This window comes from Mixophyes fleayi, chromosome 5 (genome assembly GCF_038048845.1).
Source record: "Mixophyes fleayi isolate aMixFle1 chromosome 5, aMixFle1.hap1, whole genome shotgun sequence".
Classification (NCBI taxonomy): domain Eukaryota; kingdom Metazoa; phylum Chordata; class Amphibia; order Anura; family Limnodynastidae; genus Mixophyes; species Mixophyes fleayi.
Genome location: NC_134406.1, coordinates 83,621,539 through 83,693,627, shown reverse-complemented (window position 1 = coordinate 83,693,627; position 72,089 = coordinate 83,621,539).

The following is a 72,089-nucleotide window of genomic DNA, read 5'->3' as shown; positions in this document are numbered from 1 at the left end:
GCACACCTCCTTGGTGCTCCAGCTGTCAGCTGGGTCATAAGGTCTGTTGCAATAAATTACACACATTTAGCGATTTAATAAAAGGGTGTCTGTTTCTCACTTATCCTCAAAATGAAAGAGATTATCTTTCATAAGGTATCTCCATTAGAACACATTGACAAATCAGTGCCTTCAAATCAATAATCAGACACAACACTTACTTTATGTACTTTACATAGGCAGAAAAGAACATTCACATAGTGAGTCAGATATATGATTACCACAAACTATGGTTGATTACTGATTATTTTTCAGGTGAGGCATACATGTGCCGGCTAAGGCCTGGTAGTACATCAATGAAAGCCTTTAGTTTGGTCTTTTTTCAGCTAAGCTTTAACATTCAAGCTTCAACATTATTTTTATAAATGCTATGGCTAGAAATCTCACATCTGATAATCTCAGCAGGGGCAGAGGCAGCCCTTACAACCCAATTAAACAATAATTGCAGATTTCAAAGGTACACATTTTTTTCAGTCAAAACTGTCTGGTGCATGCATTTGTATATGTTTAGAAAAATTAAACATGCGTTTTATCACCAAATAACAATTGTATTTTTTTGGATGTTAGAAAATTTAAAAAGTATGATATAAACCGTATTAGAATTTTTTTTATCTTGCAAATCAGTCTGGAACATGAGTTGACCTGCCTCCACAGTTTCAGGAGGGCTGGGGATCGGTTGGATAAACATGTAACAAGGGGAAGTGCCAAAATACATAAGAATCCTCTTGATGGATATTAGATTGAAAAGCTTCACCCCTCCCCCCCAAAAAAAACACAAAACCCATTTGGGTTAAAAGTTAAATGCAAACAGCACACACATTAAAATGCACATTACATATGAAAATAGAGATGCACTGTTATTGTGGAACATAAAATATCTTACAAACACAAACTTTTAAACTGTCTATAAAGGAATAAGGGAAATTATAACTCTCAATATAAATAAAGGTCCACTATACAAATCCACACCAGTAAACTCCACTATAGACTCCTAACCAGCTTCAAGTGTTCATGAAGCAGTGTTTTATAGCGGATTGTAATTAGACAAGTATATGCAGGTGTATGGCCCACTGTGGTATCGGACGACGAGATCTGATGCTGGGTCTATGCAATGCTGTTTACAGGCATCTGTTGTTTAATTTTATACTGATTAAAATATGTTTGCGTTTATTTCTGATTGCGATTTATTCGGAGATGCATTTGCATAGACATTCTTTCAAAGTCAGCAAATTGGATAAAGTCATTTCAATTAATATCGAGCAAACTTGGTTGTCTTTGTCTGAAAATATGTGTAGAGCACGCTACGGCGTGGAAGGGCGTGTCCAGCCGCAACACGTGGCAATAACAGTTTTACACTTTTGTATACATTCGCACAAACACACACATTTGTAAATAGTACACATTAATTGTAGTTGCAACACATAGTTATTTATGTCGAAATATAGTAGTGTTTATGTGTAATATTATAATCTATATGCATATTAGTAATACATATGGTACAGGTTAAAGGAAAGGTGTCATATTAATCCCCTATACATCAGCAGCTGTCCGGTTCATTCGGCGAAGAGATCGCACATTGCATACTCTAGTTATTGATGTTAGGGAATAAACCTTTAATATGATGCTGACTATAAAATGCTAATGGACTAGTTGAAACTGGAGTCTACGGAACACATTCCCTGGAGAGATGACTCCCACCTTTGGATTCTTTAGTTTGAACTAGCCTATGATCTGCAACCCCCTGGACCTTCCTGAAGCCTGGACCAATAGAAGCAAGCCACACCATCTGCATTGTTTTACTGTATTTCTGTTTGCATATAAGCAGGAGCGTGTCATGTAGTGTTCAGTCATCTTGACCACAGACTTCAGACCTGAATGACTGATCACTGGATCCAGAGCGCCTGCGATAAGTAACGGCTCTACTTATTATTATTTTGCTTGAATTATTCTGCTACTTTTTAAGAATAAATATTTGTGCGTTGGAAACACAACCGTTATTGGATAGTGACAAAACGTGCATAACAATTCTTATTTTAAATTTTGTTTAAAAAAACATGATCCTTCATGTTGGTAATTAAGTAGGTGTGTGCAATTGTTCATTTAATTATGCTCATTAACACTTTAGGTTGCCACTAGTGCCTGTGTTGTGTTGTATGTTTGTTTCCATCTGAACTATGCCTTAGTGGTAAGACAAACCAGCTGCCAACAGTAGGGTAATGAGTTCAAATCTAGCGTCATGCCTGTACCTGTGTTGACTTTGTATATACCCATGTTTATGTTGGTTTACTTCGATTAGTCATTTATAGAAGAGTATGCTAGTAAATGTTTTGGTGTTGGCTCTGTTTATAGAGTATTGTATCCTGTATGTATATTTATGATTGCAAATTATTAGCTGTTGAATTTGCATCCACATTTATTTACAATTCAAAATTACAGATGACACATTCTTCATGTTGGAGAACAAGTGTGTAATTCTTTATTGTTTATCCTTAAACCTTCATGTTGGAAGTTGTGCCTGTGTCGCTTTGTATGTTTTTTAAGAGCACTATTAGCTTGGTTTATGGTTTATGTACTCACATTTTATTTTACCTAATTGGACTTTCAAACATGGTGCTTTTCATTCAAGTCTATATAATAATGATCAATCTGCATGTTGCCTTAGTGGTTAGATAATCCACTTTTCAACAGCGGGGTCATGAGTTCAATTCCTGACCCATTTTGTGGAATATGCCTAAATTGAATCTTGAAACTTGTGTTGAGCTACAACAGAGAAAAGCAGCTGTTCAAAATAAAGTGAATCCAAACAAATAAACCATATCCACAGTTATAAGCAAACAACATCTAAATAAAAAACAAACAAACTGCAGAAGCCAAAAAAATGACAAACAAATTAGAGCCAAACTATTATTATTTTGACTATTATTATATTATACATCAATTAATTTACATTGCAACATATTAAAACTGTGCATTACCATGGATTTAGGGGTAAAATAGTTTATTGTATAATTATTGACATTAAATAAAATTAAAAAAGAAAAAAAATGTTATGCCAGAAGTGTATGCAGGTGTATGTTGTGCATAGTTCTTTGTGATTATCGTTTTTTAAAGCAAACAATGGTTTTACAACAGTTTAGTGTTGTAGCTTATTCGGCGCTGCTGGTGTGTGCAATTGTTAATTTTTGTCAGTAACACTTTAGCTTGCCACTAGCACTTCACGTGTATGTAATGTTGTGTTGTGGAGCTTTTCGTTCTAGTCTATATAATGCACGTAGTTTCCCTCTGCATGTTGGCTTAGTGGTTAGATAATCCACTTTCCAACAGTAGGGTCATGTGTTTAAATCCTGAGTCACGGCCTTATCTCTGTGGAGTTTAAATATCCTCCCCATGTATGTGTGGGTTTCCTATGTGTCCCTTATGGAAGAATATGCATGGTTTATGTACACACATTTTAGCTACATAGCTTAAATATATTAAACTGTTATGTCTTTTATTTATACTAGTGTATTATTAGCCGGTTACAAAAAAATCAAACAAGGTATAGGCTAACTATTAGATATTACACATCAACCACTTCACGTTGCAATTTATTACAACTGTGCATCCACCATGGTTGTTTTTTTTTAAAAAAAAATAGTACATTGTTTAATGTTTGACATTAATATAAATGGTTTAAAAAAAAAAAAAAAAAAGTGTTAGTGTTGTCATTAAACGCTGCTGCTATAGTTTTTTGGGACTTAAACATGACCTAAGTTCCTTAATGGACTCATTAAGGAACTTAGGCAAGAATTTGAGTAAGTTTTCTTACTTAAGTTTTCTGGACAAAACCATGTTGCAATGAAAGGGATGTAAATTAGTTTATTATTTTGCACATAAGTTAAATACTGCCTGTTTATACATGTAGCACATAAATATCAACTTACTCTGACTGCCTGTCTGCCGACAGCGACACTAGCCTGAACAAAGTGTGCGGCCGCCGAGAGACCATGGTGAGAAGTTAAAAAGGGGGCGGGGCCTTAATCAACCCCCCTTCCTTCTGAAACCAATCTAGGTCTGCCCCTGAGATCACTACTGTAATTTCTACTGTACTGCATTGTTTTAGGGATATTACAAAGTTCAGCATACTGCTGCTCCTCCATGCGGGAATGAACACTTTTGATATCACCAGCAATCTGCACAGACTTTCCACATCAAGGAGCAGCAGCATTGCAGTGGAGTGCAGCACTCTGAACCTCCTTTATTGAACAATGTAGCAGAGAAGAACTTCTGGGAGAGCCCTAGGCTGACGGACAGGGAAGCTGAGCCATTCAGGCGGAGGGCTGCTCCTCACTGTCAGCAGCAGAACATTGGGCCACCCACCACTAAGGATCTCAATACCTAGATAAGACCAGGACAGTCAACCCAGAGCCCCCCAACCCCATTTCAGACAATATATATATATATATATATATATATATATATATAGATATATATATATAAATATATATATATTTTTTTTTCTTCAAAGTAACAGTGACGGGCCAGCAGGACACCTGTTGTTCAAACTCTATTGTAATCTGGTATTACCATCCATTCTTTTTTTATTCCTAAATTGATGAGTTTTGTGCCATGTTCGCAGCACTTGAATAACGCCAGGGATACAGACAGTGCCTGGTACTACAGACTGTGGAGTTAATAGTATGAGTCCTATTGTCCATCAATACTGGGGATTGACAATGGTGTAGTTTTATCCATGGTTATGCTTTCCTAGCCCACACTCCAACAACATCGAACACACAATATCAAACACAATAACATCTCCTGACATCACCCAGAGACCTGCAAAGGACGCAAAAGAGAAAAATTTAGATATTTCATTGTTTTAAATTTCATACAGTATATACCGCACTTAGTATATAGACAGTATTGTCTATAGTATTTACTGGCTTATGGGTGTGGTCTTGGGTAAGAATGACATAATGAGGGTCTGTGTAAAAAACAAACAGCAAATAAAAACAATTTAGTGACAAGTTTGCTCTTAGTCACCATTGCACAGTATGTTCATACTACTGTAGAGTTTTGTACTTTATGTTCCCAATCAACAGTGGACAAAGACATTCCAAGTCTTCTAAAACCATTCCATTTCATCCTTAGGAACCGAAAGCACCAAGAAACACCCATATTCTATCTCAGCCAATTGTAGTATGCCATTTGAATTTTAATGCAACCTACATGTGAAGCTTGATGATAATTTTATCACAGCGCAAGCTTTTATTTTGCAAATAAACAATTATACTTTTCTTAAAATTAGTTTGCTGTTGAAATTCAATTATTACTTTACAAAAGTAGAGGGACGTGCTGAGATTTCTCTACATAGTTTGCTTTGGAAAAGACATTTGGATTTCTAGCTTTGCAATATTTGGTGAAAAATGGACGTTTTCTCTTTTGCAAAGGTAGGTAAGTTATTGCTAATCCTTTTGCAAAGAAAAAATGTACACCAAATATTGCGGACTGGATTTTTTATGTTTTTTCCATTGAAATCTGTGTATGAACTATTATTTTATTTTTTTATTTTTTTATAGTAACTGTTTTACAATTTAAAAGTCAGAGTTTAAAGTGTTCATATTTCTGTCTGCCACTTTGCTAAACAATACATCATATATATTTCTGTTACTAGAGTGTAGACAATATAAATAATATTTGCCTGAGTTTAGGGGAAGCTGTTTTGTGAACTCCTTATCTGAGTATGAGTGTGTGTTAAAGAGTGTTGAGAAGCTAAGCGATAAAATACAAAGAAACAAATCTACGTAGTCACTGAAAACAGTGCTGAGATTGAGGCTATCTTCGCAGATGTGGGGCCTAATGAACTTTCTGGATAGTGGAACTGCAGGGACCACTATCGATTGATTGCGCACTGCGGGACACAATCAACTTGAGAAAATTGGACTTGCATACTTTGGGGTCCAGTAAATATAAAATAAAATTAAATATAAATTATAATGAACCATTTAAGTACTGCGGGGAATAAATTCTCAGTGAAGTATGAGAAATAGATTTTCCATAGGTTTAGATAGAAAAATAGAAATTATATGTTTGTAGAACTGCGGGGCTACAACAAAAAAGTGTTTTGAGTGATTTGTGTATGGCTGTATGAATATGACTTATCATTGTGATAAGGAGTTCCTAAGTGCAGGGTCCTTTGATATAAACATTTTGGATAATGTGCAAACAAAAATTCAGAAAATTGAAAACTCAGAAAACAAATCTGCTTATGGCGTATTGGTTGGCATTGTGGAAGGACTAAGGACTGGATACTATTAGGAGTTTTAAAAAGTGAATTACAGCCACCAAAATCTGATCTAGGTGATTCTAGGACAGTTATGACTGAAAAGACATATGAAAAAATAGAATAGCTGGAGAATTATTCCAATACAAATAGTTAAATAGGGAGTAGCTGCAATACCAGAAGTAACCAGTAGATGGTTAGAAGTTGCAAGTAGTAGTAACCATAGGCTGCTTTAATATATCAGAAATAGTTAAATGTAATTTTAATCCAAAAAAATAGGTTTATTAGGTTGCCATAAATTTATTAGGGGTATTGGAAATTCACATGCCTGAGGGACTAAAGGTTGTTAAATTTTTTGATAATTCTGTGCTTGCGAATAATAAATGCTGTGCATGAATGATGTTATTAATCAGACTAAAATTACTAATATTTCATACCATTGTGTTGTTGAGTATGTATTTTCTCCTGCGAGTTAATTAGTAGAAACATTTCATGATTAAGCTAAAAAATAGTAATCAAAAGGATTATGATGCATAAGACATTGTTAAAATGTCACATTAAATGGGTATATGTGTGTGTGTGTGTGTATATATATATATGTGTATATATATATATATATGTATATATATATATATATATATATATATATATATATATATGTATGTATGTATATATATGTGTATATATATTGGAGATGCTCAGGCTCGGTTTCCTGAAATCCGCGCCCACCTGAACTTATGGGATCCGAGTAGGCTCGCGAGCCAACTCGTTACTTTGTGAATCGATGCAAAATGTCATTGTTGCATTGTCGGATCTCGTGGGTTTTGGATTCCATAAATACCTCCCTCCCCAGGAGATCCAGCGCCATTGCTCACACAGAAACAGTGGTTAGCTGCATTCTTGTCACTCTCCAGTCTCCAGTGGCATTGCTCATACAGAAACAGGAGGGGTAGCAGTGTTCTTGTCACTTGACAAAAATTGACTGGAAATTATTGGAAATTAATGTTATTGAAGTTAATAATAATGTAGGGATAAAAAAAAGAGCCAAATTATGTGATTTTAGCAAAAAGAAATAGGGATTTTAGAAAAAAATCAGGATCCAAAACCAAAACACGTAAGGGCGGTTTTGCGGTGGACGCGATGTAATTATACTGACTGGCTCATCCTTTGAATGGTTCACTTGCTCTCGCCACTCTGCTTACATTCCGCACATAGTTGGCTGAGTATAAGTCCCCCTCACATACAGAGTACAACCGCCGTAATGGAAGTGGTTTGGGCACATGCGCAGATGCTTGATCTACTGCGCATGCCCAAGATGTCGGTCGCCATCGCTGTATAAAGACATAATTTTTATTACCTGTCCACATCATCCTGTCGAAGTCTATAGGACGAAACGAGTTGAGGCTACTGGGTTCATCCATCCCTATCACTGTTAAGGTATAAACTGTTTCTTTGGCTCCTGAGTGATATTCCTTTGAGAACTCTTGTATGGAGACCATCGGTTATCACTTCATGAACTTTCTGGAGATTTAACATTTCCAGCAGTATACCCTACACCTAGAGATTGCAGATAAGCATATTATAATTTTATAAATTGTGAGTGTGCATTTTTTAATGTTTATGGAATAAATCTCTAAACAAAAATACTACACTATATGGAATTTCATTTTCAGCATATTTGCTGAGCTGAGTATGTTTGCTGTGACTGAACTGGGGGCTGCTTTTCATGTTTAAGAACCAATATATAGACAAGCTGTCTTCACATCTGCCTTTGAGAAAAAGCTGAGGCTGTCTCCATGTATGCAAGATACAGATAAGCTGATTTATATATTCTATTGGGTACGCTGCCACTTGGTGTTTTGTATTATACTATCACTGCTGTTCAAGACCTTTCTACTCTATCATTTGGTTTTGTTTTCTGTCTATATATCGGCATATGGTTGGAGGTTAAGGAAGCTGTGCGGTATTGAACTACTGAGTGCTCAATGATAAGCCTAAAAGTCTTCATTTCCGGTACGCATATATCACAAATTTGGAAATTTGGTGATCTGGGAAATATTGACCAGCAGATACTACACTATTTGTCACCACTTGTCCTCCTATTCTGTTGTGTATATATATTAGGGATGTGCACCGGCGACTTTTGAGGTCTCGTGTTTTGTGTTTTGGATCCGGATTTTCATTATTTTTGGGGTTCGGATTTGTCTCGCAAAACACTTGACGAAAGGTCTCGGTTCGGATTTAAGGTTTTGGATTCTGATTTTTTTTGAAAAAAACATAAAAAGTTTAAAAATCAAGTTTTTGGGCTTATTTTCACTCCTACGCTATTATTAACCTCAATAACATTCAATAACAAGCATTTCCACTAATTTACAGTGTATTCTGAACACCTCAAAATATAGTTATTAGTCCAAAACGTTGCAACGAGGTATCTTTCTGGACTGCGTAGAAGAGTGGGTCACCACAATATATATAATAAGAAAACCACCAACTTGTATGATTCGCAGCAATAAATGTACCTGGACTGCGTAGAGGAGTGGGTCACCACAATATATATAATAAGAAAACCATCAACTTGTATGATGCGCACCAATAAATGTACCTGGACTGCGTAGAGGAGTGGGTCACCACAATATATATTAAAAACCCTGAACTTGTATGATTCGCACCAATAAATGTACCTGGACTGCGTAGAGGAGTGGGTCACCACAATATATATAACAAGAAAACCATCAACTTGTATGATTCGCACCAATAAATGTACCTGGACTGCGTAGAGGAGTGGGTCACCACAATATATATTAAAAACCCTGAACTTGTATGATTCGCACCAATAAATGTACCTGGACTGCGTAGAGGAGTGGGTCACCACAATATATATTAAAAACCCTGAAATTGTATGATTCGCACCAATAAATGTACCTGGACTGCGTAGAGGAGTGGGTCACCACAATATATATAACAAGAAAACCATCAACTTGTATGATTCGCACCAATAAATGTACCTGGACTGCGTAGAGGAGTGGGTCACCACAATATATATTAAAAACCCTGAACTTGTATGATTCGCACCAATAAATGTACCTGGACTGCGTAGAGGAGTGGGTCACCACAATATATATTAAAAACCCTGAAGTTGTATGATTCGCACCAATAAATGTACTTGGACTGCGTAGAGGAGTGGGTCACCACAATATATATTAAAAACCCTGAACTTGTATGATTCGCACCAATAAATGTACCTGGACAGCGTAGAGGAGTGGGTCACCACAATATATATAACAAGAAAACCATCAACTTGTATGATTCGCACCAATAAATGTACCTGGACTGCGTAGAGGAGTGGGTCACCACAATATATATTAAAAACCCTGAAATTGTATGATTCGCACCAATAAATGTACCTGGACTGCGTAGAGGAGTGGGTCACCACAATATATATAACAAGAAAACCATCAACTTGTATGATTCGCACCAATAAATGTACCTGGACTGCGTAGAGGAGTGGGTCACCACAATATATATTAAAAACCCTGAACTTGTATGATTCGCACCAATAAATGTACCTGGACTGCGTAGAGGAGTGGGTCACCACAATATATATTAAAAACCCTGAAGTTGTATGATTCGCACCAATAAATGTACTTGGACTGCGTAGAGGAGTGGGTCACCACAATATATATTAAAAACCCTGAACTTGTATGATTCGCACCAATAAATGTACCTGGACTGCGTAGAGGAGTGGGTCACCACAATATATATAACAAGAAAACCATCAACTTGTATAATTCGCACCAATAAATGTACCTGGACTGCGTAGAGGAGTGGGTCACCACAATATTATTAAAAAACCCTACATAGGTCTGAATTCCAGCCAAAAAGTTTATGGACTGCGTAGTGTAGTGTTCCCCACAATATTATTTAAAATTTTTCCAGCAACAGTCAACGTTGTTTAATATCTGATACACCTCTATCTGGACTGCATAGTGGAGTGGCCCCGGTACCCAATTTGGTACCAGGGCCACAATACCTCCTCCAAACATGGTACAAACCATTCGTCATTGAGATCCCATCGAGTATGTTAAAGACAGACAGGGTCGAAGTGTTATTGGTTGACTTTGTAAACCAAAAAACTGTCCCTGTTGCACATAGTCGTGCAATGAAGACTGACTTTTTCATTTAAAGGCACCATCTTTCAAGTGTAGTGTTTGTAAGTCTAAGTCATATTATACTTTTGGTAAAATTGGTTTATTTTGTTCCTCTTTATGGTAACTACTAATAGAATTAAAGTATTAAATAGAAGCGGCAGTTACTCTTTATGGGAATTAGTAATAGAATTAAAGTATTAAATAGAATTAAAGTATTAAATAGAGTGGTATAGAGTTGTAGTGTGGTATAGATAGAGTGGTCCCCACAATATAATAATAAAACCCTCAACTGGTCTGAATTCCACCAAACAAGTATCTGAACTGCGTAGTGGGGTGGCCCCGGTACCCAATTTGATACCGGGGCCACAATAAAATAAATACACCCTCAACTGGTCTGAATTCCACCAAACAAGTATCTGGACTGCGTAGTGGGGTGGCCCCGGTACCCAATTTGATACCGGGGCCACAATAAAATAAATACACCCTCAACTGGTCTGAATTCCACCAAACAAGTATCTGGACTGCGTAGTGGGGTGGCCCCGGTACCCAATTTGATACCGGGGCCACAATAAAATAAATACACCCTCAACTGGTCTGAATTCCACCAAACAAGTATCTGGACTGCGTAGTGGGGTGGCCCCGGTACCCAATTTGATACCGGGGCCACAATAAAATAAATACACCCTCAACTGGTCTGAATTCCACCAAACAAGTATCTGGACTGCGTAGTGGGGTGGCCCCGGTACCCAATTTGATACCGGGGCCACAATACCTCCTCCAATTTCCAAGTGTAGTGTTTATAACATCTTAACACTACACTAATTCTAGCATGTCAATACCTCTTGTTTTAAATAATGACAGGGCATTTAACTTTTGATTTAATTTATTGAATTTGTTGGCATTTTCTTTTACTTTTTGAACATGGCAAACGACTGTTGAATGGTCACATAATACCAAAAAAAGAGTTGCAAGATGGAATTGTCCTTGGGCCCTCCCACCCACCCTTATGTTGTTGAAATAGGACATGCACACTTTAACAAACCAATCATTTCAGCGACAGGGCCTACCAAACAACTGTGGCTGAAATGATTGGTTTGTTTGGGCCCCCACACCAATAAAACAATTCATCTCTCCCTGTACAAACTAAACAGGCTCTACTGAGGAAAGATGTCGTCCTCATCCTCAACCTCTGATTCTTCTCTCCCTACAGTGTGTACTTCCTCCTCCTCACACATTATCAATTCGTCCCCGCTGGACTCCACAACCACAGTCCCTCTGTACTGTCTGGAGGGCAGTGCTGTACTTCATTGAGGAATTGATTATTCATTTTTATAAACATCATTTTTTCTACGTTGTGAGGAAGCAACCTCCTTCGCCGCTCACTGACCAGGTTCCCCGCTGCACTAAAAACTCTTTCCGAGTACACACTGGAGGGGGGACAACTCAGTTAAAAAATAGAGCCAGTTTGTACAGGGGCTTCCAAACTGCCTTTTGGAGTTCTACCACGTCACTACCTCTAGTTAATTTAGATTGCAAGGCTTGTAAATATAAATACTTTGAAGATAAAAAAAGCAGGCTGCACAGACTGTTGAGCTAGAAAGTGAAATTAAATGGACCACGTTACTTTGGTGGCTATCTATGCCCCCCCCCCGCCCTACACTTGTAGTTGAATATAAATAAAGCAGCCTGCATAGACTGTAGAACTAGAAATTCAAATATACAAAGAAATGGACAAAGGCAGTTTGGTATCTGTCTGCATCAGATCCCCTCTCCACTAGGAGTAAAACAGGAAACTTTTCAGCCGTTATATAATCTAGAATATAAATAGAAATTGAGAAAGGCAATTTGGTATCTGTCTGCATCATAATCATCAACATCCTCCTCAGCGCCAGCTACATCAATATCCTCCTCCCAGTGTACAACATTCACACCTTCATTAGCCAAATCTGTAACTGGACTGTGGGTGATCCTTCCAGCATATGCAGAGGGCGTGCTGCAAATGCTGGATGGAGTCACCTCTTCCCGTACAGTGATGGGAAGGTCAGGGTTCACAACCAACAACACCCTTGTTGCTGACAGCATAACTCTCTTAAATTTTTTGTAGGGGGGGAGGTGGGCTTAGATCCTTGGGTGAAGCTGGACCACTAGTCATGAACACGGGCCAGGGTCTAAGCCGTTCCTTGCCACTACGTGTCGTAAATGGCATATTGCCAACTTTACGTTTCTCCTCAGATGATTTTAAGTTTCTCTTTTTGCTATTTTTTGAGAACTTGGGCTTTTTGGATTTTACATGCCCTGTACTAGGAGATTGGGCATCGGGCTTGCCAGACGACGTTGATGGCATTTCATCGTCTATGTAATGACTAGTGGCAGCAGCTTCAGCATTAGGAGGAAGTGGGTCTTGATCTTTCCCTACTTTATCCTCCAAATTTTGGTTTTCCATTATATGTAGCACAAGAGAGCGTACCCCTAAGCCACACACACTCGGCAAAGCCTTTAAAAATTATATGCGGCACAGGAGAGTAGCACTGGACTTATACTGCTGAATCAGTGAACTTTGTAATAGCAGTACCACTGGACTTTTACTGCTGAATGTGTGAACTTGGTAATATTGCAGTACCAATGGGCTTATATACTGCTGGATTGGCTTTGCAAATTTGGTTATAATTATTTATTTTTTTAATTTTTTATTTTAATTTTTTTTATAACTTTTTTTTTATTTTTTAAAAACTTGGGAATAATGGGGAAATAACTATGCCCTTAGAAGCACAGAGCACAGGACACAGCACCACTGGACTGAACAGGACCCAGCAGCACTACTGAACTCAGCAGGACAGAGCACAGGACACAGCACCACTGGACTGATACTGCAGAATGTGTGAACTTTGTAATATTGCAGAACCACTGGACTTTTACTGCTGAATGTGTGAACTTTGTAATATTGCAGTACCAATGGACTTATACTGCTGGATTGGTTTTGCAAATTTGGTTATAATTATATATTTTTTTATTTTTTTTTAATTTTTTATTTTTTTTTACTTTTTTTTTATTTTTAAAAAAACTTGGGAGTAATGGGGAAATAACTATGCCCTTAGAAGCACAGAGCACAGGACACAGCACCACTGGACTGAACAGGACACGGCACAGGACCCAGCAGCACTACGGAACTCAGCAGGACAGAGCACAGGACACAGCACCACTGGACTGATACTGCAGAATGTGTGAACTTTGTAATATTGCAGTACCACTGGACTTTTACTGCTGAATGTGTGAACTTGGTAATATTGCAGTACCAATGGGCTTATACTGCAGGATTGGTTGTGCAAATTTTGTGGTAATTAAAAAAAATTAAATTAGTTTTTGGTATTTTTTTAAATAACTTTTTTTTATTTTTTTAAACACAGGGGAATATTGGGGAAATAACTATGCCCTTAGAAGCAAAGAGCACAGGACACAGCACCACTGGACTGAACAGGACACAGCACAGGACCCAGCAGCACCACTGACCTCAGAAGGACAGAGCACAGCACACAGCACCACTGGACTGATACTGCAGAACACAGCACAGCACAGCACAGCACAGCACAGCACAGAACTAAACAACACAGCACAGATTTAAACAGCACAGCACGAGATCTACCAGGACAGAGGACCACCTAACACACCCTCCCTCTACCCTGATCAATGCCCGAGTGAAGATGGCGGCGACTAGCGGGGAATTTATAGGATCCGAGTATCGCGAGATCCGACAACGGGATTATGAGTCAGAGCCTCAGTTTCAGATTTGAATTTGGCGCCAATACCCGGATCTGTCTCGGATCCGACTCGGATCGGCAACGTTCGGGTGGGCTCGGATTTCAGAAATCCGAGTGCGCTCATCTCTAATATATATATATATATATATATATATATATATATATATATACAAAACGCGTTGAGTTTTTTTGCGATTATATATATATATAATCGCAAAAAGTCTTAACGTATTTCGGCTGTTACTATTTTAGGCTTCATCAGGAGAAATAAGTAGAATATTTTTCAAATATTCAATTTGATTGTGAACCACACCAAAAGTGGCTTGTAACTATTCTACATGTTGTCAAGAATTATTAATGTAATAATTTTTTTGCTAGGACAAAGAAACACAGACCCATCCCAAACACATTTCACTTGTAATGGAAGGTCCTTTGTGTCCAGCAGAAAGAGAAGGGGGGCCATGGGCTTTGTAGAAGAAAAAAAAACACATCTGCAGATTTCTGACCAGCAGCAGAGAATTTTTTTTGAAAACTTTAGATGTTGAACCATTAATTTCATTGTCTGATTGTCCTGAGACTTTTATATCACATTGTTATTTTGCATCGATCCTATATGTTGATAATTTATTTATTTATTTATTTTTTGTCTTTTTAACAGTCTTTGCAGATACTAGTTTAACATGTTAGTATTCCTATATCAACGTGGCCACATGGTTTCCAGAAATAAACTGCAATCTTGCCGGACTCAGGTTAAGTATTTGGGTTATTTCTTGACCCAAGAACTGACAAATCTTTCCTTAGAAAGAGTGCAAGTTATTCTGCATATGCGCTTGTCACTAACTAAATCAAAGTGCGCATCTTTCTAGGGGTGTGTAGCTGGAGTTTACATGGAGACTATCAAAGGTCTGGTTATTATAGTGCCAAATTTAGACATATATGCCTATTCATTGTCAATCTGTTTAAGAGTAGTTGCAACTCAGCATTATTCATGGATAAATCAGAATATCTATAACTCAGTCATGAATTAACCCTTTGCATACCGTATGCTGTTTTGCACTTGATGAATTTTGCACAAACATTACATGTCTTCGTTGCCAGCTTTGTAAATTGTAAATGAGCTCTTATGGCTCTGCTTCATCTTACCATTTGTTGGTGTACAATCTTTAATGCTTCTAGGTTCTTATTTAGTGTGCATAGGTATGCACAAAGGTGAATGAGGGTACTGCGAAGTATATGAAATTTTTGATGAATTAATGCCTTATTATGACTGTATGGAATTTTTGGATTAGAACCTTTACTGCTAGATCTGACATTGAGGATACACACTTACTAGATAAAATGAGATAAAATGAGACTGTAGGATTATGTATAGGATATGCAGGGAGCACTCTCAATAGGTGTAGTAAGAAGTCCATTACTAATTAACATTTCTTCACAGGACATGAATTTGTTGCTGTTTAAGTTAATTACTGGTCAGAAATTAATCAGAATGTAAATGTTTTGTTAACCCTAGGAAGTGGCTCTCTGGAAGTTGAAGGGATGTGTACAAGATATCAATGGTATGTGGAGAGATGGTAAAGATAGATCAGTGCTTCCAAAGGCTTAGCTACTACCACTAGCAGAAGCAACCCATGGTCTGACTCATTTAGGCAAGGATGATATGTGTGGACTTGATGCCTAGGCCAGGTAAAAAAGTTGGTTGAAGTTTTATTTGCCTGAGGAAGAATCCAGGTAAAGCCATATATGTAGAACCATCACATATCCCTCCTGCAGAAACCTATTCAAGGTAAAATAAATTGGCTTCATCCAAATGCAAAAAAGTCGTAATCTACAGTATCTACTAATGTTTGGAGACATGTTTTCTAGCGGGATAAAAGTGTAATTGAAGTTGCACTGCAGTATTTACAGCTCAGAGATTGGTATATGAATTTGTGGGGTTGGGTACAGTAGTGTGGCTAACTCAAACCCCACACCACCAACAAGGACTACCCCAACTTCTCAATCTGTACAATGTAGCAGCATTACTAAAACACATTGTCCTGACATTACCCTTTTAACACCAGAAATGCTATTGTCGCCCTTGAAAGTGACTGCATTTAGGCGTCCCGGCATGATCATTTGTCGGATTAGATAAAGTTCTGATTTTTCAACAGTCGGATTTAGCGCTCTGTTGGTGTTGAGAAGTTCGGGTAATCCATGTCTGGGTAAGTGGTACCGGGTTTGTGGCACTCACTGCAATGACTACCACCAAATTTGTGTATAGATATGGTCATCACTGATTTAGAGTGACAGAGGTGCAAATTACATTGTGTAAGTTTTTTTTTTTCATTGTGTATTTTGCCAAGAATAAAAAATAAGCTATTGGAACAATTTATGGTATAAAAAAAATAATAAGTGATGAAGGGATGATTTGATTAGAGGTTTTATCTTTAATATTGTATAGTATCAGAACCACTCCCAGACTTCCATTCCATCTTTCACTAGATGAGATTTGTTCGGAAAGCAACCAAATATTATCAGCCCACAAGAGACTTTTAAAATGCATTTAAGATGTAACTGTTAAGTGTCTGAATGAGATGAGTAAGCAGTTACAAAAGCAATAAGATACTTTGAAACTGATTGTACTACAAATGCCTATTGAGAACTGTCAGAATATACAGCCAGGAAAATGTAATGGTCAGAAATTTTTGATGTTCTAGTTGTTTGACAGATCGATGGGAATGACCACAGCATTGAAAGTTGCTGAAAGAGATACTTGGATTCACATATCCCACTGCAAGAACGTAGTTGATCTGACAGTGACCTGTAAAGACGCAGAGACTAATTAAGTTTTGGAACCAGATATAACAATTTTGTTTCAGGACTTGGACAAAGACGTGTTTCAGTAAGAAAATTCTGACCCAGAAGTCAATGAAAAATATGGTTATTATTGTTGTCATCGTTGTAGGCATGATCTGTTTTTTATTGTAATTCCTTATATTATTTTTTGGACATTTCTTTAATGAGGACCTGATTGTAAGATCTGGTAGTGGTTTTGAGGAACTGGTGGCATATAGTCGTAAAAATAGGGAATCAGAACTGTCTTCGTCATTCATTCTACTCATAAGTAATAACACATACAATAATGACACATATAAAGGTAAAATTAAAAGACAAGTAATTGGATATGAACCTGAAGATTGTGATGAGAGACTGCCAACTGAAATGTGTATATGTCAATATTGTAATAACACTCCTTGCGGCGGTTCTTGGTGAACACCGGGGAGATCGTTAGACTCCGCACCTCAGGTAAGCCAGTCCTAATCAAGATTAGTAGTAGTAGAATCCAGTATCTGTTACAGTTTGCTCTGACCGTGGATTCAGCAGCAAAAGATCTGTTGGAGCATTTAGTGGGAAGGATAGATAAGCAAGAGGCAAACCAAGAGCAACTTTTAAAATTCCTCAATAGTTTATCCACCCGGTTGGATGTTGTCCAGAACACCCTAGTGGCTAGCAGACCACCTGCGCTGGCAGTGGCTGCCCCAGAACCCCAGCCCGTAGCGGCAGCTTCTTTCTCGCAGTTACGGATACCTAACCCACCTAAGTTCGATGGAGACCCCAAATATTGCAGAGGATTTTTAAATCAATGCTCCATACAATTCGAGCTATTACCCGGGAACTTCCCTTCCGAAAAAGCAAAAGTGACCTATGTGATTTCTCTGTTGTTTGGTCAAGCCTTAGCATGGGCTTCCCCTTTATGGGAGATGGATGATCCCATTCTATATAACTTCAAAACCTTTTTGTCCACTTTCAAGAAAATATTCGATGAGCCAGGAAGGGTATCTAATGCCGCTACCGGCTATTTACGTCTTCGCCAGGGTAACCAGTCTGTGGGACAGTATGCGGTCCACTTCAGAACAATGGCCTCTGAACTACGCGGGAACGACGAGGCTCTAGTAGCTACGTTCTGGCAGGGCCTTTCAGACCGGATCAAAGATGAGCTGGTATCTCGGGAACTCCCTACATCTCTGGATGATATCATCTCCCTCTGTGTCAATGTTGATTTGCATTTTAAGGACCGTAATTCTGAGAAGGAACAATCCCGGCGCAGTATGATTCGCTTGGCCCCCAACTTCCAAACCCCTGTTCTTCCTCCCGAAGAGCCTATGCAAATTGGGAGGACCCGCCTGTCGGCCGAAGAAAGGGAGAGGAGATTTCGGAACAAGTTGTGTCTATATTGTGGAGAGGGTGGCCATCTTCTGAGTTCTTGTCATAAACGCCCGGGAAACGACAGGGCCTAACGAGTTCGGGAGCTGTATCGTTGGGCCTCTTCTCTCAGTGTCAGTCAGTTCCTTGTACTAATGATTGCCTGTCTATCCCCATTTCCCTTCAGTTAGGACAGAAGACTTTCCCGCAGTCTGCACTTCTTGACTCCGGAGCCGCAGGAAATTTCATCTCTGCCGCAGTAGTTAAACAATTCGCTATTCCCAAACAAGCCTTGGAACAACCCATCTTATTGCTGGCCATTGATGGGGAAGAATTCCTGAGGCGTCCATTCTGGTACGCACTATTCCCCTCTCTCTCCAGATCGGAGTGCTTCATCGGGAAAAGATCTCTTTTCTAGTAATTCAGAAATCTACCAACCCAGTCATCCTAGGACTTCCATGGCTTCGTCTCCATTCTCCCACCTTAGACTGGAAATCAGGTCACTTATTGTCCTGGGGACAGTACTGCTTCTCTCACTGCCTTCAGAAAGTAATCCCTCCAGATATTCCTAGACGTTCTCAAAAATTTCCTGTGACTCTTTTGCCTGAAACATACCAAGCCTTCTCTGATGTTTTTTGTCAACAAGAGGACACTAGGCTTCCTCCTCACAGAATCTGGGATTGTGGCATTCACCTTATACCTGGTAAACCTATACCTAGGGGCCGTGTTTACCCCCTTTCCCTTCCGGAGTCTAAGGCTATGGAAGAGTACGTCCAAGAAAATCTAAAGAGGGGCTTCATCTGCAAGTCTGCCTCCCCAGCTGGGGCTGGCTTCTTCTTCGTAAAAAAGAAAGATGGGGGTCTTCGCCCTTGCATAGATTACAGAGGTCTGAATGCTATTACCATTAAAAATCGGTATCCTCTGCCACTGATTTCCGAATTGTTTGACCATATTAAGGGTGCCACCATCTTCTCTAAACTTGATCTCAGAGGAGCGTATAACCTCATATGCATTAAGAAGGGGGATGAATGCAAAACTGCGTTCAACACCCGGGACGACCACTTTGAGTACCTGGTCATACCCTTCGGGTTATGCAATGCCCCGGCTATCTTTCAGGGCTTTATGAATGAGCTCTTTCAAGATCTCTTGTATCAATCCGTAGTCATCTAGTTGGACGACATCCTCATCTTTTCTCAAGATCTAGTATCTCATCGCAGTCATGTACTGGAGGTCCTCTCTCATATCTGGAGAAATCATCTTTTTTTGCAAATTAGAAAAATTCACCTTTGAGCAGAAACAAATTCCTTTCCTGGGATATATTATTTCTGGCACCGGTCTGCAGATGGACCCCACCAAATTGAAAGCCATACTTGACTGGCCTCAACCTTCTGGTCTTAATGCTACCCAATGCTTCCTAGGATTCTCCAATTACTATTGTCAATTTATCAAAGGTTATTCTTCTCTTGTGGCTCCTATCACTGCATTGACTCGTAAATCTGCTGATGCTAGCATATGGTCCACTGAGGCTATCCAAGCCTTTATATCATTAAAGTCTCTCTTCTCGTCTGCACCCATTCTTCAACAGCCTGATTGTTCACATCCTTTTATCCTGGAGGTAGATGCGTCTTCCGTTGGTACTGGAGCCGTACTGTCACAACGGAGCCCTTCTGGCAAACTTCATCCTTGCGGATTCTTTTCCCATTGCTTGTCACCTGCTGAGAGAAATTATGGGATTGGCGACAAAGAGCTCCTGGCCATCAAGTTGGCTCTCTCCGAATGGAGACATCTACTAGAAGGGGCGCAATTTTTAATCACCATATATACCGATCACAAGAATTTGCTTTACTTACGTACTGCCCGATGTCTAAACCCTCAGCAAGCAAGATGGTCCTTATTCTTCTCACGCCTTGATTTCAACATCACCTTTCACTCTGGATCCAAGAATACGAAGGCAGACGCCTTATCTCGCTCTTTTGATCCAGCTGATTTGGAACCTTTGGAGGACAATAAATTCATTGTAGACCCCTGTCGAGTATTGGCAACTACACGCCTGAACAAGGTTTGCCCTCCGGGCAAAACATTCATCCTGCCACGTCTGCGCACTCAACTCCTTAGCTGGGCTCATCACTCTCTCTTCTCTGGGCATGCCGGCATCCGCAAGACCTGGGACTTGTTGTCCCGAAGTTACTGGTGGCCTTCTTTATGGGAGGATGTGAAGAAATTTGTTTCTGCTTGTTCCAAATGTGCTCAACACAAGACCTCTAGGAAAAGACCTTATGGATGTTTGCTCCCATTACTCATTCCTGAAAACCCGTGGTCACAGATTTCAATGGACTTTATCACAGACCTTCCACCTTCCAAATCCTGTACTGTGGTGCTAGTGGTCACAGATCGCTTCTCTAAAACAGCACACTTTATTGCTCCTAAATGCCTTCCATCTTCTTCCTCCTTAGCCGATATTTTTATTAAAGAAATATTTCGCCTCCATGGCTGTCCTCAACATATTGTTTCCGATCGTGGATCACAATTCATATCAAAATTTTGGAGGTCCTTTTGCAATAAATCCGGAATTAAGCTTAACTTTTCCTCCGCATATCATCCCCAGTCCAATGGGTCTACAGAGAGAACCAACCAAGAATTAGAAAAATTCTTAAGAATTTTTATCTCAAGTAATCAAAATAACTGGGTGGATCTTCTCCCGTGGGCTGAGTTCGCCCATAACAATCATTTTCATGAGGCCATCTCTAACTCTCCCTTTTTTGTACTTTATGGCTGCCATCCTAGACTACCCACTTTCTCACAAATTACACCTTCCGAAGTTCCGGTGGTTTTGTAACTTCTCTTTTATTTGGGAACAAACCAAGAGGAATTTAAAGAGCGCAACCATTCGTTCCAAGAGATCTTACGATAAGAGGAGGAGAGTAAGCCCAAGCTTTTCTATCGGTGACAGGGTATGGCTATCCACTCAAAACATTCGTTTAAAGGTTCCCAGTAAGAAATTTGCTCCCAATTTCATCGGCCCGTTCGCTATTTCTGAGGTCATCAATCCGTTAGCTTTCAGATTGAATCTGCCTCCTTCTCTACGCATACCAAATGTCTTTCATGTCTCCTTGTTAAAACCAATGGTAACCAACAAATTCTCCATTCCATCAAGAGTTCATCCTCCTATTGTGGACCAGGAAAAGTGGAATATGAGATTAAGACTATTCTGGATTCCCGCAAAGTTCAAGGTTCCACACAGTTCTTGGTGGATTGGAAAGGTTACGGCCCTGAGGAGCGCTCCTGGGTAAAAGCTACTGATCTGCCCGCTCCCCGTTTACTCAAATTATTCCATAAAAAATTTCCCCGAAAGCCCTGTCAGGTGTCCGGAGTCCACCTTTAGGGCGGGGGGTACTGTCACGAACTTACCTGCTCCCCGCCGCTCCGTCCGGAAATGCCGCACTTCCGGGTTCGGCGGTCACATGACCGCAACCCAGAGGCAGTGTCTTCCTGTGTGCTGATCTCTGCCTGTTAGACTATCCTGGCTTTCCAACCCCTGTGTAACGACCCGGCTTGCTGACCATCCCTCTGTTCTTGTGACCCATGTACCAACCCTGGCTTGTTTTACTCTGAGTTGCCTCCTGATTCTGCCTGACTCCCTTCCTGTGTACCGAACCGGCTTGTCTGACTCCGCATCTTCCGCTCCACTCCGCTGCACTACATCTTGGGGCGCACCTGAGGACCGCGACCTGCGACTCCTGGCAGCGAAGCCCACCCCGCCTTGCGGTGGTTCTTGGTGAACACCGGGGAGATCGTTAGACTCCGTGCCTCAGGTAAGCCAGCGCTAATCAAGATTAGTAGTAGTAGAATCCAGTATCTGTTACACTTAATTTGCTAGAGAGAAAACCAGTTCCTGAGAAATATAATGAAACATGGACTCTTTACTTAAAATTGTTGCCACATGTATTGACTGAAAGTGTTATATGTATAAATTTTACAAGTACGCAAGAGGTTGAAACCTGAGAACTGAAGTGGTTTAGATTGATTGTAACCCACTTTAATAGACATATAGAGGAGAGAAATGAACATCTAGGTAAAATTGACAAAAAACCCTGCATTTAAAAATTCAAAATTTAAATATGTTGGACCAAAGAGATCTTTGGGAACAGTAGCAATGCCATAAATTTTATCAGATAATATATTACAAATGCGGCAGTAAGGCATTTAAGTGTTTACAATATGTTATCTAGGTTAGGCCATTCCAGTTGTTAATGTATTTACACATAATGATTTAAAGAAAATTGTACAGCAAAAGTATTTAATAGATCATTCAGTAATAAAGAAACATAGTGATGAAAAGAGTGAAAAATAACCAGTGTCACAACTTATTAACAATTAGTGAATCAACTGTTGTACACGTATGGATTACATTACATTTTTTAGGTATTACACATAGAAATATAAATTGGTTTTATATCCAAGGTTCAGCTGCATTGATTGATAAAATAACTAATGTGTATGATGAAACATTTTGTTATGTTGTAAAAGAGCTTAAAGTTTTCAAAACAAAATTTATACAACATAGATTGGTCTTAAACTATCTTACTGTACAAACAGGAGGTTATTGTGTAACATTACAGATGAAGTATGAAACATAAAGTTGTACCTTTTTGACAAATTACACAGATAATCTAGAGAAGATAATTATATGAATGAAGTAGTGAGAAATAAAGAAATATTTTGCAGTGACACATGACATTATCTTCAGTAGATATATGTTTTCTGTCGTTAGATAAAAAAAATAGTTTTCAGGTTTTAGTACATGGTTTGAATCATTGTTACAATCATTAGGAAGATTTCTTTTTTATATTAGGAATATTATTGATTATCTATTTTATATTAAAATGTTTACAGTACTCTTGTTTGTAAAAATTGAGTAGAGAAATTGAAAGAGTGGAAGAATTTATAGAACTGTATGAACAAATAAAACCTCATAATAATATAGTGTGATAGTGTAACGGACTTACCTGATCCCCGCCGCTCCGTCCGGAAGCCGCACTTCCGCATTCAGGACCACGTGACCGCACTCGGAGGCGGTCACATGACCACAACTCAGAGGCGGGGATTTTGAATCCCCTTCAGCATAAAAACCTCACTCTGGCACTCGCTGAGTGTCAGAGCAACACTTACCTGTTCCTGGCTCCTGTTCTTCGTGGATTGCAGTGTCTTCCAGTTTCCAGTGTCTACCTGTGTGCTAATCTCTGCCTGTTTGACTTCCCTGGTTCTCCTATCCCTGTGTACCGACCCAGCTTGCTGACCATTCTACTATTCTTGTGACCCGTGTACCGAACCTGGCTTGTTGACTCCGAATTGCCTTCTGATTCTGCCTGACTCCATTCCTGTGTACCGAACCGGCTTGTTTGACTCCACTACCTCCGCTTCACTCCCCTGTACTACATCTTGGGGCGAACCTGGGGACCGCGACCTGCGACTCCTGGCAACGAAGCCCACCCTGCCTTGTGGCGGTTCTTGGTGAACACCGGGGAGATCGTTAGACTCCGCACCTCAGGTAAGCCAGCGCTAATCAAGATTAGTAATATAGTATCCAGAATCTGTTACAGTTTGCTCTGACCATGGATACCACAGCTAAAGATCTGTTGCAGCATTTAGTAGGAAGGATGGACAAGCAAGAAGCTAACCAAGAGCAACTTTTAAAATTCCTCAATAGTTTATCAACTCGTTTGGATGTTGTCCAGAACACCCTAGTGGCTGGTGGATCACCCGGGCCGGCAGTGGCTCCTGTACCTCAGGCCGCAGCAGCAACTTCTTCCTCACACTAACGGTTACCTAACCCACCCAAGTTCGATGGAGATCCCAAGTATTGCAGAGGATTTTTAAATCAATGCTCCATACAATTCGAGCTTTTACCCGGGAACTTCCCTTCCGAAAAAACGAAAGTGGCCTATGTGATTTCGTTACTGTCCGGTCAAGCCTTGGCATGGGCTTCCCCCTTATGGGAGAGGGACGACCCCATTCTACATAACTTCAGCGTCTTTTTGTCCACTTTCAAGAAAATATTTGATGAGCCAGGAAGGGTGTCCAATGCCGCTTCCGGCTTATTACGTCTCCGCCAGGGAGACCAGTCTGTGGGACAGTATGCGGTCCACTTTAGAACTATGGCCTCTGAACTTAGCTGGAACGATGAAGCCCTAGTAGCTACGTTCTGGCAGGGGCCCTCAGACCGAATCAAAGACAAGCTGGTATCTCAGGAACTCCCTACGTCTTTGGACGATGTTATCTCCCTCTGTGTCAAAGTTGATTTGCGTTTCAAGGAACGTAATTCTGAGAAGGAACAGTCTCGGCGTAGTATGATTCGCTTGGCCCCCAACTTACAAACTCCTGTTCTTCCTCCTGAAGAGCCCATGCAACTGGGGAGGACCCGCCTATCAGCCGAAGAAAGGGAGAGGAGATTTCGGAATAAGTTGTGTTTATATTGTGGAGAGAGCGGCCATCTTCTGAGTTCTTGTTCTAAACGTTCGGGAAACGACAGGGCCTAACGAGTTCAGGAGCTTTATCGTTGGGCCTCTTTTCTCAGTGTCAGTCAGTTCCCAGTAGTAATGATTGCCTGTCTATTCCCATTTCCCTTCAGTTAGGACAAAAGACTTTCCCGCAGTCGGCTCTTCTTGATTCTGGAGCCGCAGAAAATTTCATCTCTGCCGCGGTAGTTAAACAATTTGCCATTCCCACACAAGCTTTGGAACAACCCATCTCTCTAATGGCCATTGATGGGGAAAGAATTCCTGAGGGGTCCATTCTGGTACGCACTATTCCCCTACTGCTTCAGATAGGAGCGCTTCATCGGGAGAAGATTTCTTTCCTAGTAATTCAAAGATCTACCAACCCAGTCATCCTAGGACTTCCATGGCTTCGTCTCCACTCCCCCACCTTGGACTGGAAATCAGGTCACATATTGTCCTGGGGACAGTCCTGCTTCTCTCACTGCCTACAGAGAGTGGTTCCTCCGAATAGTCCCAGACGTTCCCAAGAATTTCCTGTGACTCTTTTGCCTGAACCATACCAAACCTTCTCTGATGTTTTTTGTCAACAAGAGGCCACTAGACTTCCCCCTCACAGAATCTGGGATTGTGGCATTGACCTGATACCTGGTAGACCCATTCCCAGGGGCCGTGTTTACCCCCTTTCCCTCTCGGAGTCTAAGGCTATGGAGGAGTACGTCCAAGAAAATCTAAAAAGGGGCTTCATCCGCAAGTCTGCCTCCCCGGCTGGGGCTGGCTTCTTCTTCGTAAAAAAGAAAGATGGGGGCCTCCGCCCTTGCATTGATTACAGAGGCCTGAATGCCATTACCATTTAAAATCGGTATCCACTGCCACTGATTTCCGAAATTTTTGACCGGATTAAAGGTGCCACCATCTTTTCTAAACTTGACCTCAGAGGAGCGTATAGCATCATACGCATTAAGGAGGGAGATGAATGGAAGACGGCGTTCAACACCCGAGATGGCCACTTCGAATACCTGGTCATGCCCTTCTGGTTATGCAATGCCCCGGTCATCTTTCAGGGTTTTATGAATGACATGTTTCAAGACCTCTTGTACCAATCCGTAGTCGTCTACTTGGACGACATTCTCATCTTTTCTCAAGATCTAGTATCCCATCGCACTCATGTATTGGAGGTCCTCTCTCGTATCCGAGAAAATCATCTATTTTGCAAATTGGAGAAATGCACATTCGAGCAGAAACAGATTCCCTTCCTGGGATATATTATTTCGGGCACCGGTCTACAGATGGATCCCACGAAATTGAAAGCCATACTTGACTGGCCCCAACCATCGGGTCTTAAGGTCACTCAACGCTTCCTAGGATTCTCCAACTATTATCGTCAATTTATCAAAGGGTACTCTTCTCTCGTGGCTCCTATCACAGCATTGACCCGTAAATCTGCTGATGCAAGTATTTGGTCCACTGAGGCTATCCAAGCCTTTATATTATTAAAGTCTCTTTTTTCATCTGCACCCATTCTTCAACAGCCAGATTGTTCTCGTCCTTTTGTCCTGGAGGTAGATGCCTCTTCTGTTGGCACAGGAGCCGTACTATCACAGCAAGGTCCTTCTGGAAAACTTCATCCCTGCGGATTCTTTTCCCGTCGCTTTTTACCTGCTGAGAGGAATTATGGGATTGGCTACAAAGAACTCCTGGCCATCAAGTTGGCTCTCTCCGAATGGAGACATCTACTAGAAGGAGCGCAATTTCCTATCACCATATATACCGACCATAAGAATTTGCTTTACTTACGCACTGCTCGATGTCTAAACCCTCGACAAGCAAGGTGGTCCTTATTCTTCTCACGTTTTGATTTCAACATCACTTTTCACTCGGGATCCAAGAATACGAAGGCAGACGCCTTATCTCGCTCTTTTGATCCAGCTGACATGGAATCCTCGGAAGATAATAAATTCATTGTAAATCCATGTCAAGTATTGGCAGCTACACACTTGAAAAAGGGTTGTCCCCCGGGCAAAACATTCATCTTGCCACATCTACGCACCCGGCTTCTTAACTGGGCTCATCACTCTTCGTATTGTCCCGAAGTTACTGGTGGCCTTCTTTGCTGGAAGATGTGAAGAGATTTGTTGCTGCTTGTTCCAAATGTGCTCAACACAAGACCTCTAGGAAGAAGCCTTATGGATGCTTGCTCCCATTACCCATTCCTGATTACCCGTGGTCACAGATCTCCATGGATTTTATCACGGACCTTCCTCCTTCCAAATCCTGTACTGTGGTGCTTGTGGTCACGGATCGCTTCTCTAAAACAGCTCACTTTATTGCTCTTAAAGGCCTTCCTTCTACCTCCTCCTTAGCCGATATTTTATCAAAGAAATATTTCGCCTCCATGGCTGTCCTCAACATATTGTCTCCGATAGGGGATCACAATTCATATCAAAATTTTGGCGGTCTTTTTGCAATAAATCCGGGATTAAGCTTGACTTCTCTTCCGCATATCATCCCCAGTCCAATGGGGCTACTGAGAGAAGAACCAACCAAGAATTAGAAAAATTTCTAAAAATATTTATCTCAAGTAACCAAGACAACTGGGTGGATCTTCTCCCTTGGGCAGAGTTCGCCCATAACAACCATTTCCATGAGGCCATCTCTAACTCCCCCTTTTTTGTTCTTTATGGCTGCCATCCTAGACTACCCACCTTCTCTCAAATCTCATCTTCGGAAGTTCCAGCGGTGGACTCTCGGTTTCGTAACTTCTCCGCTATTTGGGAACAGACCAAGATAAATTTAAAGAAAGCAACCACTCGTTCCAAGAAATTCTATGATAAAAGGAGAAGAATGACTCCAAGTTTTTCAGTCGGTGACAGGGTATGGTTATCCACCCAGAACATTCGTTTAAAGGTTCCCAGTAAAAAATTTGCTCCCAAGTTTATTGGTCCATTCGCTATTTCTGAGATTATTAATCCCGTAGCCTTTAGATTGAGTCTGCCTCCCTCTTTACCTATACCCTATGTCTTTCATGTCTCCTTGTTAAAACCGATGGTAACCAACAGATTCTCCACCTCATCCAGAACTCCTCCTCCTGTTGTGGATCCGGATCAAGTCGAATACGAGATTAAAACTATCCTAGATTCTCGTAAAGTTCAAGGTGCCACACCGTTCTTGGTGGATTGGAAGGGTTACGGCCCTGAGGAGCGCTCATGGGTAAGAGCCATTGATCTGCATGCTCCCCGTCTGCTTAAATCCTTCCATAAAAAATTTCCTTTGAAACCCTATTAGGTGTTCGGAGTCCACCTTTATGGCAGGGGGTACTGTAACGGACTTACCTGATCCCCGTCGCTCCGTCCGTAAGCCGCACTACCGCATTCAGGACCACGTGACCGGACCGGAGGCGGTCACATGACCACATCTCAGAGGCGGGGATTTTGAATCCCCTTCAGCATAAAAACCTCACTCTGGCACTCGCTGAGTGTCAGAGCAACACTTACCTGTTCCTGGCTCCTGTTCTTCGTGGATTGCAGTGTCTTCAAGTTTCCAGTGTCTACCTGTGTGCTGATCTCTGCCTGTTTGACTTCCCTGGTTCTCCTATCCCTGTGTACCGACTCGGCTTGCTGACCATTCTCCTATTCTTGTGACCTGTGTACCGAACCTGGCTTGTTGACTCCGAATTGCCTTCTGATTCTGCCTGACTCCATTCCTGTGTACCGAACCGGCTTGTTTGACTCCGCTACCTCCGCTTCACTCCGCTGTACTACATCTTGGGGCGAACCTGGGGACCACGACCTGCGACTCCTTGCAGCGAAGCCCACCCCGCCTTGCGGCGGTTCTTGGTGAACACCGGGGAGATCGTTAGATTCCGCACCTCAGGTAAGCCAGCGCTAATCAAGATTAGTAATATAGTATCCAGAATCTGTTACAGATAGTTGATGTAACTATTAAATGGGGAACTTATCAAATTTATTTTTGGATGAAGCCAATATATTAATAAGAAATATATATATATATAAATAGATTTCTTTTGTTTTGTTTTATTTGATATAATATGTTTTTATCTGTTCGTGTGAACTGAGGACAGAGATGTGAGCAGCACTAAAAAGAGTTAATTCGAAGAACAGATGTTCCTAATTAATAGTTGGCAAAGACATTCCAAGTCTCCTAAAACCATTCCATTTTATCCTCAGGAACCTGAAGCACCAAGAAATGCCCATATTCTATCTCAGCTAATTGCAGTATTCCATTTGAATTGTAAAACAACCTATTTTTTTCTTCTCTGTTAAAATGTTCTTCTTTGTGTATAGAAAGCAGAGCTTCAAATGTGAAGCTTGATGATAATTTTATCACAGCACAAGCTTTTGTTTTGTAAATAAACAATTATACTTTTTTCTTTTCTTAAAGTTAGTTTGCTGTGAAAATTAAATTATTACTTTAATAGATGTGCATGTTCTTGACTCCTGTATCCTGTACTGTCCCTGCAACAGTGCCTGGTTCAACATTTATTTGTATCCTGGTTTACTGGACTAGATCTTACATTTTTTTTTTGGTACTGGCTTTGCTCATTTTGGATACCTGAAACCTGGTTGCCTCAATTAGTTTGTTTCTTCCTGGCATTGCTTCTGTTGTTTCCTGTCTTCAGCTCTGCATCAACTCAGAATCCCCAGGAATAGAATGTGGTAATTTTTCTGTGCTCTCCTGTTGTGCTTTGCAGTTATTATTGAACTCTGTGAACATTTGCACTAGCCTTGTTACAATAGACATTAGTAACTACATTGCAGTTCCCCAGACTGACATATTACTGCATGATTCCGGTGTAACCTTGTGCCATAAACTCCATATTGTTTGTAACTGCAGCATACTTTGTTACTATGATTTCCTAGCACCCAGAAAGGGTAATTCACTTCAGTGAAAAAAAACTTACACAGGAAATCTGGCTAGAGGAAATTTTTTTCTTTTTGTAACAGATGCATAGCCTGAAAAAAGCACAAGAAATCTCAGAAATACTAACTTCATATCATATGAAACTTGGACAATAGGTGATTGCCTGTGAAAGACAAAATGACTTGTGACACTGTAGGAGTCATATATTTGCTCCATTGTCCATGTGATTGACAATATGTAGGTCGCATTTCAAAGTAACTAATGACTGTCGGAACATATTTGAAACATAAAGAAAAGAGTTTACAGTCTGCCAGACCATTTCCCAAAAGCCCACAATGGAGACCCATCCACTCTTGGGCAGCAGAAAGTCTACATGAATATATGATTAAGCACGTGTACACCAAGATGTCTTAACATTGGTTTTGAATTGGATAGTTTTCCAGATAAAGAGGATTCCCCTTAATCAAGACCAATACCTCCCCATAATATTCCAAAATGGTTGGAATAACAAACAACGGGACTTTGTTCTACTATGAAAGAACACACAATGCTGAGTGAGAAATAAACAGATGCAAGGTCTGTTTATACTGTAGGGGGATTTCCCACGCTGTTGTTTGTTATTGTTTTCTTTTTTTTGCCAAGCCTGTTCCAGTGGATTTATTTTGAGGTTCTTTAAACTGAAGAACAGAAGATTTCTACAGCCATTTTTGAGTATAATGGGGCCCTTTGGACTGAAGCAAAAAAATTGTTTACATGGATTTTTGGATATAATATGGGGTCGTTTGGAATGTTATTTTTTTGGACAACTACAGAACCTTTGGAAATAATTTGGTATTGTTTGGGTATGGTTACAAGCCTTAATGGATTGAAAGCTTAGAAGATTGGATCCTATACAGACAAAACTTCTGATGAAAAATATTTGGGGTTTTATTATTTTTAATAAATAGATGTGGTTATAACGAGGAAGTTGTGTTTTATTTTAGGGTTTTTTGTATTTTTTTTAAAGCAATGTGGTAATAATGAGGATGTTGTGGTTTATTTATATTTTAGTTTGTGGCACTTCATGGCTCAGCAATACCTGGGTGTCAGGGCACTTGTGGTTCTTCAAGTGCCAGCATGCCCTGGCTGCCATGTGTATGCTGGTGCTTGTAGTTCTACAAGCACCAGCATGCCCAGACTGGTAATGGCAACCCGGGCTGGCTGGGACTTGCAGTTCCACTAACTAAAATGGTGTTTTGGACTTATACACACATTGTTTTGTGGACCCCACTCCCTAGAGAGTCCAGCCCAGTCTTAAACAGCCTGTGGTTGGTATGGCATGGGGATCCCCTGCCACCAGTCCCCATGCTATAATGCAACCTTGATGGCCTAGTACTGGTTTCATTGAAATCAGGAGGACCACACACATTTCCCCCCCCCCCCACTTTGCTGCAACCAGCACTAGCCTTGGCAGCACTAGGGTTAATACTGTTTAGAAGGGGTGAACTCCATGCATTTTCTTTTATAATTAATTTTTTTTACACATTGAAGAGCCGACGGTTGTAATGCCGCACGATCCACCAGCTCAGCTGGTGCTGACAGGTACGTGTGTACCTGCAGCGTCTGTCTAGTAGGGGAGGGACAGAGCAGTCCTGCGCCTGAATTCAACAGGCCACGGATCTTGGGATCCATGGCCCGATGAATCTGGGCACTTGCAAAGCCTAAATACGGGCGTCATATTCTGAGCATGGGTTACGCTCAGAATACGTGCCCTAATGAATCTCAGGCACTATATCCCTGGAAAATCCCATGGATAATGCACTACTGGAAAGAACCTTTGACCCCTTCACCCAAGTCTGCAACGCTACTCTAGAAATTATCTGCTGCCACGTGTACTTTGTGGATGAACATCAAAAGAGGAGAAGGAAAAGGTGGATGAACTGGCCACAAACAGGGTATGTCTTTCCTCACATACTATCCAAGCTTGAAAAACATTACTTTGTGCATGGTTTGTGTATATCAATAATTGGCTGAGATCCCATTGTACAGTTGAGATACCAATTTGTGCAACTTCTAAAACTAAAACGAAATAGGAACTTGATAGAACTCATATGAACAGTTTGTCTTTTATATTGTGACATTGCTCACATTTACAGTGCAATTACATACAAGCAAGAGAAAGGAATCTTTTGGGACCTTACATGCTAGAAACGATTTAAATGATTCCAACTTAATTGTAGATGTATTGTGTTAGTTTTAGTATTCAATAAATGTTTGATCTTACACTAATATACCTGGCAAATTTTAGCCTGGTAGTAAGACACAACTTAGCATCCTATTAAGAACATTTTATAGGAAACAAATGCAGATGGCCCAGTGGCCCAGCTTAAAGTAGCCGACTATGGGACTGGCTCGGGGGGAAGATGCCCCCCTGCCCCTAGCCCAGCCTGCACTTAATATATCCCATTTGCACCAGGGGTAACCTTTTTCATTTCAAAGGTCTTAATAATGTTTGAAAATTGGAAAACAGGAATACAATCTTGTGATGACACCGTTTAATATGTACTTTTTAATCCCCATGTCCCCCTAGAGTATCTGCCCTAGCACACATTATGACTGTCGGGATTCAGTATGTGTGTTTTCATTACCTGGTCTCTGCCAACCCCCATACTGTGTTTTAATATCAGCCTTAAAATTATTATTATATTCTTAGAAACAGGTAGATCCGTAATAAAATCCATAAAGATTTGAGACCACTGAACATCAGGAACTGTCAGTGGAATGAGAGGGCCAAAAGGTTTTTTCCTAAGGATCTTATGTTGGGCACATTCTGAGCATGCGGAGACAAAATCTTTCACATCCTTTCGTATGGAAGTCCACCAATAATTTTAGGAAAGCAACTCCTAAGTCTTCCGAATGCCCGCATGACTTGAGAAGAGGAAACAGTGGGCCCAGCATAATAATTTAGAGCGCAGGTGCAGAACAACAAGGGTCTTACCAGAAGGACAACTTTTTTACATAAGAGGTGTGATTGCTAATACACACTTCAGATCTAGAATAAATTTATTCTCCTTGGAAGATTCAGTGTCTGCAGAATCAAATGAGCGAGAGAGGGCGTCAGTGGGACATCTTGGCCCTCAGCCTGGATACCAACAACCTGTCCGCCTTATCCCCTTTTCATAAAAAGTCTGATTCAGATATTTTAGTGTATTTTCACTTTTGATAGAGAGCAAAAGATTGAGCTCACCCCTAGCCGCCACTAGTTTATTATAGTCCTCTGGTGGACCTGTGGATTTGTGGATAGCATCCAAGTTGGCAACTCACTCTGAGACCTCCAGAAATTTTGGAGCTCTCATTTTTTTTTAGCAAAGGAGGCTGCTCTTATTAGGCTACCATGAATCACAGCTTTATGGGCATTCCAGAGAAGATCAACATTGAGAATATCTCAGACCAGAAAAGAAGACATTTCACGCTGGGCTGCACTTATCTCAAAGATACTCAGTGCAGCTGTTAGAAACAAGGGTAAACTGTTAATCCCCACTATAGAAACACTAATGAAACAAACAGCAACAGCGCAAGAGTGTATTCAATGAGAGAAAAATGTAAAAAATAATTACTATCGATAAACCAGGGCAGAGTATAGACTGAAATCACTTCAGAATTGTATTCAATACATTTTATTAATACAGAAATTACACATCTAAAATAATATATCACCAACCAATATGTAAAAAAATCATTCTTCGGCTCAAAATAATATCTCGGGTGTTAATCACGTCAATAAATTGGACCTTCCAAACACACATAAACAATAAGAGAGATCACTGTCAATAGGTATAAGGGAGTTTACATTCCACTTCCACTTATCTCTTAAGGATATTATGTTCTTCACATGGATACAAAAGCACTTGTGTAAATAAATATTATCCGGATTAGCGAGCCCACTTTTGTCCAGAAGTGGTATATGTGGGAAAGTGAAACGATAAGTACTCACGAACAAGTGGGTAGTAAAGTCGGATGTAAACACCCTTATACCTATTGACAGTGACCTCTCTTATTGTTTATTTGTGTTTAGAAGGTCCAATTTTTTGAAGTGATTAATACCAAAGATATTATTTTGAGCCGAAGAAGGAATTTTCACTTATGGGTTGGTGATGTATGATTTTAGATGTGTATTTTATATATTAATAAAATGTATTGAATACAATTCTGAAGTGATTGCAGTCTATACTCTGCCCTGGTTTATTCATAGTAATTATTTTTAAATTTGTCTCTCATTGAATACACTCTTGCGCTGTTGTTCTTTGTTTCAACATTGAGAATATGCTGAGTTAATTCAACAAACAGAAAGACAATGTCTAGGCTGGTGTACACCCCATGAACTGGGGAAATAAAAGTGTAATTTCTAGCAGTAGGATCTTTAACCATCCATGCGTCAAACAAGAGGTGCCGGGAGAGAAGAGCTCTCAAATCCTTGAAGTTAGCGGTCACACCCTGAATTGTAGATCTAGGGGGAGGCTGGGATCTGTCCAAATGGTTATTTACTGTAGTGTTGCATTGAAATCTCTTGCCAAAACTACTCTACCCATGCAATGCAGAGATAAGATGTCACCTATAGTTTGAAAAAAGTGAGACTGGTTTGAGTTGGGGGCATACACATTAAGAAAAATATAATGGAGGTTATCAAGTTCCCTTACAAGAAGTAGGTAGGGCCCCTCTGGGTCCCTGATCTCCGTAGATGGTTTAAATAGAAGTTGTTTTGCAAAGAAAATTGCCACTCCCTTTTTTCTGTGTACTGGATCACAAGGGTGATAAGAGCATGGGAAGTATTTAGATTTGAATGCAGGGTGCCGTGAACCAGAGAAGTGTCACCCTTTAGTTGTCAGGTACTATGGAATGGTAGTTCTTTTCCATGGACAGTTCAGTCCCTTTACATTTAAGGTCAAAATTTTAATTGCCATAAGGGGTAGATGGAGATATTATGCAGAAGCGAAGTAGATATATAGGTTGGGAGCCCATGAGTTCTGTCTCAGAGGAAGGGGGGGGCTGTAGTGGGGTGGGAAATTGAGGGCTAGAGTCATCAATGTGAATAGCCCAAGGAATCAGACCCAGGTAGATAGATGGCAAGTAAACCGAAAATGTCCGAAGCTGGTCCTAGTGACCAGATGGGGGTGATGTGGCACTGGCAGCCACTAGGTACTTAGATGTGTGCAATGAAAGCAACGATCCAAGGTGTGTGGTAAGACCAAAGCAGAAAACAAAAATACATATTTATGAGGTGGAACATTAGTGAAAAACAGATATAGTAGTATAGAAAACACAATACCAATCTTTGTAAAACATAATACAAACTAAACACAGTAAAGTACAGCAGAAACACTTAGCTGTTGTAGGGCATAAACAAATAACAGGTGACAGAAGTCTTGGTCAATTAGGCCAGTGTGTTGAAGGTCAGAGCAGTTAATGTCCATGTTGGTAGGGGCTTCCATTACCTGTAGAACAAAAAACTAAAAAACACAGACAAAGAGCACAACGTGGGCAATGCATGCGGTTAAACAAGGGGAGATTGAGTCTTGAAACTATATTTGTTCTATTAAGCTGGTATGTCTCCTCAAAGGCCCTTAGAAAACTAGTAGTGCTTGTCTGGTATCTTGTTAGAAATAAACACGAGTTCTTGAGATGGGTTAACGTAGATCACTAAGAATTGTTCAGGTTATGTGAGGATTGTTTGATTTGGATGTGACTGTACGCCAAACTGATCATGGTGCCTTCTGAGTTAAAGCTGTTGCTCTCTCCCAGGATGTCCCTGATGGAGATGAAGAGGTGGGTATCTGTAGGTTCAGTTTCTGCAGAAGTGACCGAGCATCATCAAGGGATTTAGCTGACTAGCTGAAGTATTTTTAAACTGAAGGCAGGTTTTGTTCCTAGTGTCCCACTGCTCTGTTACCTCAGACCAAGAGACTGGTACTATATAAAAATGGTTCTACTCTATAAAAGGTGTCTTTCCACCTACAGGAGCTATTTATTTCATTGGTTATCTGAGCAGCAACTGTGTGTGTGTGTAGCAACAAGTTTTTGTCCCCAGACCACCTTTCCCATTTTTAAATGATGGCCTGTCATCTTACTTGTTTTATAAGAGTCAGGAAACAGACGATATGCATCCAGAATAAAGATGATTCCTCCAACAAAGATGGTTGTGGCTACTGTGAATGTCCAAAGTTCTTTATCTGGATTGGGTCAGAACAAGTTCATTGTCAGGTTACTTGTCTTACTTTTTCTTCACAGCAGGGTAATTTTTGGTCCCCCAGAGCTAGTTGGTGCTGACTGATGCAACCCCAGGCTGGGGTTTATTATGTCCATCTAAACTGGTGTATCTGGGATTGTTGTTGTAAAAACACTGGGTGAAGTGTCTGTGAGGATGTCTTCATTTTCCAGCAGTGTAGGGGAAGAGGTTACCTTCTTGCAGTGTGAGGTGTATGACCAAAGTTTAAGATGCCAGGAAAACTTGGTAAGAACCTTTCCACCGATTAGACAGTTCTCCCTTTCTTATGAACACCTTTATCATCACACGGTCACCTGGATTTAGATCATGACATTTATGAATATCAGGCGGATGAGTAGAAAATAGTACATCATGAATCTGCCTTATTTGTCTGCTCACTTGAGCCAAGTATTAAAACAGTCAAGTCATTTCCTGTGTCAGACGCCGTCCCCGCAGTCTTCTCTCTGCCTGGGGATGGTCACCTGTCTTTTCCGGTAGGCAATGAGATGTGGATTTCCCGGCTAGCATCCTGCTTCTCCTCCATTCCCATTGCTAGGCAGCGGGAATGCTTTGTAATTAGGTGTTGACGGTCAGTGACACCACTGACCACCGGGGGGAGGCCTATCTGCTGCAGTCCACTATTAGGGTGCCAGAGTACCAGGTATACCTCTACTCCAGCGCTTTCCTTGTATGTTTGCCTCCACTTGGTTTGACCCAGCTTGTTGTACCTATTCTTTTGGATTCCGTTCCTGCTTCCATACATTACTGGCTATTACCGTGCACCGTCTGACCACTCTTTGGATTACGAATTGGCTCTATTCCACTTTGTTGGTATTGACCTTGGCCTGACTAATCTCTGGTTCTGATTTGGTACTGTATCTTTCGACTGGTATTGACCCTGGTCTGCCTGACTACTCTCATGTTCCCCCACGCTTCGATGACAACTGGCTTGGAGAACCGCGACCGGCACTTCCCTTGAAGTTAAGACCACAGGGTCCCTGGTGAAGACCATGGGCGTATTAGACTCTGCGCCTCCAAGGTCAGAAGCGCTAACTCCGGCAAGTGTGCTCCATCCAATACGCGATTGTGACATCCTGAAGGTCAGTCTGGTAAAGGGTCAGTTACAACATTGGGGAGTTTCCCAAAAAGAATTTCATAAGGTGAAATATGCAACTGTCCTCTAGCTGCATATGTCTTTTTTATGCAAGTGTCCTCTAGACGCAATCCTCATGTTGTGTAACTGTCTCTTTATACCCATGAAATCACACATTACTTTAAACACTTTACCTGTGAAATGTGTACCTTGGTCTGAGGATACCACTTGTGGTAACCCTCACCTGTTTACAAATTCCTGAACTATCTTTTTTCAGGTATGTTCCATTTCTGCTTCTTTCTTCAAAAACATAACTTCTGACCTTCTATGACATACAGGAAAACCACCTAGTTCATACATTTGCTATGCGAATAGCCCATAAAGTCTAAATTCTCTTTTCAAAACACAGTAATAAATACTTAGCAGTCTATGTCATATCACTAGTGTCTACTTATTTTTGTTGTGGCTGTGGCCATGGGCCATGTCTCCACCTACTCAGAAAATAAATGAATGCAAACCAAAGCATATTGCAACCTGATACTCATTGGGTTTACCTGGAAGGGTCCCTCTGTAGCTGTGAGATGTGCTGGTTCTGTGGGAACAGTGGGTCCAGGATTTGCCTGTAAACAGGTTAAACATCTAGCACATAATTCTTTAACAAGTGTAAAGAATCCTGGAGCATACCAATAGGTTTCAATCAATTGAGCCATAGCTCACTAGAGTTTGATAAGTAGGTTAAACCATGACAAACTGTGCCAAAACAGAGTAAAACTTTTTGGCATCATTACTGTTCCACAAACCTGTGAGGTCTGGTTCACATACTCCCTGCTGCTATCTGGAGATCTCATGTGGAGAACAAACTTTTTGCATAGAGATTAACATTTACTCATTAGGGATTACAGTAACTGTCATTATTTCACATTTTTGTGATTTTATCCCTTTTTTCTGCTGCTAACTTTGCTACTTTGTCAGCTCTGTTAATATCTTTGGAGACACCACATCTGTGTTTGTGGTATGTTCTTGCCATTTCATGATGCTTATTGCTTTTGGTAGTATTAATACATTCAACAGTTCTTGCACCATGTTAGCTTGTGCAGTGGGTGTCCCATTTGTTGTGAGGAAGTTCCTCACTTTCCATAACAACCCAAAATCATGGGGTACACCAAATGCATTGTCCCTGCTAGATAGAAGTTGTGGAACAATGTTAGTGGGTAAAAAGTCCATTTGCAGACAGGACACACAACTGAATGTAGTGGTTGTTGTCAAATCTAAATCAGATTGTTCACCTGTAAGTGTCAGTTTATCAGTCATGAGCTCATCAGCTGGAAAGAATTAAATACACTGCATGGTTTGAGTGTACAATAAACTCTGCTTTATTAGTTACAAGTCCCTATCTATATAGCAAAAATCACGTATTACAGAAAACTACGCCCCAAAAGGTTTTAACCACTAATTTTCTTTTCACACAGATGTTAGTACAGTCTCTCATTATCAGACAGGAAAACTTCACAGGGGGGGGGGGGGGGTTGCTTATCTCCTGTCTGGTATGTCCAAGGTTATAAGCATAGCCTTGCAAATAATGAATTACTCCTACAAAACAGGTGCATCTAATTGTAATTAAGCTATAACAGAACAAAATGGCTATAAGGCAACAAGATGGCGTCAGCTTAGCAAAATTACATTTCTCATTTCCCATCTTTTTATTCATTATTTGCCCTAACACTACCTATCAGAGATCACATTCTTGCTGTCGCTTTTAATGGGTACTTATACGCATACACCCTTCTAGCAGAACATATGAATAGGATTGCCTAAAACTGGATACATAGAACAACCCATCCCCCATCATTAACAAGTCCATGATCCCTCTTCTAGCTGATAGATGGTCAATGAGTCGACAACCGTCTTGCACCCACTACATGTCCTGATGTCAGATCTTCACATATATCAGTGAACATGAGAGACTCTGGGGCCTCTTGTGCTTCCTTATTGTCTTTTAACTATGTATTTTTTTAGGGAAGGAAAAAAGGAAAGGGAGGGAGAAAATACACAGTGCACTCGGCAAGTGCTATATGTCACTTATTTCACAATAGAAGGGATTGTCCATTGTGCTGTATATCTTCATAAGGATAAACTTCAGTAATGAGCATGTGGCTTCCAAGGAAAAGGTTCTTGGTTTCTGCACTGATCACAACTGGCAGTAGTACTGAGAGTTCCACAAGGTTCACACTCATTAGATGGGGCGTACAGTACAGCGGTTAAGACAGATGTGGTAACTTTAATTTTTCTGGAAGAGAAACACTTAGCTTTACTACACTTGCTAATAAGCAACATCAGTTTTATTAGTATATATATATTATAATAAGGATTAGTAACAGTCCTTGAAATACAACATGTATAAAACTTGATAACCATCCTCCTTTACCCTTGAACCAATCGGCCAGGTACAGCCATGAAAACGATCCTTCTAGATAAGCATCTCCAGTGTGCTCCTTTAAAAAATTATATTTAATGTCTTAATTTTTTGTAAGTGTTCATCAAACATTTTCTCTGGATCATCTGCGTCACTAGTTAAAAAGGTGCAACCCTGGGCTTCAATTTACATATTTAGGGTCAGGCAGTACCCTCCAGACTAAGCTGTCAGATAGTCCAATATTAACCTATTGTCTTGTGTAAATGTAATAATGTGTTGGGCCACAATACTCACAAATACATTTCTGCATTTGGTGTAAACCCCTACAGTCATCGGTTGCTCTTTTCTTATTTGGTTGGGTTAAACTTTCATATTAGAATTTTTCTCATTATGTAAAATGATCTCTGCATTACTATTGGCATGAGTCTGGTTCTTCCAGACCTAGCTTTCCTTTCTAGACTAGTACACATCTACAGACTACAGCAAAGGAACATAATGTGCAATCAATATTCCTTCTGCTAATATCAATGAACACCACTCTCTGGTCTCCCTTGGACCTTTAAAAACTTGTAAAATACATTTTACTCAGACTCCCCTTGCCTGAAGATCTTGCAGTGGGATGCGTGTATTCAGGTGTCATTTCCCTGTACTTCCACTACCATGGGAGTCGTCAATAAGACCTGGAGAGGACTCTCATATCTGGGTTCAAGACTCTTCCTGACGTGCTTTTTCACGACCACCCAGTCCCCTGGTTGCAGTTTATGGATACCTGCATCAAAATTAGGGCCTGGAATGGAAGAAATCACTTGACCATGTATTTCAGTTAGTTGTTTCTATAATAAAGCAACATAGTTCAACAAATCACCATGTACATGCTGTAGTTGCTATGGAAAGTAACAGCCTGTTTTGTGTGCTGTGCCAAACAGTATCTGATTTGGTGCTAAACCTGTGTCTTTCCTAGGAGTGTTTCTTACTGAGATCCATTATATTCTGTTTAAGCCATTATATTCTGCATTTTCAATTGCAGAGTACCATTACGGCGCTCCACACATCCCGTACTTTGGGGTCTGTGAGGGGTGTGAAGGGCAGATATGAATCCCATGTATTTTAACAGTTCCTTGAATCCTTGCCCCGTAAAGTGTATCCCTCTGTCACTTTCAATGACCTCTGGTACCCCATATCTGCAGATTACCTCACTCGTAAGTTTCATGGCTACTGCTTTAGCATTTGCTTTTCTATACAGCCATGTCTCCAGCCAGAGACTAAAGAAGTCGACACAGACTAGCCCATTCTCAAAGCCCGAGCATTTGGGAAGTTGTATAAAGTCTATCTGTATCCTCTTATAAGGATATTATGTCTGGGGTGTGGTTTTCCATAGGGCAGACTTACCCGGGTTATTCTATGCACAGATTAAGTATCCTGCTACTAACACCTGTGCTGCTTGGACAAACCCTGCTGCTATCCATAACCTGCTAGTGAGTACAACCATAGAATCTTTCCCCAGATGCACTTTCTCATGTGCTATATTGGCCATAATCATGCGCTCTTAAAAACGCATAACTTGAATCAATGTAAATGTTTACTCTTTGTCGTTTTGCATATATGCATGCAAGTGTCAGTGCCTTTTATTCAGCTTCTTGTGCTGACATGTGACTCGGTAGAGTCTGTTGAATCACTATTTCTGTGTGTGTGGTTACAGTACACCCTGTATAAGGGACAGGATCTATGTGGTAGAGTAAAATGTCTGCATTTGGGTGCGGTGTATCTATGTCAGATAAAACCAAAGATCCTTGTCTCATTAGTTCTACACAATCATATTCAGAAAAATTTTGTGTTTGCATTTTTTTTCTTCCTGTTCAAACTGGGATGGGATTCCCCCAAATCCCTTGGGGAACCCCAATATATACAGGTACTTCTCCCATCTTTTGAAACTTGCTGCAATAAGGCAGCAGGATTCAACATTGTGCACCACTTAAGTGTAATGTTACAGGGAGTTTAGCAGTGCTAATTAGTCTGGCTGCTGAGAACTGTTTTGTTTGTGCTTGATTTAAAATTTCTATTACCGCATGTGGCACCATTAGGGTTACTGGGTGCCCTAGCGCAATATTTGCACTTTTTCCAAACACCATGGCCGCTGCAGCCATTGCTCGTATGACAGGGTCTAATTGTGCAGAGTAGTATGCAAGTGACCATAGCTTGCGACCATGTATCTGTGTCAGTACTCCTTGTGCATGTGCACTTACTTTATAACAAAATAATGTGAAAGGCTTGTCATAATCTGGCAAAGTCAGTGTGGCGCTGAAGTTACTTCAACTTAAAATTAGTTAAACATTTGGCTCTGCTCAGAGGAGAGTATAAATGGCTTGCTATCATCCAGAAGTGCTATTGCATTCACACAGATAATAGCTCATAAAGTCTTAAGGCTTTTTTATTTATGTACAAACATTGAATTCCCATCAATGCATTACCATACCCATGATACAAAGAGGTATTTACAGTATATGATGATTATAGCACAGTAAATAAGGGCAGTGAATGTCTTTACAACACTGATTGACTCAAAATTATTATGAGGATAAAAAAATAAAAACCTTTGTTATCTAACTGTCCCGTAAAGCAGAACGTCACTGGCGTAAATCTCGAAGCTCTAATGACTTCTTCACATATACTTCTGTCTACCACTCCTATCGAAATGCTCTGGACACTGCAAAACAAACATACTTTCAATCTCTTATCTATGCTCAGGCTTCTAACCCCAAACGCCTTTTCAATACATTTAATCATCTTCTCAATCCTCCCACCCCGAACCCTCCATCTACTATCAGTGCTCAGGATCTTGCTACCTACTTCAAGGACAAGATTGATAAGATCAGACTAGAAATGGTATCCTCTTCCTCAACAAGCCATCAGCTCATTTCCTTCCCACTACCCTCTGACACCCTCTCTTCATTTGACCCCACAAATGAAGAGGAAATTTCTACGCTCTTCTTATCTTCCTACTCTACCTCCTGTCCTCTTGATCCTATTCCCTCGCAAATTGGTAGATCCCTGTCTTCTGTGCTCATTTCACCTCTAACTCAAATCTGTAATCTCTCACTCTCTACTGGCATCTTTCCATCACTATACAAGCATGCAGTGATTACTCCTATTCTAAAAAAACAAAACTCCGACCCAAACTCTCTCTCAAATTACCGTCCCATCTCTCAGCTCCCTTGCCCCTCCAAGCTTCTAGAGAGACTTGCCTACACTCGCCTCACACGCTTTCTTTCGGCAAACAACCTGTTGGATCCTCTTCAGTCAGGCTTTCGTTCTCAACACTCCACAGAGACTGCGCTGACCAAGGTTGTTAATGATCTGATCACTGCTAAGACTGAACGCCATTACTCTCTCCTAATTCTCCTTGATCTCTCGGCTGCATTTGACACAGTTGACCACTCTCTTCTCATACAAACGCTGCAATCCCTAGGTCTTCAAGACACAGTTCTATCCTGGTTCTCATCTTACCTCTCTAATCGCTCTTTCACTGTTAATTTCTCTGGAGCCACATCTGCTCCGCTTCCCCTATCAGTTGGAGTACCACAAGGCTCGGTGCTAGGTCCTCTGCTGTTCTCTATCTATACCGCTTCTCTTGGAAATCTAATAAGTTCCTTTGGCTTTCAGTATCATCTCTATGCGGATGATACCCAAATCTATCTATCCTCTCCTGATATCTCGACATCTGTGTTGTCCCGTGTAACTGACTGTCTTTCTGCCATTTCATCTTGGATGTCCTCTCGTCAACTCAAACTTAATCTTTCTAAAACAGAGTTAATAATATTCCCACCTGCCAACAAGAGCATACCTGACATTTCTATCTCTGTTGATAACATGACCATAAATCCCACCCCACAAGCTCGCTGCCTAGGTGTAATCCTTGATTCACGCCTATCCTTTGTTCCCCACATTGACTCTATATCTAAATCATGTTACATACATCTAAAGAACATTTCCAGAATCCGCACATATCTCACACAAGACACTGCTAAAACCTTAATTCATGCACTAATCATCTCCCGCATTGACTATTGCAATTCCCTCCTTACTGGTCTTCCCAAAAACAGACTCAAACCCCTAAAATCTATTTTGCATGCTTCGGCAAGACTGATTTTCCTTGCAAATAGCTATTCCTCTGTTGAATCACTCTGTATGTCTCTACACTGGCTGCCTGTCTTCTACCGAATCCAATATAAAATACTTTTACTAACCTACAAGGCCATCAACAAAGCTGCACCAACATACATCTCCTCTCTTGTCTCAAAATATCTCCCAACTCGGCAACTCCGTTCTGCAAAAGATCTGCGTCTCTCATCCACCCTCATTACATCCTCCCATTCCCGGTTACAGGACTTTTTTCGGGCTGCACCCACTCTATGGAACTCTCTCCCTCGCACAATAAGACTCTCCTCTGTTCTACAAACTTTCAAGCGTTCTCTGAAAACCTACCTATTCAGACAAGCGTATAATATTCCTCAACCACCATCTTAACCTCACTACCTTTAGCCTGTTACACAATTTCACACAAGACAACTACCCCCGGACCAACATTATTGTGTGACAGGATCATTTAGCTTATGAGTCACCCTACCTTTGCAGTCTGGCTGGGCCAAGATGCAAAATGTATACTTAACCTCATGTGTCAATCTCCCATTGTCCCATAGATTGTAAGCTTGCGAGCAGGGCCTTCTCACCTCTTTGTCTGTTTTACCCAGTTTGTTTATTAGTTTATTACATTTGTCCCCAATTGTAAAGCGCTACGGAATATGTTGGCGCTATATAAATAACTGATGATGATGATGATGATGATGATCTACCATAATTTGACATTACATTGCATTACTTTCTTTAAAACCATCTGATATAAAATTTGGTTAAAGAAAAACAACCAAAAATAAACCTAAACACTATTTCATATTCAACTATGTTAGTCCATTTCAACTTTTCTCTTTAAAAACATCTTCTCACCTTCTACGACTTACAGAAAAACCACCTAGTTCATGCATTTGCTATGCGAATAGCCCATAAACTCTAATATCTCTTTCCAAAACAAGGTAATCATTACTCAGCAGAGTCTACATTCTTTAAATCCTTCATTAGTTTATACTTATGTTTGCTGTTGTTAGGAACCCCTCCAGTCGGTACAACACAACCCGGAATCTACTCTGCCAGTCAGGTGTTCACTGGAGCCCCTAGTGGTGGGGACAGACCGGGCTGCAGACTGACAGAGGGTCGTGAAGTGTGTACCGGCTGGGGAGAACCCAGGTAAACGAAGTGAAGTCCAAGCAAAGGTCAAGGGCCGGCAGCAGATAGCAATTTCAATAAACAGGCTGAGGTCAAGGGTCATGAGCAGACAGGAAGGTCGGTAAACACGCCAGAGGTCAGGGTCACGAGATACACAGGCAAGGTCCAAATCCAGGCAAAGGGTCATACATGGGTAATCAGCAGAATATTCAACGGCAGGAACAAGGCACAGAGCAGGTCAGCAGACTGGCAAATGAAGCTATAACCGGCAGTGAGGCTGCAGACCTCACTGCCTTAAATACACAGATGGCCCAATCAGGGCTTGTATACACTCCTGCAGGCTAATTGCCTGTACAGAGCAGGACCAATCAGGGCTTGTCCCTGAAACACACAGTTGCAGGCTAATGCCTGTAAATTCAGCCCCCTTCATTTAATCAGCCCACAGGCTGCCTATTGCGCGCATGCGCCCGGCTTCCAGCATTGCCGGGATGCAGCGCTATAGAAGAGGCGTCCAGCCGTTGCCTTGGTGATGGCCGAGCAGGAAGGGGAAATGACGTCCCGGTCGTCAAAGTGACGGCCGGGACGCCAGAAGGAGCCAGAAGCGAGCTGCGGCGGCTTTGAGTACCACCGCAGCTCGTGACAGTTGTGGCTGTAGACCAAAACATATTGCAAACTTCTATTCATTGGAAGTTGGATCAATGCAATCTGGATTGCCTAAAGGGTCTTTTTTGCTGGAGACCTGTGAAGAAAAAACTTTTACATAGAGATTAACATTTATTAACTAGGAATTACAGTAACTATCATGCTTGTCAGTATCAGTACACCGTTATCAGGTAACCAGTAAACATTTTTGTGTAGTGAACAGCTGCTAAAAGCTTAACTGTGACGCTATGCGTTCCATGCCATGATTTCCTCAAAAGGGGCAGTCCCTAATCTCACAAACAGGGAACGTCAAAGTGACGAGACCTGGGCGAGTGTTCAAAGCCACTCCTTTCTCATCATCTCTTAGTACACCTCACATTGTGTCTGTAAATCACTCAACATTTTCACAACAAAATCTCCAGTGACCAAATATTCACACATATTTCCAGATTCTGTGATTTCCATGTTTAAAGTACAAATATATATTCACAATTCTCACTCACAGACGACATTTTATCTCGTAACATTTCTTCATGGGCATAACAAACCCTTCTGATTTCTGAGAACATTTATCAGTGCCATTTTAACACAGATAAAAACAGCTTTTAATGTCTCACTCCTACAATTCTCAACTTCATTAAAGAGAAAACTATTTTTCTCAATTTCAGAAACAAAATTACTTTGTTCAAATACAGAAACGGCTTGTTGGACCCCAGCCAGCTTTGTTCTGACACTAGTAATAATAGTGATAATGTACATTATTTACAGTCTTGTGACGGACCAAAGATTTTAAAACTTCTTTTGCAGCTCTTCAAAAGCATTACATTTTCAACCTTGAAACATGTCTCTTGTAAAACGGTCAAGACAGAAAAACACGGATCTCCCTCACACGCAGTAAGACGGAGATAAAACTCACATATATAGAGAGAAAAATTAACTGCTATCTTCCAACCTACTGCTGTGGAACTACAAGTCCCAGCATTAGACTAAATACACATTAGCTTCAACATGTTACTATCAATCAGCACTCCGGACATATTTTTTTCTCTTGAAATATTGAAGCATACTTGAACAACCTTTTTATCAATGTTACATACATTGATAACAAAAAACAGCGTGCTTCTTATCTCAACACACTGAAATCTTTTACACAGAATAAGGGAGGGGCACATTTCACTCTTTAAGCTGCGCAACATTAAACATACATTTTTTTGTACACAACCTACTTGATTCATTATTTTAGTCATTATATCATTTAGCTTGTGATACATTTAGCCTATTTACATATTTTGTGACTTTCTAGATCTCTTAACTTTCCTTTGCCACCTCAAGCTATCTCTTGGGGTTTGGGCTCAATACCCTTTTGTTCTTATCACATTACCATTGTTTCTCCATTAACACATATCAATTCCTTCTTTGGCTATCCCCGCTTTCTTGATAAATTACTTGCAGACCTTCTACTCCTCACACATCCTAGAAATCTGCGCATCATTTCTATGGGGGGGGGGTTGCTGTCATCTATTTGCTTACTGTCTATATTCCCATATATTGACAGTTCTTTTGAGTCCCAATAGAGACCCTGGTCTAGTTTCTGTGGGCACATTGGGGTGGATGTCCGATTCTTTGGACTCCCTACACTGGATGTCCAGTTCTTTGGACTCCAGACACTGGATGTCCAGTTCTTTTGACTCCAGACACTGGATGTCCGGTTCTTTGGACTCTAGACACTGGATGCCCCTGTGCAGAATAGCCTGACAGTATCTGGGATGAAGGTCTGAAAAATCTTTCTAAACTTCTTGACAAAGTTCTGGGGATGGTCTATCACACATGCACTCAAAATTCACTCATCTTTCAGAAATCTAATTACCAATACAATTACAATAAACAAATTATTAGTAACTGTATAATTCTGAGACTTACAGATCTGCGTGCCTGATACCTTAGACGGACATGAGATAGCTCTAAACATAGGAGCCTGACGAGTAGAAAACTACTCACCCGGGTTATAGTCAGAGTCCTGTGTCCAAGGCGACCTTCAGTTCTGTCTGTCCTTAGCTCAGGTCAGCAGTCTCAGTGTGGACCTCCAATGCTGTTGAATCTAAATCAGATTGTTCAACTGTAAGTGTCAGTTTATCAGTTATGAGCTCATCAGATGGAGAGAATTAAATACACTGCATGGTTTGAGTGTACAATAAACTCTGCTTTATTGGTTACAAGTCCCTATCTATAAAAATCACGTATTACAGAAAACTACGCCCCAAAAGGTTTTAACCACTCATGTTCCCTTCACACAGATGTTAGTACAGTCTCTCATTATCAGACAGGAAAACTCCACAGGGGGGGTTGCTTATCTCCTGTCTGGTATGTCCAAGGTTATAAGCATAGCCTTGCAAATAATGAATTACGCCTACAAAACAGGTGCATCTAATTGTAATTAAGATATAACAGAACAAAATGGCTATAAGGCAACAAGATGGTGTCAGCTTAGCAAAATCACATTTCTCATTGTAATGCCATTACCTCATTGTCAGTGACTACTGCATATCCCACTTGTAAAACACCTTGCTCAGATCTGTTGCAACACCCATCATACAGAGTTGATCAGGGTTATCCAACAGGCTGTCAACAGGATCTGGCCTTGGATATAATTTTTGTTCAACAATTTGTAAACAATCTTGATGTACACTCCCCACCTCTGCCCTCTGAGAGTGAAAACTCTCATCATCCCCAGGGATGGGCAGGAGTGTAGCAGTATTGAGGACTGTATATCTTTCCCATATGATCGTTAAAGAAACCAATAAACTAAATTTCCACATTGTAAGCTTGGCAGTAGAATTGTTTTGTGTCTATTCACAGGTTAGCAGCCTTCAACTACACATGGAACATGAAAAATAAAGAAATAAAAAAATTGTTGTCCAAGGACAATAGCTGCAGACTTTTCATATATCAGTGCAGCTGCTGTTACAGCTCTGAGATATACTGGTAGAGCCCCAGCAACAGGATCAAGGGGGCTCAGTAGTATGCTACATACCTTTGTTTGTCACCATGTCCCTTTGTAAAGACCACTGATTTCTAACTGCTTATGTGTAAAAAGAGAAAATGATTTATCATATATTAGGATACTGAGTGCAGGTAAACAGCATAGAGATTGTTCAAGTGCAGCAAAACATCTGTTTGCTTCTGCATTGTATATGACTAGATCTGGAGCTGTGCACTTTATAAGGCTGCTATCTGTGTACCTGGTGATAGACAGTGACCAATGTATGTAACTTTTTTTCCAGGCACAACTGCATTTTGTCTTTAGAGACCTTCAGGTAAATGTATCAAGCTGCGGGTTTACGGCGGGTTTGAAAAGTGGAGATGTTGCCTATAGCAACCAATCAGACTCATTTATTTAATCATTTATTTAGAACATTCTGCAAAATGACAGCTACAATCTGATTGGTTGCTATAGGCAACATCTCCACTTTTCAAACCCACCAGAAACCAGCAGCTTGATACATTTACCCACTTGTGACTATTGTGTGTAAGGTATGGGTGCAGTTCTTGAGTGCCTGTAAAAGCAGTTTAAAAATTAGGTGGTAAATTATATAACCACTTTTAAGGTCTGCGTGCCGCTTCGAAAAAGGGGTTCTCTCTATAGGTGCTCTCTAAATAACAGGTCTGTAGTCATGTGCCCTGGGCAAATGAAAGTCAGGTGAACAACTAAGAATCAAGATTGAGCCACCTTTTGGAGACAGAGAAACACAGTTATCAGTTACATTTTGATTAAAATGCTGAACTATCGATAAATCAGTGACAGAAACACCCATTGCCTCACCAAAAAGAAATCACTTGCACACCTGCAATAGAGCTAAATGACCTTGCTGGAATCCCGGCACTGAATCACAAGTTAAATTACTGACAAAAAATCCCTTCATATTGAGAGCTAGAAATGTATTAAAATTATACTCCTACAATTTTAAAAGGCGAACAATTACATTTTCCTCAATCAATAATAAAAAAGAAGTAGAACTGTAAGAACTTACCAGTTTCACACTCCCAATCACAGCACTCACTTGTTTGCTTCCTGCTTGGTGCTGCAATTATGTGACTCTGGGTGGGGAGTTTGAAACCCCCTGCACTATATAAGATCCACTCTGACACACTGTCTGTGTGAGAGTAACAGGTTTCTGACCTCTGCTTCTGGCTCCCACTGTGCTTTCTGGTTCTCAGCTCCTGGTGAATTTCCGCTGACCTGCCTGACTATGTTTCCTGGATTAACCCTCGTGCTGCTTTTTCAGTGTGTATCTGACCCGGCTTGTTTTCTGACATCGCTTTCTGGTTTGTCCTTGGCACCACGTACTTCAGTGTTTATCCGACCCGGCTTGTTAACTGACCTCGCTTTCTGGATTGTCCTTGGCTTTGTGTACCTCAGAGCGTATCCGACCTGTCTTGGTATTTCACTTAAAAACCATATAAATTCGAAACCCAAATTTAACCCACCCGGAGATAGAGTGTTAAGGTGGTAAATCCATTGCAATTCGCATTTAGCAAGACTTAATGTGGCATCCCTTCTTCGCCAATTATTCTCCACTTTTTCTATGGCCAATTTTTTTTATAACATCAGTAGAAAAACCATAACAGGCTTTAAAATGTGAAGAAACTGAACGGTTTTCAATTTTTTTTTTTAATATGCGGGATGTGTTCCACCAGTCCAGGGCCAGGACCAGGCTTCCTGGTGGCTGGCTCTCCCCAGGAACCAGCCACCAGATCACATGTGCCATGCGCAGGGTCCTGCATGCTGCCTGAGGAGCCGACAGAAGACAGAAACAAGAAGAAAAAAAGAAGATGAGAAGGTAAGTACACAGTAAGAGTACACAGAGGATGCCACACAGGGGGGGAGAGAAAGGATGCCACACAGGGGGAGGAGAAGAAGGGAAAGGATGCCACACGGGGGGGGAGAATGGATGCCACACGGGGGGGAGAAGGGAAAGGACGCCACACAGGGGGGGAGAAAGGAAGCCACACAGGGGGAGAGAGAGAATCACACACAGGGGGGGAGAGAGGATGCCACACAGGGGGTGGGGAGGAGAAGAGAGAGGATGCCACACAGACTGGTGGGAGAAAAGAGAGGATGCCACAATGTTGGGGAGAAGAGAGAGGATGCCACACAGGGGGGTGGGGAGAAAAGAGAGGATGCCACACATGGGGGGGGGGGAAGAGAGGATGCCACACAGTGGGGGAGGAAAAGGATGCCACATAGGGGGGAGAGAAAGGATGCCACACAGGGGGGGGGGAGAGAGGATCCCACACAGGGGGGGAAGAGATGATGCCACACAGGGGGTGGGGAGGAGAAGTGAGAGGATGCCACACAGACTGGTGGGGAGAAAAGAGAGAATGCCACACATGGTGAGGAGAAGAGAGAGGATGCCACACAGGGGGGTGGAGAGAAAAGAGAGGATGCCACACATGGGGGGGAAGAGAGGATGCCACACAGGGGGGGAGAGAAAGGATGCCACATGGGGGGAGAGAAAGGATGCCACACAGGGAGGGGGAAGAAGAGAAAGGATGCTGTATTATAGTCCATAATTATTTTTAATGAATATTTATATAAACTCACAGTTTATACAAATATAATTTAGTGGTGTTAATATGTTCACTCTGTGGCATAATATGATTTGGTGGCACTACTGTATGGCATAATATGATTTGGGGACACTATTGTGGCATAATATGATTTGGGGGCACTTCTGTATGGTATAATATGATTTGGGGGTACTACTGTATGGCATAATATGATTTGGGGGCACTACTGTTTGGCATAATATAATTTAGGGGCACTATTGTGACATTATATTATTTGGGGCACTACTGTATGGCATAATATGATTTGGGGCACTTTTGTGGCATAATATGATTTGGGGGCACTATTGTATGGCATAATATGATTTGGGGGCACAACTGTATGGCATAATATGATTTGGGGGCACTATTGTGTCATAATATGATTTGGGAACTGCTGTATGACATAATATGATTTGGGGCCACTATTGTGGCATAATATGATTTGGGGGCACAATTGTATGGCATAATATGATTTGCGAGCTCTATGGTGGCTTAATATCAATTGGGGGCACGTACTCAGGCATAAGGGAAGGGGGAGAGTGTTAATATAATGTGGGAGGTAGGTTATTAATTTAATGCTGGCGTTTAGCTGGTGGCTAATTATTTCATTGGTGCTATTTTATTTGTGGGGTGATGTGGGTCACTTTAATTCAATATTGGGGCCTAGCAATTTAAGAAGGGGTGATTGGACCTTTAATTTAATGCTGGGGTGGTTTGGTGGCCGATAATTGAAAGTTGGGGTGTTTGGGAAAAAAATAGCGTCTATATATAAAATGTGAATATGAATTATTTAATGGCAGTGATGGTTGCGGGAAATAGGTATATTCTTTTTAAATGTAAATGCTATTTATTTTATTGTTGGGGTTGTTTGGAGGGAGGGAAATTAAATGTGAAAACTAGTATTTTAATGTTGAGGCTGGAGAGAGGCCTAATTATAAAACATGGGTTGTATTGATTAAACACCAGGACTGGTTGGAGTTTTCTAAATTGCATGTACCCATTTTTTTCCAAATAGGGCCTCCAACATTCCAGGATTCAGACAAGCAGCAACTAAAGACACCAGCAGCCACAGGTGATGATAGTGACAAGAACAGGTAAGAGAGAGCAGGACTGTCTGACTGTCTGCCAACTGTCCCGAATTTTGGAGACTGTCTCGTTTAGTGAGATTTGGTCCGACTACAAGGACAGTTGGAAGGTATGTCCCACTTCACACTGTACTGCTTGTGAAGACAGAGCTGCGTGCAACTAACAGTATTGCATACAGTATTGCCTGTGTATTTATCTAACATTTGTCTAAAATGATAACCATGTTACATAATAGGAGTCTTCATCATCATCATCAACATTTATTTATATAGCGCCAGCAAATTCCATAGCGCTTTACAATTGGGAACAAACATTAATAAGACAATACTGGGTAATACATACAGACAGAGAGGTAACAGAACCCTGCTCGAAAGCTTGCAATCTATAGGACAATGTTAGTTAGAAACACAAGGGCATGTGCTACATCATATTGCACAATGGACCAGCCAGACTACAAAGGTAAAAGTACTGAGTGGGCTATGTGTGCTGCAATGTTGGTCAGAAGGTTGTTGTCTTGCGTTAGCAGTGTAGAGGATGGTAATAGGGTAATCTAGGGAAATTAAGATGATGGTTGAGGAATATCATAACCTTGTCTGAAGAGGTGGGTTTTCAGTGAACGCTTGAAGGTTTGAACACTAGAGGAAAGTCTTACTGTGCGTGGGAGAGAATTCCACAAAGTGGGTGCAGCCCAGAAAAAAATCCTGTAACCGAGAATGGGAGGATGTGATGAGAGTGGAGGAGAGACATAGATCTTGTGCAGAACGGAGGTGTCGAGTAGGGAGATATTTCGAGACAAGTGAGGAAATGTATGTCAGTGCAATTTTGTTGATGGCCTTGTATGTTAGTAGAAGAATTTTATATTGGATTCGTTGAAATACAGGCAGCCAATGTAGAGACTGACAGAGTGGCTCAGCAGAGGAATAACGGTTTGTAAGGAAAATCAATCTAGCCGCTGCGTGCAAAATAGATTGCAGGGGTTCAATTCTGACTTTGGGAAGACCAGTAAGGAGGGAATTGCAATAGTCGATGCGGGAGATGATGAGTGAATTAATGTTTTTGTGGTGTCTTGTGTCAGATATGTGCGTATTCTGGAAATGTTCTTTAGGTGTATGTAACATGATTTAGATGTAGAGTTGATGTGGAGAATAAACGACAGTTGTGAATCAAGGATTACACCTAGGCAACGAGCTTGTGGGGTGGGATTTATGGTCATGTTATCAACAGAAATAGAAATGTCAGGCAGGAAGCTTCTGTTTTTGGGTGGGAATATTATTAATTCAGTTTTTGAAAGATTGAGTTTGAGTTGGCGAGAAGACATCCAAGATGAAATGGCAGAAAGACAGTCAGTAACACGAAACAACACAGATGGTGAAAGATCAGGAGAGGACATATACATTTGTGTATCATGCGCATAGAGATGATACTGAAATCCAAAGGAGCTTATTAGTTTTCCAAGAGAAGTGGTGTAGATAGAGAATAGCAGAGGACCTAGGACTGAGCCTTGTGGAACTCCAATTGATAAAGGAAGCGGAGCAGAGGTGGATCCAGAGAAATTAACACTGAAAGAGCAATTAGATAGGTAGGATGAGAACCAGGATAGGACAGTGCCTTTAAGACCTAGGGATTGTAGCGTTTGTATGAGGAGAGAGTGGTCAACAGTGTCAAATGCAGCAGAGAGATCCAGGAGAATTAGAAGAGAGTATTGGTTATTATTTTTTGCTGTGATCAAATCATTGACAACTTTGGTCAGCGCAGTCTCTGTGGAGTGTTGAGAGCGAAAGCCTGACTGAAGAGGATCCAATAGGTTGTTTGCTGTAAGAAAGTGTGTGAGGCGGGTGTAGGCAATTCTCTCGAGAAGCTTGGAGAGGCATGGGAGCTGGGAGATTGGGCGGTAATTTACGAGAGAGTTAGGGTCAGAATTCTGTGTTTTTAAAATGGGAGTAATCACTGCATGCTTGAATAGTGATGGAAAAATACCAGTAGAAAGAGATAGATTACAGATTTTAGTTAGAGGGGGAATGAGCACAGGAGACAGGGACATACCAATTTGTGAGTGAATGGGATCAAGAGGACAGGAGGTAGAGTAGGAAGATGAGAAGAGAGTAGAAACTTCCTTTTCATTTGTGGGATCAAATGAAGAGAGAGTGTCAGAGGGTGCTACAAAGGAATTGAGCAGATTGCTTGTCAAGGGAGATACCATTTCAAGCCTGATCTTATCAATTTTGTCCTTGAAATAGGAAGCAAGATCCTGTGCACTGATGTTAGTTGGAGGATTTGGGGCAGGAGGATTCAGAAGAGAGTTAAATGTGTTAAAGAGGTGTTTCTGTCTTAAATACCTTGGGCCACCCGAGCGTTAAACCAGCTCTGGTTAGCAGAAGGGAGCGGATAGCTGCTCCCAGTCCCTGGATAGGACAAACCCTGCAGAGCAAGCCGAGGAGCTCTAAGTCTCACAAGATTTGGTAATCTTGTGAGACTAAGAGCTTCCCTGCTCACTCTACAGGAAGTCCCCCCCCAGATGGATGTCAGCAGCACCAGGAGCAAATATAAGTACAGTGGGCTGGGGATGTCATAATGTGCCTGGGGGGATGGTGTGATGTGGCTGGGAGGGCGTGATAAATGCAATGTTTTGTTATAATGTATGTATCAATGCACCATGTTGGCCTCACCCACAACACAATGTGGCCACGCCCTTTTTGGCGCAGACGCTGCACCGCGGAACACAGTTTCTTTCCTATCTAAACTAAGGTGGGCTTGTATACTTTAAATGCCAGGGCTGATTTTTAGTCCCAGTCCAGCCCTGCCAGAAGGCAAGAGGATCACAATTATCTGAGAGAGATTAGGTCTCAGGTGGTGAATTAATCTTGTTTTCGCTGCCAACCACTACATGAAGTATTTCACAGCAGGTATGGGTTTGGCGCCCTTGAGTTTTGTCCATCATGCAAAAAAATGGATAGAAGCGACTCAGGGTAATTTAAAGCAAAAGAAGAAAAATGCGTTTGTTGGGGCACTCAGTGATTTGACTTATAATAAAATTTCAACTTCTACTAGTATTCATTAAAAAGATCTTTTTGATCTGTTACTGAATCATCATTAATATTTAAATCTTTAAAAACAATATAAGTGAATTAATGTGCAATAAAGTGCTATTAAAATAGCAGTTTTAATCTGCTAAGCCTCGCTTCTCCATTTGTCAGATTTAAAAATAAAATCTATATATATTTCAAGAATTTGATCTCCTGTTTTTATCTAGTACATACTATTAGTCGCAGGTTACATCTGTTCCATATGATGATAATGCACCTACAGCAATTATGCAGATGATAATTTCTATTTCTTTCATATAGATAGATCTTATCTGCAATTAGCTATGTAATACATAGACAAACTAAACCTCCAGTTGTAAACTTAATGGATCCTATATAGTCTCTTTATATTACAGGGATATTTGTTATTCCCTATGGCACTTCTTTACTCTTAGATCTCTGAATAATTTATTATATACTGATCTTGGAAGATTGTGTTCCACTCTATACTGCCATTATAAAGATGCCCTGTAGAATCCTATGTTTTTCATTTAATTATTTAATTCATATAAAAGGTCATCTGCCTAATTTATAGTCCTTTTTCAAGTGTGAAAAAAGTTTCTAATAAACCTACAGGTTTTGTGACACTTGCAAGGCATACCAATACACCCCTCAAATGAAACAATATATGGATAAATACTTCTGGCAGATCTGGCAGATTAATGATTTTTTAAACTGCAGTTCCCTGGGTGTAATTTATTGTTTCATTTGCCCATGCAATTTGAAGAACATTGGGATAAATAGCAGACCCTGTAAAAGGCAACTCCTCGAACATGTAGGAAACATAAGAAAATGCTCCAAGGGATAAGGACAACTTTAAACCATTGACCACAGTGGCAAAGCATTTTTAATCCACCAGGAGAACAATCCCAATGTAGTGATCATAGAGAAATTACGGTTATAAGGGTTAACCGATCACATAATTGTGGGGAAAAAGGCCTAAATCATAACTGCAATGTAAATATGGTATATTAAATGAATCCATTGATAAATTGAACTACTAAAGTGTAAAATGTTAAGTCAGAGAGTCTGTTGTGTGTGTTTGGTGGCTCTGCACATCCCAGTGTTAGGAGATAGAAGTGTCACCTGTGGAAGCTTCAAAGGCCCCTGCAGTGAGCTATATCCTGGCCTAGGATGGAGTTTTGACACCTGAATAGACTTTTAGGAACCACTCAGCATGGTGTCTGGCTCAAGGAGACCATGTGCTGAATTGGCTATATTTTATATAGACAACAATAACTCAGTTTTCAAATATGCCACTTAAAATCAATAAAAGTAGTGATCAACCACATATTCCTCAATAGTGTGTTGAAGGGCAGCTCATATGTCAAATTTAGAATTCTGGCACACAGAGAAGTTGAGGAAATGAGTATAAGTTCAACTGATACCCTTTACCTAGGCCTGTTTGGTATCAATAGATGGGTAAATTCATAGGGGATCTATTAATAATAAAATTGGGGTCTGTGTGATACTGCTCAGAACAGTTAGGTCACATAGTAGAATTGGGTAGAAAATCAGGCAACATGCCAATGGTGTTTGTAAAAAGTGTCATAGACCACAACCCCCCCTGGAGGTAGGAAAAGGTGTAAAGGTGTCTTTAAAAAGCTGAGACCAGTTACAACAAATTGTCAGTTTCTTGGTGATCAGCCTGTTTGAAGAACTGTCCATCTTCTCTGCAAACCACCAGGCATACAAATTCTTATACATAAATTATGCTCTGTACTTTCATTCTATTTTTTTTTATAACTGTTTGCAATTTTTGATTTGTATGTCAAATCTTTATCTAATTGTTTTTTATTATCTGTAAACATTGTATCTTTTGTATATTAAATCTAACAATTTAATAAGTCTGTCCTTATTGCTCTAAACAAATCCATTGCCTGTTTAGAAGAGAGTGCTTGCATGCCTATGTTAACTCTTTAGAAACCAGAGTGGGTGAATTTGGATAATTAAGTCATAGGTTTTCTACTGGCCTTATACGTAGCTGGTGGCAGTTGCTGTAGAGGTGTGGAAGCAGGTGTCTGTGTTGGGAGAGGGGCCAGTAAATCTGTAGCATTAGAGAAAGAGGTGAGTGTGGGATTTGGGCTAGAATCCTGTGTGTTCCCTCTTACAGTAAGCTTCCAAGTCACAAGTGCGCAGAGGACAGTTTGTGACAGATAAAGGGGTTCAGGAGAAGTTTCCTGACAAAACAGAGGTGATATGTTGTATGACTGTAGGAATATATGATAAGATATTAAATCAGGGAGTATCTAGAGAGGGCTTATTCCTGACAATTGTTGGCAGCTTGTGGGATTTTTATAATTTTTAGAGCATTAAGTGCTGGGTTTAAGTATTTATTTCCTGCACTTAAGAACTGGTAGAACCCTTGAAAGGAATACAGCTGTGTTCATGAGGACAAAACTCAATGCTTACTATTTTGTAAGACATACGTTTAAAACAGGTTTCCCTTTCTTGTTTTTCTTTCCTATGTTTTATTTTGCAACGTAATTGAGGTGATGGCTGTGGCATATAAATGCATGACAAAGGAGGCACTGATGGCACAATGTGAGGAGGGAGGAATTCCCACTAGTGGCAAAAACAAGGAGCAATTGATTGAAGCCCTCTTGTAGAGAGATCAGCGTCAAGTTGATGATGTGTCCTGATGATTCTAATAGTTCATGTGTGGACACTGCTATGGACATTATTTGCAAACTGCCTAAAAGATTTGGGCCCAGCGGACATTACGACCAAAATGCAGCTTATACAGCAATACCAGGAGAAGGAAGCTGCTGACCGCCAGGAGAAGCGGGCTGCTATGGAGGCAGCGGAGTGGCAGGCAGAGCGGCAGTCAGAAACCGAAGGATAAGGTGTCAGCTGACTTCTTGGAGAATACATCCCGAAATTTGTTATATGGTGAAGGGAACTGGTCTGGCAGGGTTTAATGTAGCCGGATGGGTAACATCAGACAGGATGAGGAGCATAACTAACCCCAACGAACAATCTCTCCCTTGTTCCAATCAATAACCAGGTTATATGGTTTCTATTCAAATGTCACAGTAGGTGCTTGATTATTAATTATAAAAGGCCAATCAATGGGCTACCTCGGTTTGTCTTGAAAAAGTGAATGTAAAGAAATTGTTGGCCGTCTTGTTATGTGTTTGCTTCTGTGTACAATTATAAATTGCTTATTAGATTTTGAATCAGAATAATGATTTAATAGGATAAACACTTCCAGCAATATGAGCTACGCTGAATGAATGGATGACCTTATGTATGAGTGAAATAATGTCAATGTCAATGAAAGACATAGTATTCTTCAGGGCATCTTTATAATGACGGGTTGGTTACGTTTTCCAACTGTAATAACCACGACAGCAAGTATGCATACAAAATAATCACAGTGAGGACAATTCCGACATGTATAAAACACAAACTTACCATAACACAGTCACACACTATATCCGGCAAGTTTCATAATAATGACAACGGAGGAAAACGCCACCTGTCTTATTCATGTAACTGAAGAGCTCAATAGTGAGATTTATGCCTTTAAAGTGGAAATGTGTGTACCCGCGCCCTATAATTTCTATAAGCCATAACCCTAAGCATAACCCTAAGCCTAACTCTAACCCTAACTTAGAGTTAGTCCATGTATTGCCACTTTAAAGGCAAAAATCTCACTATCGTACTCTTCAGTGACATGAATAAGACGTTTTCTTCCGTCATCATTAATATGAAGCTTGCCGGATATAGTATGTGACTGTATTATGGTAAGTCTGTGTTTTATAGATGTCGGATTTTCCCTCATCTTGCCATAAGGAATAGCAAACATCCCTGTTATATGTGGCTATACTACATAGGATCTATTAAGCTTACAACAAGAGGTTAAGTTTGTCTTTGCATTACACAGCCAATTGCAGATAAGAGCTATCTATATGAAAGAAATAGAAATAATCATTGGAATAATTGCGGAGGTGATATGAAATAGATGTGTCCTGAGACTAATATTTACTGGATAAAAACAGGAGATCAAATTCTTGAAAAATATAGGGTCTGATTGATTAAGGAAAGTAAAGCAAAAAAATGAGTTACTTTTCACCTTGGCAAAACCATGTTACATTGGAGGTGATGTAAATTTAAAATGTGATGGCAGATATATAGTTGGGATAGGGCATGTACTAGATCAACTTTAAATATCAGTGTACAAATAAATCTATGAAGTATTTGTGTGCTACATGAAAAAAACAAACAGTATTTAACTTATATGCAAAATAATAAATTAGCACCCCATGCATTGTAACATGATTTTGGCCAGGAGAAAACTTGCTCATTTTTTGCCGTACTTTCCTTAATGAATCAGGCCATAGTGTTTATTCTTAAATCATACAAACACAGAATCGAGGATAGCATATTAAAACAGCTATTTTAATAACACTTTATTGCATAATAAAATTAATTCACTTGTATTGATCTTTTTAATGGATACCAATAAAAGTTATAATTGTATTATGGGCCTGATTCATTAAGGAAAGTTAAGCAAGAAATTGAGTAAGTTTTCTTACTTAAGTTTTCTGGACAAAACAATTTTGCAATGCAAGGGGTGCATATTAGTTTATTATTATTATTGTATTTTTATACCATGCCAATATTTCCTGCAGACTCGTACAGTGGTGAATTATGCATTATATATGAAACATAGTTACAAGCAAGTAAAATACTGAACTAACCAAATGAACACACTGGACAAACATAAAGCATATTACAGAGCATAAAAGAAGCACATCTTGACCAAATAGGAACAGACAAGGAGAAGGAAAGAAAGAAGAACCTGCTCATGAGAGCTTGCAATCTAACACATTTAAATTTGTAAATAATATTTGATATGTATTGAATAAAAATATTAATATTTACATGTGAAAAAGTATTCTTCTGTGCTAATGAATCCAATATAATTTATGAAAAGCGTGTCATGTGCTCCTTTCCTTAAAGTTATCAGTATTGACTGCATCTCTGCTGATGGATTAGGAAAATATAAGGAGTATGGATAAAATCCAAATGTAAGTTCATATGTAAGCTCAATTCTTAAATCATGTGCTACAATGTGACTGTGTGCATAAATGTGGTAGTATTTGTTTTTAATTGCCACTACATTTCTACAGCTCACAAATGTTATAGTGATATACTACAAATACTTATGATTTGAGGATAATCTAAAGCCCAGCAAACCTTAATTTGTTTCTTATGACCGAATATAAAAGTTTATTAAAAATTAGTTACTGTCCTGATGTGAAAACTACTGTATTTACTTGGACCGAATGTAATTGTGTTATTTCATTATATAAATTGAAGAAATTGTGGTAATTAAATGTCATAAAATTTATGACTTTGGTCACTTTGTTTGATACTTTTTTCTCATGATTGTAATATGGACTCTAGTGTGTCTGTTGTGATCAAATAGTTAATTTCAATACAATTTTATTATGTTTCAAGAATTGGTAAAACTGACATTATTTTAACAAGATCTTCTTTTTCCCCAAGCTTTTATCTGAGTTGGATTTGCCCGCTACTGAGATTTTTCTGCTTATAGAGCCATTCCTATTGTAATCACCCAGCTGGGGGTCAGTGTCATGTGACTCCCTTCTTCTATAATACAAATGAAAACACAGTGTGAGATAGTGAACTGATTCCTTCAATGTTCAAAATGCATGTAATTCCTGCATTTAAAACATGTTGTATATGGCACAAATATGAAATTTTCAGCTGTGCCCTGGTACACAGTGTGTGAGAAGGAAGCTGTGACGCTGGCTGGTGGAGGTACATTTCTCACTTCTTTCTGCTGTTCACCTTCACTTGTGGTATTAGACATGTCAGTGGGAAATTATTGGTTACCTGCATGTTGGAGAATAATTGTCGTCTTTTCTTATTCAACTTCCCTCTAAACGGTCAGACCTATACTGTTTTCACCAATCCCAGGGTGTATTTGTGCCACTGTTAGTCTTTGTAGTTACAAATTAGAAAGAGTGTGATGCAATGACATTATGTCATGTTGTCAATCCTAGTTTCTAATGGAGTGTAGTATTTGCAAGTTGTAGAAATATATATGTGTGCATTATGTATTTGCTGAGAATTTATTACTTTTCCCCCCTGTGTATCTCCACCAAGAAATGTAAAGTGTCCTAAATCTACATAAGCTTTGATTAAGTATTATTTTATAATATTTACACAATGTTTTTTCAACTAGGAAACTTTGGTTTCCAAGTTGCATTAGTATAACCTAATCATCTGTGATATTACCTCTATTTTTGAGCCTTGAAAAGAGCACTTACAGGTTATAGCTTGTTTCGTGTGAATTTATGATACCATCTAGTATCATTTTTACTTAATTTACCTCTGGCTGCTTTTTACTTTTAAATTGGCCTTCAAAATAGCCATTATTCAATCTCAACAATGAAAATAATGATTTTCTTTACACTGAATTCCCTTTGCTGTTTTTTCAAGAGTATTCATTTTCATTTAGTACTACATTCTTGCTATTTGATGCCCCAATTATGTTTGTCTTTCTATTACTATCACAGTACTATCAGGTATTTATCTAAAATATGCCAACCCATTTAAAATTTTTATAGAATTATTAGTCTCAGAACTTTGTGCATTAGAATTGTTTTTCATTGACTTCTAAAAGGTTTACTATTGCATTAATCTGGTGACATTTTAATATTTTCTATTTTACTATTAGTTTATATGGGTAATAATTATAATCTATTTGCTTAGTTTAATAGTACCAATTAATTTATTTATTTTTTTAAGAATTTATTTTCTTTTGTCATGTTTTGAAGGACTGTACTGTTATTACATATATAAGTTTCAATTGCTCTGCATCTCCACATAAATAATACACAGTTATATTTTAACATTATCCAATTTTTTTCTTCTAACGTCTTATAAATGCTGTAAATTAATATGATAAGGAGTTGGAAATAGAAAATTACAAAACATTAAATCGTATTTTATTTTAACTTTCAATACTTGCTTTATTACTGTACACAGTGATATCTTTAAACATTAACATTTATAAACACAATACATTAAAATAAAGTTCTGAAATATCCAGATACTTTGTGTGACTCTGAGTTCACATGCAAGTTCATTTATTAAAGGGACAGCCTATAGAAATCTATTAGCTATTTTCAAAGCCTTTTAGCGCAAAAAAGTCAGTTGTTTCCTATTTTTCACTCTGATCATTGGTATTGTGTAAAGCTGAAAGTAGATTTAAAATTCTAACTTGATTAGAAAACTTTTAGTGTGACAAATAGTGCCTTTAGCTGGTTTTATAAAAGGAGATTGATTTCTTATAATGCGGTTATCTTATACCAGTGGCCTATTGATGAACCACACTTTCTTGCTTTAGGCGACAATAGTGACATCAGTGATTTAACTGTGTACAAGGGCTTTATAACCTTTAAATTGCTAGATGACTGGTAGAGTAATTATTATACAAGACACAAATCTAAATGTGGTTTTAGCCTTCAGTACCCTGTTGATTGTCATAAGGATATCTATTTACATGGTAAAGTATCCTACATATTATTCTTATAAATCCGTGTCATCAATGCAAAATCTAATTAGTCATACTGGGATACACTGCTTTATGCACAACATATAAGAATAATTGTCCTAAAAAATACAATATACCAATGTTTACAAATATGTAGTGTACAAGTGAATCTATATCTTGGAGAAAGGCGACCGCAGATCTCCAAGCAGATGGTGCCCAAATGTACTACAGTAATAACTCTATTAATAATCATTTGAGAAAGTTGAAGCAATACCAATTGGAAAGCTAATATTGAGCAAAATACAGCAGATAAATTAAAACATAACATAAATATGTAATTACTTGTATAATGTAAACATTTCTAGAACTGTTGGCCAATAAATTGAAATACTTAGTGCCCTAATAACCCTAAATCAATAAGGTTTTTAGTTTATTAGTAGTTAGTTAAAATATTTGCAGTCATAAATTATTTGAAAAAAATGTTACTAGCTACTTCTTTTGACATTTTTAAATAATAGATCAGAGATTAAATACATTTTTTCTATTTTACATTGCATCAGAAACATTAATTTCACCAGACAATAATAAAAAAGTATTGAAAACAAATATATAGACATAAATGTTAACCTTAAAAAAGTATATATTATTTTTGGTTGGTGGACTGTTTGCATTAGAACAAAATTTAAATACCACGCTATTATTGAGTTTGCGTTAAATACATTTGAATAATACAAATTAGTTACAATATCTATTAGGCTTCCCATTTCATGTGTTTTTTTCGTACAAATCTGCGTGTCAAATAAACTATGCAAGGTGCTAAGAAAGGAATAAACATTTCTTTGAAATTCTTGGTGTATAAAGATCCTTTGCAATGTTTTGCGCCCTTTTTTTTTTCCCCCTGATTCTGCATTTAGGACTTTGATAAATGACCTGCATTTCACCTCCAGCAGCCAAATAAGTGCAGGGTTCTCTACACATCCCTCAACAGCAGAACTCTATACAGTTATTTCATAGTGATGTGGGAGTAACAGAGAGTAAAACTGAACTTGCTCAATAATGCTATTGTTAGGGGGACTTGTGGAGCATTTGTGATTTATTTGTCCTCTATGTTAATGCAAATCATTTGTATGTGCTGAAAACAGAAAAGACATGTAATCAATTGATTATGTAGTGTGATTTAGGCCTAATTAACACACTCATTAGTTTTTTATGAATGTTCCTATAGTATGTGGTGTTCCCTTAGACATCAGGTTGAAGAACGACATGGCCTCAGCACGTTCTTAGGGTTTCTCAACAAACTACGAAATACGATTCTGCAGTGTCTATAGTGTGTTGGCTCTTGAGATTCAGTTTGTCCTATGCATGCTGTTTACCCAGATGCACTCTATATATGCCACTAACAAATTATTCTATGTGCTATAAAATTAAGTTTCTTAATTCTTGTTTATTCATGAAAGTATCAAATACCAATAGTTTGAAAATCAAAAATGTACTTTACTTTTGTATAGCTTCTATGGTTTCCTTTTAACATGTCAAGGCGGTACATATTGTATAAACCATTACTATATATGCTGCTACAAGATCTCTATAAACCGTTATCCCGAAAAATTCCAAAATATAGAAAGGAAAGTGTTTATTCCTATAATTACTATGTTAAGAAATGTATTGAGGAGGGAAATGCGAGGGACAATTGATGGAATTTTTTTTAATGTATTTGGCAAAGGTTCAGCCCAGTGTTCCAAAAATCCACAAAAACCTGTTTCCAAGCATTATGGTTCATAAATCCTATATACTCTATACATAAATTATCCTTCATAATCAATAAGAAATGTTTTAAACTTATTTCTTTTTATTATAAATCAAGTTTTAGAACATATTAGTTTCATATACTACATATTTATTTCTTCAGTTTAATTTAGCTTTTAACCCTTTCACTGTAAATGAAACCGAATTTATGTCATGGCCTTCCCACACCTAATTGGCCAATGATGTAGATGTTATGTTGCTTGACACCAGCAACCATCGCATCCTAAAACCATAGCCAATAGAGGCACCCAGATAAAAAGTAAATAATGATTGTGGGTGCTCCTGGACACCCGATTTCTAATTAGTCAAATGTATAAAATGATCTAATAGAGATTGCAGTTGACAACCATTATAATGGAACTTCCAGTGACAGCACCAAACACCAAAGACATTATTATTGATATTTTCTACATAACAAAGACAAAACTAGAAAGACCCAGATCATCACTGCCCCTAGTGAAAGAGCATGTGCTTGCAAGCTCTTCCATAGACCTGAATATCTGTGATTCTATATTCATATATCCAAGAAGTAGCGTAAAAATTAATGAAAAAAGGTAAAAAGTAAATAAAAAAAAGTTAACACAAAGACGCACAAATATTGTGTGTGTGTGTGTGTGTGTGTGTGTGTGTGTATATATATATATATATATATATATATATATATATATATATATATGTATATATAGCAACAAAGCCCAAACTTCCATACAAGTACACAAATGGGATATCCCGGTAAATGTTAGAAGTCACAGAGTCTAAATAAAGTGTCTAATGCATTGAAAAAAACCTGTGAAAGTAGAAAATGGAAGAACATTGAAAAATCAAATTTAAAACTTGTTTTATCCTTATTCCCCATAAATGTTAAAAGATATTGACTCATCTATGATACCAGAAGAGGGTACTTTATGTCCTGAACAAAAACAGTATCAAACTTAATTAGCTTGGCTACAGTAAAAAATATACAGAAACTCTGCACTCATTAAATACACAATAAATGCTGTTCTGACTGCTTTTCCTTATGGCCAGTCTGAACGCGAGGGGGAAGACTTTGCCTGAGTTGGTCAGCTAAACATATATTGCAATATGTGGGGCTAAGATTATCTGTTTTTAATATAGAAATATAGTTAGAATAGCACATCTAACAAGCACCCATGGCAGCCAAAGGTTGAAAAGGGATTTTGTTGACTAATGAGAATAGATCCATAGCATTATATGTAATATTATTGTATGCTGAATGGAACAATCGGTTTCTTTTTTGGGATGCTAAAAGTCATAAATATAGAGATACCCAACAAAATAAGGAGCATATTTTCTTCATAAAGTAGCAATAGTATTTAGATATGCATACATGCCCAACCACATCTTCACATTATCTGCTTATGCCAGTGTGTTTGAATGCCATTGTGTGAGAAAGCTACTTGCGCTGTGGCATTAAACATGTATTCCCATCTACATCCGTGAGAGCAGATTGCACTTCTGTTTTAAAATATTGTGCTAATGTTAGGTACACTGTACTAGAGAGTGTCTTAAACTAATGGTTAGAGGGCTGTATATGCAAAATAGACCATGAACCTATTACACTTAATTCTAAATAAATAAAAAAAAAAATCTCAAAGGTGGGCTATTCCTTTAAACACTTTTCAGAGACCATAACATATATGTAATAATCTGCTTGCTTAGACTGGTAATGTTTGCAAAATATTCTGTGGCTGATACATACAGTTGATATGTATGGTACCATTTTGTAACTCTCTTTTTATCACACAATAGTTGTGAAATAATGTGCCCTATAATATAAATGCAATGCCACAAATAAGACCAGGTGCTTTATATGCTTGGCAGAGAAGACCATGTTTTGTTGTTTCCTATAGTACACATGCTTCTAATCAGTACTAAAACGATGAAATCATTACTCACTGTATTTACATATATTATTTTGCAGTGTTTTTGCTTTATATGCCCGTGCCTATTGTCTACAGCTATATCTTAGTCAAGACACTGAAACACATATGGTAATACTAATAGTCAAAATAATAATATATGGAGCAATACATCCCAGTCATTGTAAGCTGAAAGTATAATAGATGATACAGAGAAGCTGTGTTAAAATGTGAAGGGCATAGACACAGAATGTGATTTAATATGTTTAGAATAAACATTACAGTAAGTTTATCTCTATGTTGCATATATCTCCTAAGGAATACTGGACAGCAATCTCATCTTTAATCTGTATATGACTAATTTGGGACACAGGGTTGTGCTCTCATTTTACCTACTTATTTTCTACTGTTATTAACCTACACTAAATAAAATCATGTACGTGAAAAATCTTGTTTTCAACATAATCATAATTTACATAAAATAGTGCAGGTTAATACAACTAGGAAATTAGTGAGAGAAACAGTGTAAAATTAAAATGTCCTGTGTAAAAGTATTTATGTTGTAAGATATGCTAAGCTGTGCTTAACAGGTTTATGTGTGTGTGTGTATATATATATATATATATATATATATATATATATATATATATATTATAATGTCACCTTTGTTTTTTTATGCAATAATGAGCATTATGTCACTTCTATTTATTTACTCTTAGGAATATGTTTCATAAATAGTTTCATTATTTTTCTCTCTTGTTTGGTAATGAGAATATATACAGTATTCCGATATATTTTACATGTGAAATTGAGAATACAATAGGATGCATATAATTAAAAAAAAATATTATAATAATTAAGGTGATTTAGCCGGTTAGTCGCAGAAAGCTTTGTTTCTTAGTTATCCCTTTCATCTACTTTGTAAACATGTAGAAAATTTGTGGTGTCTTCCTTTAGAAACACTTAAAAAAAAAATGCTCTATATAATGTAGAAAATAATCTACATGTAGTAATTATAATACATAAGTGGCATTATTATATGTGCAACATTAAAAAAAATAATACTAAATTAATACTTATTAATGATGTCACTAATCACAAGGAACATTGGTGTATAATGAAGAAAACCTTCATATTCTTTCTTTGACTATAAGGGTATTTAAATTGACCCTATGCTTCTGTGTCCTGTTTTAGGACAATAAATATGCATGCTCAAATGTTTATACATACTTAAAACTCATTGGTGACTTTTAATATACTTTATAATTGTGTTATTTATTATTTCACTCAAAGTTCCAATGTGGCAAATTGCTATACTTTTAAGCAATCACTTACAACAGAGATTCCCAACCTTTTAGGATTTCTGACACACGTGCTGATATAAATGCCACATGCTTTTGACGTGTAACACACAAATGATGAAATATTGTAATATATAAATCCAGAAAGATGAATATATATGGCTATGTTAGAAACCCTTATGAATTACAGGTAAGCTGTGCCTTTTACAATTAAATATAGTTCATATTGTATATCTGTATTGCATATCTTCAAATTATTTTAAGATCTTTTGCGTGTTACCCATACATTTCTGTAACACATCCAGCCTGGTGCCATGGCACACTGCTGGGGAACAATATACCTATAACGCTTTATATTAAAATAGAAAACTTATTTTCCAAAATTCGATATTTAATATATTAATGTGAATTATTTAAGTGCAGTTACTAATATATTTTCAGTACAGAACATGTTCTATAGTAAGTGGAGCAGAACTGTAATAAGGTTTACAGTATAATTACTTGATATGGATATTGTGAAAACATAGAGATAGAACAAAATAGATTTTTTTTCTCAAAATATGTTTAAGTTTGTCATGAAGAACCTAAAATCTATTATTATTTAATTCCAAATAAGGAATGCTAAAAAGCTTCAGTGGGTAAGGGAACAGATAAATCATATAGCTCTACGAGGCAGTTCTGTAAGTTACTATAAATCTTCCTTGCCGTAGCAGCTCCATAGCGTATGTCTTTATTAGATTCAATGAAGTGGCCAAAACACCGGACTAAACCCATTGAAATGTTCTGGCTGGTTAAACCTCTTATTTTGTTTCTTCTAGAGGGTTCTGCCTCACTTATTGAATCAATGTCAGGTTCTTTATAGCAGAGAGGGGGTTAACACAAAGCTTTGACTGCCAACCTGATCTCTGGCTTTCTGCTTCCTCAGCACGGGCCCACAATCAATAGCTTCCCCAGTTACAAGGTAAATACTAAATGTATCTCATAATAAATTTGCCTGTATACATCATTGTTGTTAAGAGGTACACTAGACTAAAAACATACAAAATGCAAAATACATTGTAGACACGGTTTAGCTTCTTAAAATATATATATATATAATGGTTCATAAATGCAATTATTAAAGAGAGTTTCTCTCTTTCTCTATCTATCTATCTATCTATCTACCTGCAGCAAAAATGGCACTTCAGAACACAATAAACAACATGATATATAGCAAGTAGCTCAGAAGCGGACACTCATGGGTCTTCTTTGTGCTTAAACTCACTAGTGTGTGATGTTGCAATGTTTCGGAGATTGTCTGTAAGTCCTGGCTTGAGACAGCAGTTACTGACAATCTCCGAAATATCGCAACATTATGCACTACTGAGTTTAAGCACTAAGAATAACCGCAACTGGCCACTTTTGGGTTATTCTATCTATCTATCTATCTATCTATCTATCTATCTATCTATCTATCTATCTCTATATATAAATATCTAATTATACATTATATATATATATATATATATATATATATATATATATATATATATGTGTATATATATATATATATATATATATATATATATATATATATATATATGTGTATATATATATATATATATATATATATATATATATATACACAATTTTTTAATGGTAAGGCATTTATATTTTTGTATATAATAATTTCCTGTATATAAGCCTACATGAAGTGGGATTTCATTTAGAGCCAACTGAAAAGATACAGGCTAGGGGGTAGAATTGTCAGACATTACAGATAAAATGTGTAATGTTTTCTACACTATTCCTCTTTGCAATTTTCTGTGAACTTTATTCCCTTTTTTAGAGCTATGTTTGAAAAAGCAGCATCTGAGAATTCATTGTACACCTGAATAATTGTATAGTTTCTTATTGGAGTTGTTATTTTTGTGCTACAGACACTACTCAGATCTGAGCTTGTATAATCAGTTTAAGCTCGCATACATGTGTTTTTGAAAAAGTAAATGAACTCCTTTTTTTTTTCTTTTACTTTTCTGCCTTTGAGCGTGCTAAAAATATGTGGAATACTTGAAATCAACAAGAAAAACAATCTCAGAACAACAACAAAAATGTAACTAAATTTTTTATATTTTTCCATTACTTTTCATTTCTTGTTGAAATCTCAGATTTTTTTCTCTTTTATCCCATTATTGTTTCTTTTTAGATAGTCTTTCTCTTTTTCTTCTTCTATGGATTGCATCCCACTGTGTTTGTGGAACACAAAGAATGATCACAAGCACCCACATTAAATGGAGCTTATCCCCAGTCTGATTCTTAAGCTTGGGAACATATACAGAGAGTTAGAAGAATGTTCACACTTTGACTTATCAATTTATCAGTACGGTGTAGGCCCCTTCCAAAACCTTTTGATTGTTCAGCTTTCTTCCAGTGGCAAAAAAACCCCACTGCCATCTGTACCTTTTATTAACAGAATCTGAATCTTTTTCCCATCTGGCAATGAGAAATGTTATTGGTTGGACTGTTCTTTTACTATTAGTACTAATAATAATCCGCAAACCTGTTAATGCGTGCTTAAATGTTGTATAAAAAAAGCAATGTAACTGTTAAGATTGGTATTGCATAGAAAGGTTCACTATTTTTTTTCCATGTGAGAAGTGGTTTAATCATGTATTTGATTTCATAAAATTACATGTTTTTACTTTTTTTAGTGATCTGTAAATAAAGTGAATCTGCATATACGTAATTTTCAACTCTGTTTTTTTGGCAACAGTAGTTCATGATTGTACTTGTTATATTGTTTGTGTATTAAACTCAGTTGGTGAGCAATTTTTCATAGATGCAGCCAATATTTAATAAATCAAATATTTAAGTTGCTTTCTTTCAATTTTGTTGGTGCAAATACCAGTTTAAAATTATAAATAGAACGTTCAATTGTAGGTTTAACCAAATTATGGGAACGAGCAAATTATTTTCTAATGATAGACTGAATATACTGTTAATTTGCTTTACTGGCAACATGTCAGAAGTGGAGGAACAAATCTCAGTTATAAGAAAACAGTGACAACGGGAAACGGTCACAATTTGCTATTTCACCAGAGGTTCCCTGCAGAGTACGGGGACGCTAATGAAATGAGGTGCAAGAATGAGATGCATTATTTCTGCATTCAGTGTCTGAAGATTGGCCGATGGATACGGACATGGTTTGTCAGTCTTCATCTTCACCATTAATACATGAAAAGAACTCTTCTTACCCATTTTACAAATGTTTATACTTGTAGAAGAACATGAACCAGTCCTATGTGGATGTATATATGTATATATATATATATATATATATATATATATTTATTTATATTTAGTAGAAGACATGATTCTGTCTTTGAACCTTTATGTATAAGTGTGTGTTATATACACACTTCGAGTGAGAGAACAAGTACCATATCTTTGCTGTATGTATATATGTGAATACGGTGTGCAGAGGGACAGGTTTTATTGCCTTTAATTTTCTTCATGCTTCTAGTTATTTTCCCAATGACATGCAAGATAAACTATTCATTTGATTGCATGGATGCAAAGGATTGAAAGCTACATATAAGTAAACATATAAACAAATTAGATTATTGTTGAAGCATTAGTTGATTCAAAATGAGTTTTATTTCTCATACACTATTATGCCAGTGATATATCTATCTATTGTAAAATGATGCTTTATATATATATATATATATATATATATATAGTTATGTATATGTATTTATTTATTAAAACCAATGATTATATTTGTATATACTATATTTTATGACCATTTAAGATGTCGTTCTGTGCTGTTTGCCGACTGCTGTAGAGCAGGGCCCCTTATGCATCCTGTTTCATTCTGTGTTCCTGCATTGTTGTCATGTTATGCCTCCCTAAGTTTTTCCTCCCTGAATGTACAGTGCTGCAAAATATGTTGGCACAATATAATGAATAATAATTAGATTTTTATAATGCTAGCTCTAGTTTTTTTTTCATTTAGACAATTTTTGGAATGCATTTCTCCTTTTGAACTCAGAGTCTCATGCCATATGAGACACGTACAGTATATATGGAGAAACATAATTGGTGCTTGCAATATTTCTAAGTAACAGGTACTGTACTTAAGGTAGAAAATGCCTTAGACACTATGCCTGGTAACAATATAAAAAAAGTAGGTTTATGACAGCCCAATTAATTTACCAAAGGCACACAACACACAATGTTCTCATACAAGGAATATTGAACATACATAGGTTGGATAAAAAAGGGTTAAAATTTGACAAGGACATCTCCAACACAGTTAATCCATACAAAGCTCTAGGATTTCTCTGCAGTCATCTTTGTGGTTTTCATTAGCATTTT